This window comes from Liolophura sinensis, chromosome 8 (assembly GCF_032854445.1).
Source record: "Liolophura sinensis isolate JHLJ2023 chromosome 8, CUHK_Ljap_v2, whole genome shotgun sequence".
NCBI classification, from domain to species: domain Eukaryota; kingdom Metazoa; phylum Mollusca; class Polyplacophora; order Chitonida; family Chitonidae; genus Liolophura; species Liolophura sinensis.
In genome coordinates, this window is record NC_088302.1 from 13090684 (window position 1) to 13162772 (window position 72089).

Here is a 72089-nt window from a genome sequence, read left to right on the forward strand (position 1 = left end):
AGAACTACATTCGTATGCCCTAAAGGGGAAATTAATTATTGACTATTCTATTCTCACACAGAACTGCTTGAGCGACTGTTCTCATCATAGCCTAGGAAAATTGTAATAACATAAGGTTTCAAAAACTAGTCTTTGTCCAATCTCAGTTTCTTCACAATGGGTTTACAAACCAAACTGCTTAAGTTTTCCCGGTACAAACACATGCACAATGTTAACAAGTTTTCAGGACTCTCAATCAAACGCCTTCACATCTCTTAAGCTCATTATATTCTACAGTGAGTATAACACTTGCGGACAAATTTTTGTCATAAATATAGCTGTGTGTAACTTGGCAATTGGGGGTGTATTGGCATCCATGTTTATTGCATTAGCTTGATGCTTTTGTGAAGAAAGAGGTTCAGTGGGTGCATCGGTGTGATCTCTCCCGGGGTACTGTCTGGTTTATCACTCAATTACTATATCTATCCGCTTGCATATGTATATCAAGTGCATTTGTGCGTAAGACGTAAAACGTCAATCAAATACGTGAATAGATTTCAAGTACTTATGGGCACATATAGAGTGAAACGTTTGAAATGAAAAATTAAGAAGTGTGCATGCATCTTAGGAGTGTAGCTAAGGTAATCCTTAAACCAAATTAAAATCAGTTCCACTTTTAGTTCGCAGATTACTGTGATTTCTATATCAAATATTGTAACAATGATCCAAAAGAATTTTTAATCAGAATCCTGTTATTGTATATAGGTTGTATGAGGTAAGTTCTGATGACTATAAAGTCCCCGCAGGGTCTGTTTATACGATGTAGTCTTGTGGATGTATATAGCTTCATCTCCAAAGGCAATGCACATTTTTCATCAAGCGCAGTGGCTGATCGTGCATGGAATGGAATACGATGCAACTCTGTACAGTTGTATCGGGGCGGTGGAGTCAGTGGAGTGGGTGGAGTGGGTGAAGGTGGTTGTGTTAATTGATGTGTACGTTAATATACATAGCTATTCGTACGTTGTGCAACTCTGACATAACATCGTGTCACAGAGTTTGTTCACGCCTATTACGAGAGGGTTTGTTTGCTTCCAGACATGAGTAGGGAAATAATAATCTAATGAATGATTGAGGTCACATTCGTGTAATTCGTCCTTGTTATTCACAGTTCTGTTCTCATTTAATACATAGTGATTGCTAATTCGTATCAGGGGCTTAAGACACCATATACATCATGCTTACACCATTACCACAACGTTTATATGAAGTATATCACAGAGCAGAAGAGCCAAACTGATTCACGCTTTTGTCTGTGTTTGGCCCAGAAAATCAGTTCCACGATTTAATCGATACTGATGTTTGATTTACACCGGACAAAAACTCCTTGTTCATCTTTTAACTGGACACTGTCCTACCGAACGCTTCTCTGCGCCAAATAAATAGACATCTAAAGTAGTGATTTAGATACTTCGCTTAGTGTTGTGCCTGTCTGAGATTATTTTCGTTGCATCAAATTTTGTATAACAATTATAGAACAAAAGGTGTTGGCGAAATAGGGAGACAACACGTTGTGGTCTGTCAGATTATACGGTGGATTCCTTGTTCATTAGCTCACGAGTCAGATCCAATATACAGTCACTCCTTACCATTAAGCAGACCAATAGTAGGTCTAAACAATATAACCAGAACAGCGACGACAGCTAGTGTGACAATTGGTTGTCACATACAGCCACAAACAATTCGCTTTTTGTCCCGTCGAGATATTCTTTTGTAAGTTTTGACTACCATTTGTGTATTGAAACAATACCTGCATTAGTGCTATATAAGGTTTAACCTCTCCAATCAAAAATCCGGGTGTCAACGGCCTGGGAACATTTGTTGCTTCAGATCTAGTTAAATACAAATCCATGTTGGGAGTGACAATTCAGAGGCAGCACTGGTGACGTGCCACCATTGCCGTCTATCGACACTTGCTGTCTATGCTGTGTATATTCTTTTATATTCTAGAGCAGCGTTTCAACCATACACCAAAGAGGAAGTCATTAATGGAGGGGCTGGGGAGAATGGGTTTCTTCAGACCTACATGTCAGTATTGCTGCCGATAGATACGCTTAAGTGCGACTGAGTTTGCATTAAAACTTTTATTGTTTCAGGCCTAACTACTTGCATATGATAAACGGCAGCGCAAGGCATAGTTTTATTGAAAACACGCGTTACTATTGAACGGTAGGCCCTTTTCCCTGTAACGATGAGCCAAGAATCCATGTCCAATTTCTAGTCACCCGCTCAGTATCGTTAGCTTTCACTGTGCAGTTCACCAGTAGTACTTTACTACAGTAGTAGGCCTACGTAGCTACACGTGTAAATCCCTGACGGTAACAACAAACAACAACAGAACAAGCATATCTACTTCATAAGTAGCCCTCGCCGCCGCCTCCCCCAACCCCGCCTGTCCTCGATCTATGATAAAGTCAATTTTGGGCAATAATGGTTAATAGGGGTCAGTATTTAGTGGGGTCACTCCATATACCGATCGATGCAGAGTCGATATATTTGTTTTGGATATTATTGCTTGTTGTAAGATTGGAAGTTATAAGAACTTCTACGTTTTCCTTAGAATGGAAATTATAAGACTGGCCTACTGGAAAACTTATACATTTATTACTGTTTGCATATATATATATTTGCCTAAATCTTTTCTTTAGGTACAAAAAATTCACTCTGTTGAATATGATCACCACAACGTTATTAACTATACTTATTGTAGTTAGTTATTAATAATACCGGTTTTCCAGCAGGCCAGTCTTATATTTTTGATTATTTTCAGTTCGAAAGTAATCTTATTTTTGCACGAAATCTTTGTACTTTTAACCTTTGTTTCAAATATGCAAGTAGGAATAAATAGTTTCCTTAAACCAAAAGAAGCTCTTTAACGGAAACCTCGCATCAAAATGCTGGGGAAAAAACCCATGGAAACCAAGACATATTTCGATTTCAATTTCTTTTAAGAGTTTCCCTCACGGTCAATAATGTGAAAGGTGTCTAGATCTTTGGACTGTATCATGAAAGCGAAATCGATCACGAGGTGCATAGTTTGAATTATTGAACAGCCGGGAGATGCTAAACTTGACAAATTCTCGCTTTAACCCTCGTATAAACCAAACGTCCAAACGCCTTCAATTTACTGGATCCATAAAACTGAATCCCTAAAAAGGGCCACATCGCATCTGATCCAGTGAAAGAGGCCATTTAACGATTGCACAGAAAGAAAATAAAGGAAGGTACTCCCCCCCCCCCCCCCAACCTTTATCTCAAGTGTCAGCTGCTTTTTACACGGTAAGACAGGCTCACAGTTTGTGGTCACGTGAAGTCAATTCCAGAAGCAATCTGAAAAGCACAGCTACCGGAAATGACATCATTCACGTTCCTGAGAGACTGTCTCTGCACAGATGTGATCGGAATGAATAATAATATATCCTTGTTATGTTCTCTAAAAGGAATAGTCAGTCGCCCCTGAGGCTGAAAGCGTTATGAAGTTTTGACAGAGCCTCCTGGTTTTGTAAGAGAAAAACAACCTATAAAGTTGTGTAAATAAAGCCCGAAGCTCTCGTAAAACGACAGTCTTAGCGCTAGTCTGGATGTATTTCATTATCTTCCCGTTAACGATCCATTACCCTTTGGGAATTGGCCCAAAACGTGGACTGGTTTAGTAATGACCGATACTCATGCCAGTCCATCCATCAATCTGCCAAAGTCTGTATTAAACGTTCTAATCAAACACTCCAGATTAGGGTGACAGGACAATTATAAGGCCGAAGCTTTCCGGCAAAGTACGAGACCGAGATGTCGGCGAATTTCTGGCCAGTGCACGGGAAAACACCAGCAAGGGCAGTCGTGCTCGTGTCGCTTCAAAGGGAGACTGCAATCAATACAGCGGCTGTTTATCGGCTTGTAGACACAACATATATACACTGCTCAACGAGCCGTTGGGAAAAGTTTCGACCGAGTATTCTTCGCCTGTCTGGACTGATTTCAAAGGAGATTTGGGGAGCGGTGTTATATACGGAGACAAAGACTTGGCACTCGGTGGAAAAAAGCAGCGTGACGGGTCATTAACTATTTATCATCCACAGCGAGAAACTCCGACCAGGCCTGTTCCAATCCTAACGAATGCATCAGCATGACTTTATTTTCACCGAACCAGCCGTTTCGTCTTTCTTCGATACCAAACATCGCAAGACAGGTTTAACCTGAAGGAGGAATTCTGTTTCTCTTAGAGTCCCTGAAGATTAAAGGGATACAGATGGGCCGGCGTGAAGATACATTTATCACTCAAGACAGACCGCAGACTGAATAAAGCATTTATCGCTGTTTACTGTTTTGTTACACGTCTAAGTTAAATTGCTGTTTTATAGCTATGATGAGGATGGCGTCTGTTACTCTGGCGCACGTGTTAAGTGTGATCATTATATTCGGGTCATCGCCAGTGTCTACTGGCCGATCGCGGAATGGCGATGGACACTGTAACTACCGTTTCCAGGTTTGGCAGCCTGGTGCCAATGTGCTGGAAACTTTGAAAGATCTGGAGTTCAAATGCCAAAATTCCAGTGTGCACTCTACCAGTCAGTTACTAGAGGTAAAGTCTCAGCTCTTGTCAACCTTCTCATCACTGCAAAACGAGACCCTCAGAATACAACGGGACCTATCGTCACAGATGTTCAAGGTTGTAGATCTACAACGCAAACAGAACGGTTTCTACAGTAAACTAGAAAACATGCGGAACGCCGTCGACAGCATGGAGAAGAGAGTGACTCACGTTACGCGAGATTTGAAAGGACTGAACTCAAAAGTGTTCACCAACTCCGACAGTCCTTCTCCACCTCTGATACTGGACCATGACATCACGTCCACTACCAACAACAACAACAATGATTTAATGGGTGTGATAAAGACGAACATAGGAGATCTGAGAGCTGAATGGCTGTTGTTGAAGCGTCAGTCACAGGACATGAAATCGGAGACAATGCAGTTGAAATACGGCCAAAACGGCATCAAATCGGACACGTCCAAGCTGAAGGACCTGATAAACCGGGTCCAGTCCGACACGACCAGGATTAAAGTCAATCAAAAGGACATTACTGAAATGAACGGGGAACTTAAAACCATGCTAGAAAACGTGAAGCTGGACTCTATTGAAATCAAGGACGCTCAGAGTGAGGTCCGCCTTGACGTTGTCACCATGAAGGAAGGCTGGCTGAAACTGAAGACAAAGTGGTTCGAACTGGAAGCGGATTTGAATCTGCTCCGAATGGAAAACAGGCATCTGAGGAACGTTCTCATGAAGTTGCTGGAAGATGGAAACTCAACCCAATGGGAGTCTTTACTGATGGTGTTACGAGACAAGATGTTACCTCTTCCTCCGGCGCAACAGCCAGCCAATTCGCCGGAAATCCCCCAAAATAACGTGTTGGAATTAGAGTCCGGCAAGAACCAGACACTTTCGGTCCCAAGAGGTAAGTTCTGTAATCTAATAAGATCTAATTACATTTGACCGGCTGGTTACATCGGGAGTACTACACCCCTTCCAACGGTCAAACTGGGCTTCCGATATTGCCAATTTTTCTACAAAAAATTTCCTTGTTTTGGTAATGCTGAGAATTCATTCATTTATAAATAACACATTTCTATACACTTTTAGCAGGAATTGTTAAAACATGCAAATACATGGACTGGCTCTAGTTATCTTATAGAAAAGTAATAGGCAATAGGAACAATGTGGTATATTTAGAAGCACCGCTATTTGATAAGGTGATCCGTTGTGTCTGATTTCGTACTAACTGTCCAAATCTTTGTGTCATTTCTGTAATTGGCATCTCATTTGCATTAACAAACGCATGTTTGGAATTAATACTTATCTAAGCGTCGAGTCCGATACCCTTTTACTACTTATAGATCATCAATGGGCTTTCCAAGTAAATAATGGCGAGACTCATTTCCAAAACAACCTAAAACATCCGTTCCCCAAGGAACACAGTATGTAAGAAATAAATTCACGATTACTGGCTCAACTTTCCGCAGATGTTCCACGAAGACAGGCGATGTATGGCTTGATGACTAACATCTTTATAATTCTTCGTCTTCATCTATCATGAAAATTGGTCATAGTCCGCAAATTCTTTGGGCTAGTTTATAGCTGACGTAAGTGAGAGTTACATTTAATGCCTTGATTAAGTACAGAACACACGTGGATTGAAGTGGCATTATTCAGGTGTATCATAACATTCTACATGATTCTATAAAACCGAGTCGCGATGGAATTATTATTTATAAGGTAAATTGAAATGAATCTTGAAGTGACTTCAGGTCAATTTTAGATCATGCTTCAGAACGGTGACATTTACCATTGCCTGTGTTATGTCACTTAGCCTCATTTACGGAAATGACATGGCATTACCGTTCGCTTCAACAGCTGTTCTCTGTCTATGGCGGATAACGGTTATAATTTAAGACAGCGTTAAACTCTAAAAAGATGGTTAATGGTAGGAAAACCGCATTTTCGTGGAGAAACGTTTCGTTTGTTACACCGATTCATGTTCTGTAAAAGAAAAATGTTAATCCGAAACATTCTTGCCAGCTGTCGATGAAATAAGCGCACCATCTTAGTTACGTATGGAATCGTCATCACATTCAGCCATTCATCATATTTTGAGTGGGTTAGTGGGTTAGGAAATTTTGACAGACTATATTAACAATGTTTGTTTCTGCTTAAGCCATGGTGCTAGAGGGCGTGTAGATTGCTACTATATATGCATTTACATGAACGTCAGAATAAAACCCTGACTAAGGTAAATTGACAAGAGGCCCTATTTCACCGGTTACGTGTGAACATTTGCCAGCTATCACATTGTCGTCGCTGCTCTGGTTTTACTCTCTCTGCTGTACGTCTTTATTTATATTAACCCGATTTGCCATTTACAAGCTCGTCGGGAGTAATATCTGGCACAGTTACAGGTAACGCACTATACGCGTTTATCGTTATCCCCAAAACAACCACCACAGGTCAGTCACGGCGCATCTGGTGTAACTCTTAAAACAACGTAGGCCTACTACATGTATATGGGACACCGCATTTACCTCGCGTACAAGCTATCTTGGGAAGTCTATATAAGACTTCATGTCCAGGTCGTCGATTTCTGACTTTACAGCACTATCGGAATTTACCTGGAGCCAAACAATGCATCAAGCTGGACGCAAAGTCCAGCTTTATGGCTTTAGTGGAATATATCGAGCTGAGTGCCTTCAATTAAGCAAATGAGTCCCCTTAGTGGACTCGAGACCATCCAACCAAGTTTAAACTGTTAAGGGAGTACAGCCACACGTAAGGCTTACAGATCAGACAACTTCTGGCGAGCTTTCTGACTTAGCCTTAAAGTTTTGTTCAGCTAACCGGGATGATATTTCCGAAGAGGATTAAGTGCCCTTCACACAAAAATGTTATAGGTGGCAGTCTGAAAGCTTACAATGTTTACTCTCAAACAACCAAATTATAGGATGCTGGAAACTTTCGAGCAAGTTTGTCTTTTATCTGTCCGATAAACGGTTATCTGTTATTTTACTCTCAGTGGAACAATGACCTAAAGATCATTACCAAGCATACTCAAGAATTTACATTTATGAAAGGAACGTAACAGTTCTCACATTTTGTAAAGTTTTTAAACTCGCTGCAGAAAATAATGTTTAGATATGCTTTTTCGAGCCGTGTTAAAACCAATTGGGACAATAAAATTTATAGAAATAATGTGGAAATATGCACATTTGGGCAATATTAAAACATGACGAATGTAGCATTGTTGACGGTGTTTAGTCTTGACAGGTCATAAACTATCTGTACAGTTCTCGTACATTTTGTCTTACATGACGTGGACATTTTTCTGGTGTGACTTAGAATGACGTGGATATGACGTCAAGTGAGACAATTTTGTTAGCATGACGTAACAGCAGAGGTCTCTTTAAAAACAAAACAGTTTTGGAAAATGCTTCACTTGTCTGAATCCGTCGTAGTTTCTTACTTTATTTACTTTCTTACCTCTTTGGTGATTATGTTTTTGGTGATTAAGGTGTTTTGGAAATTTGTCTTCCGAACGTTCATGGTGGTAGACATCTTATACACAAATGTCTGTTTCGAGGTCTAATTTTTTTTAATACGCAACTTTACTGTTTCAGATTGTCACTCGTTGTACAAGAGAGGTTACGTGATCAGTGGTGTGTACGCAATCCAGCCGATCGGAGCGCCTCAACTGGACAACGTTTACTGTGAGATGATCAACAACACCGGCTGGACCGTCATTCAGCGACGTGGGGACGGTTTGATCAACTTCAGTCGGCGCTGGCTTGAATACAAGTTCGGCTTTGGAAACTTGTACGGAGAGTTTTGGCTGGGCAACGAAAAGATCCACATGTTGACTCGCCAAGGGGAATATGTTTTGCGGATTGATATGTGGGATTGGGAAGGAAATAGGCTCTTCGCGGAATACTCTTCCTTTTCCATCGATGGCGAGGGCGACAGTTATCGCCTGCACGTGCGGGATTACCATGGTGATGCGGGCGACTCTCTTAGTTACCACAGCAGCATGGCGTTCAGCACTGAAGATATGGACAACGATCTGAACGCCCGCCATTGCGCTGTGGATTACAAGTCCGGATGGTGGTACAACAGTTGTTACTCCAGCAACCTGAACGGAGTGTACCGCATGGGGTGGTACGGACAGGGCAGGTCTGGATTTGCAGACGGAATAGTCTGGTTCACTCTGAAGGAATTTGATTCTTACTCTCTCAAGGGCGTCGAAATGAAAATACGACCGAAGCTGTAAGGTATCAGCTACATGCTTACATTGTGGCTTCCAATAAATGGTATTGATCGGGGATTTTCGGCGATCCTTCGGATTGTCTGTCAATTTTCTCAGCTTCGTAACTTGGTGAAGTGGACATCCGAGCGGCAAAATGTATACGGGAAGTTTCTAAATTAAACTGTTATTTTACGGTCCATTTCAGCTGACAATCTCCATTTCATCGTCAAATTTCCACCGCGGTTGGTTTGATGATAAAACTGAGTAGGTATCCATGTCAGCTGTGATTATCGAATTTTCTCCATGAAAAGAGAGACGGCCTACATTCATTTACTTTTTTCCTCCACCGATGGAAGAGACAGAAGCCAACAGCGCTAATGAAGAGCTGCAATCAGACGCCTACTTGCACAAGCTGTGGTTTCGATCATGCTTTAGAATAACGAGTTTGCAGGTGTCTCATTGCTACCCTTTAAATACCACAAAGACTTCGTTTACTTGTGATTAAGCCTGTTTACGGAATTGGCATGTACTGGGTGTAAATGACCTTTTGAAGCGAGTAAAAGCGCACTCCCATGTATATATCGTGATAAAAAAAACCTTCATACATGCATGAAGTTACTAATACCTTAATTAATTACTTATTATCTCCGCCTCGGTGGAGTATTATGCTCGAATCAAGTAAAAATACAGCATATAAATAGCAATCAAACCAATAAAATTTCATTTTATTTACATATAACAATGGTAAAGTTTGCATGATTCAGCCCTTATGCATCCAAGGAAGAATCTGTATTTATTAGGGTCAAATGGAACATATATTTGCAGCGTAGTGTGTCGATTAAGCCTATATATACATGAGCAATCATTTTGTGATGACCCAGTTTTTGATAAAAAGGCTTTGAAGGATATTTATTTGGGCTATACCATTTCAGGCAGGAACATTTAGGAGGTACTTTACATTGCAGGGGCGCAGTGTTCCACGATTCCATACAGTGAGGATATTAGGTCAGTTTGTCTTCTCAAGACCTATCGTGATCAAACGCATTCGTCGCAGTGACTGTCATGTTCCAATATCCCGGAAGTCGGTTCAAAACCCGTGAGCTGGACAGTGCATGTGATTCGGACCGCTGACTCGATTGACGTGGTTCTTGATGAAATCAGTGGTAATGCTGCATGGTAGCTATTGGAACCATTCGTCAGTCACTTGCACTGATCTGTGGGAATTGAAAAGAAAACCTGTCAGTACCTCTCGACGACATTCGGTAACACCGTCTTCCCTATATATTTCCCTCTAGAGTACATCGACTAAGTTAAAGGCTTTATAGTCCCCAGCTTCGTGGGGCCGGGGGGGGGGGGGGGGGGAGAGGGGAGATGTGTCAGATGGCTGCTTGCATGGTTTCCCTTCCATGACTGTTGATTCATATAATGTTAATTGTTATCCATGGCGTGTAGAAATTGTCGGTGTCATGTCCTCAAATTATAAAATAATAAGATGTACACTTCACCCACTACACCGCTATAAAGAGACACATGTCAAGTCTATAAGCTGCCGGAGGAGGAGAGAAAGGAACTTCTTAACATACCATACAGAACCACCTAACACAATCGTTTCAATATCTTCAATGTTTTGGAAAATCTCAGTATAATATTCTTTAAATTTGGCACGTTATAGAACCGTATAAACTTGTGGTCGTGGGTTCTATTGTGGCAGTCTGTCCGCGTGCAACAATACCCATCTTTGTTCAGCGTCGTGTTCACTCGCTTGTAACCTGAGGGCTTACCCCCTGGAATTAAGATGTAACCGGCTCATCACTTTGTTAATTATACAAAGTTATGTAGTTTCAGAAATATATTGTAATGTAAGGCATGAGCGTGTAACGAGTTGATTATTTACCCGTAATATTTACTTCATTGTTTATTTCTCTATTTATTTGATTAATTTTTAATGACTGGGGACAGTCACATGTAAATTATGTATATTCATAAGTATTTTATATCTCTATCTAATACCATATAGGTATCTTAAGTTCAACATAGACTAAAAATATGAGCATGTATACAGTACTGAAATTATCGAGGCCTATTATAACGGTTGTGACTACATAGACTTGAAGCGTTTTAGATGCGTAGTACATTTGTTATTTGATGTTAGCTTGGTGCATGTTAAGTGAACATGTGTAGAACGTTTGTGTAATGTTTTGTGATAGTCCATAACTCATTCACGACAGTTGTGTAATGTTTTGTGATTGTCCATAACTCACTCACGACATTTGTGTCAATGTTTCCTCTGTAATACAATTTTATCATAAGGTTGTAATCTGACGTTATATCAATAATCAATAAAAATAGTCGAGGCTTAACTATATTACCGCGTTGTGATCTGTAAAGATTCTGGGCGTAAAGAACTTGCTCATTTTTTGTTGTTGTCAAACATATGCCAAGTCTGTATGTTTCTTTTCCATCATCTGATCCAATCCAGTCAATGGCTGGGTCTATCAATCACATTTACCCATTTCGCCAATCACAAATAATACTGAACCAGTCCAAAGTCATTTTTTCAGAAGGCATGCTAAAACATAGGTTATGTGACGGGAACTGGCCAATCCTCTCCAAGCAACGTTTTCAGGAGAAAAGGCGTGGATATTCTTGGGTCTTTATGCCATAATAACTGGCCAATCAAACTCAAAGCAAAGTTTTCACGAGAAAACGCGTGGATATTCTTCAGCAACCCTTTGAATGAGGACCAAAAGTGTATGGTCAAGAGTGTTTGGGGATTAGGTCATGTGGGAATAGTCACTGGCTGGTATTCGCACAAGGAGTGATTCATCGACTGGTCGAATGTTTCAGTGATTGATTGCTCACAGCTTGCGTATAATTGCTTGTTTGTTTGTTGCCTCGAATGATTTATTTGTTGACAGAATGATTGTTCGATTCATCGATGACCAGATGACTTTTTTTATCGAGGATCAAATAGTTCAGCAAGATATGTAGCCTTTGGATCTGAACTCTTCCTTGATGCATTTTATAGTAGCCACAGAGCAGCACCTCATTGTATGCACATCACTCAGAACCATATCTCGGTTTATACGGTATAAACTAAATCTTTGTGAGTTATTCTGGATCATCATCAACAAGTTTTGGATTATAGACCTGTGTCTGGATTTCCTGAATGTCAAGCTAACTATTGTTAATGAGGGAATGGCCTGTTAGAGGCAATATTTGCGAGGCTGTTATTTACAGTGGCTGCTCTCACACGCTCTCCAGCCGACAGCTGTTGGATTTGCCGCGCGCATTACTGCGGGGCATTGCTAATGGGACAGTCGCGTGATCCGACGTTACACGGTATATCTTTAACTCCATGCTCACCGTATAGGTTCCAGGCGAGCTTTGGTTGGAAAATCTCCTTAAATTACCCCACTACCATAGGTCTGCTTCATGATCCAGGGCTTGACTTGTTAAGAGTCTGGACAGAGGAGACGAAAAAATCTCTGTCAGAGCTGTACAAAACATTGTGAAATATGAAGCGGTCTTAATAACACATTCAGTAAACAGGTCTATCATCGATTAAATATACATAAATAATGAACTTGTGGAAGGAAAAGATCACAGTATGGAGACTTTTTAACATCAGGCCCTGCAGATCTAATCAATATTCAAAACTCATAAATAAAATCTTTCTTATTTTTGTTTTCCCTCAGCGATCAGAATTAAGCTAGAATTATATGTTACGTCTGAGAGCTGTGTGCTTTGTGAGTAATCATGTTCACACTTTACTTATGCTGGCTTTTTACAATCAAACAAAGTGTGGTCCACCTTTGAGGTAGCGGTGTTGTGAGAGTAAACCACGTCTTAACGACTAGGCGTCTGTGGCCGAGTAAGATACAGCAGCACCATGACACAGGAGCCTATCATCAATGCAATCGACGTGAGTTCAAGTCAATGCTGGCTTCCTCTCCGGCCTACATGAGAAGGTCTTGCACCAACCGGTCGTGGGCTTTCCCCTCGGGCTCTGCTCGGTTTCCTCTGGCCATAATGTTGGCCACCGTGGTATAAGGGATATATTCTCAAGCACAGCGTAAAACACCAATTTAGTAAATACGAAACTGCTAAAATAAAGGCGACTATATTCTGAACAGAAACTTGAAATGACAATAGTAAAAACCCGTTTGTAACCGGTAAGAATCTATGCGTCGAAACAGACATTCTTATACCAGCCGTCAGTCAGAATGGACGTTCAGGATCAATAATTGAAAGCCAAATATCGGATCGACCTTTAACACAAACCACCAAAGAACTATAAGAAAGTATACTAAATACGAAATTAGGTTGAATCATGTAAAGAGAGAAAGTCAACAGTTTTCAATGATGTAACCGGAAACACGCAAAGAATGTTCTAGGCGACTGAGTGAAATCAGTATTCAAATCGTGTACCATGACAGCACAGAAATTGTCGACAATCAAAATATATGTACCTCTGTTGAGCTTTGATAGCGCAGCTCCTAATGATCCTGGGTCTGGAAGAGAAACGCTTCGTCTTTTCGGGACAATCGCTTGTGTCATGACAGACCCATACATTGATTCTAAAAGTTACTGTTAATTCTTCTCATTTTTGGGGACACCTGGTCTACTCTTTCTAGCCAACATACATGTAAGTGTAGCGGGAATATTTTTTCACGTGGTTATTCCATCTAATATACAACATGTTCATATGCACTTTTCCAAACATGTAAACTAGGAGAGAAATGTAATTCTAGTGCTTTTAGCACTTGTAATGTCTGTTTTCAAAATTAGAAGAATTAAAGTAAGGCCATAACGCTGGAGAAAAAGTTTTCAGTTCTATCCAAAACAGACAAAATTCTGATGTATTTTAACTAGGTGCAAACAGTGCAGAAATTTATAGTGCAGTAACAACCTAAAATTTCAGTATGGCAGTATTACCCAATCAGTGCTCCTTCACTTTTCAGTTCTTATACAGATCTTGGACCCAACTGCCTGAATAGCGCGTGTAGAGATGCTAAAATATGACATATGGCAGCGAATTAATAAAGGAAAGATCATACATGTGTAGTGCATTGAGCATTATTAAAGTATGTCTCGTCTTGAAACAGCAGAAGAACCACAGACTCTAGTAATACAAATAAGATCCATTGTGACGGACAAAAGTTCTTGTTTCGTTTTTCAAATTACGAAAATGGTGCTATAAGTTAGCGCAAATTCATTTTGATTTAAAAGCAGCAACACATTTGCTATTTCTCCAAGGACGTGCTGAAATGAAATGTTAACATTGTCGATACCAAAATGAAAAGAAATACAGATGGGTTTTTGTTTTAAAAATAAAATGTTTCCATGCACTCTATTCCGAATTAAACAAACCAAAATAAAATGCCAAAACAAAATATACAGGATTAAATTTGTCGGTGTGAAACTAATGCAATGGCACCAACGATGTTCACTATGACAAAAGATCACGCGAAGACGGTGAAATCCGGCCTCTTGTCAGAATACCTAAGTTAGGGTTTTATATTGTAGCTCTTCCTGGAAATACTTGAAAAGTAGCAAATTAAACGTTCCTAGCACCATGGCTTAAGTAAAACTAGGTAAACTTTGTTCGGTTTTGATTGTTTATCTGATTGGTGTTTTACGCCGCCCTCAAGAACATTATAGTGGGGGAATCTGCCCGCGAGAAATCTACGACTATCTGCTAGTTGATGGCACACCTTCACACGTGCAACCGGAGCGGAAGTCAGCATGAGTTGCATTTGAACTCACAGCGACCGTATTGGTGAAAGATTTATTCCACCGCTCTGACAAGCTAACCACTCCTTCACGAAGGCCCCACACAATAATCACTTGGAGATGAAAAGGGTATGAAGACATAATACAGAACGTATATAGCAGTAAAATACTATGGGTTTTATAGCATGAACCTGAACGAAGCGGTATTCGACTTCGGCGAGAGTCTCGCGGCAGCCATTGAATTTTGTGAGCCTGGTAACAGGTAGCGGAAACGCCGGTTCCCACACTCTGGAATTCTTGGTTTGACAGTGGTGTTCTCGTCAGTTTTGGACTGCTATAGGAAGATAAACTTTCTATATACGGTATTTGTCTACGAAGTATCAGATGAATTTTTATGTAATAATGTGTTGGTTGATAAGCATCAAAATAAATAATATTCGAAAGGTGCATTCCTTAACAACTTGGACCTGAATACCATGCATATAATGATCTCCTGTAACTTTGTAAGGGTGTTTGTGTCCTTTGTCATCAAAAAGTGACCAAACGATATGAAAAGAGGGGGCACACGAATAAAAAATACAAAAAGAAACGACTTTGCAGGGTGAACCTGAATCCTCATATTAAAAAATGGGTTTTTTCTTGAAATTGTGTGGGAAAGAACTTGGGCCCAGTTGTGTATTAAGACTTAAGCCTGGTGTTAACTTTAGTCCAGACTAAAGTGTCATTTACTTTGTATTAGGTCGAGACTGGTATTAAGATTTAAGCCTGGCTTAACTTTAATACACTTTTGAACAACTGTCCCTTTGTGACTAAAATGGCATGAAAACAAAGTGTATTAGACTAATTGGGAACCACAGATTTTACAGTTTGGATCTGAACTCACACAAGCAACATTGATCTCCTGTGCGGCGTAGCAGCATTTGTGTAGTACGTAATCACAAGCTGACCAACACGACTTGAACGTTAGTATTATACGGGGATAAAACAGGAATTTTCAGAATGAACCTAAAGCTCTCCAGGGCAGATGACTGCAAATATAATGCATGCAACAAAAGCAGATGGATAATAGTTTTCCTCTTCCTGTCCTTCGCCTGTCAGTTGGACCTACTTAAGTAGCTCTTGGTATAATGCATATTCAACAAGCAGAGTAGCTGAATACAGATGTCTGAGCACTCCGACTTCTCTTGACGATCGATTCGGCGATGCTGCCGGTGGGAACTCTGTCATCGTAGGTTATACAGCTGGTGGACGGCAGATAAAACCGTAATGGGGTGGTCAACATAGACCTGTGAACATGTATATTCACACGCTGTAGTAATACATAGAGAAGGCTATATAACGTACAGTATTGTGAAGCTTTAAGACGTTTGTACTAGTTGTACCTCGCGACTGTTTGGTACATGTGAGAATGCTTTGGTGTTTAGTAAGGCACAAGGATCGCCATTCTAGTATGCTATTCTGTTGGAAAGCAGTGATGTGAAGGTAAAAAGAGGCATTTCGGCATCACATTACATCTTTATTTTTATTTATCTGTTGTTTACGGCCATAGACTATTCAAGAATGTTTCTATTACATGACAGCGCCTAGATCTATGATTGGATGAACACATCGATGGGTAGGTAACAAATCTCTTCATAAAAGCTGCAGTCAGACCAGTAAGAGCTGGATTTTAGTCTGCGACCTCATTGGCTCAGAGCTAATCGGGTGGTGATCAGAGCATTGTAGGGCTTCCTTGGCCGAGGGGGTTAGCACCCGGGCACAGCGTAATGACCCATGAGCCTCCCACCAATACGGTAGCTGTGAGTTCAAGTCCAGGTCATGCTGACTTCCCCTAAGGCCGTACGTGGGAAGGTCTTCCAGTATCCTGCGGATGGTCGTGGGTTTCCCTCCGGGCTCTGCCCAGTTTCCTCACACCACAACGCTTGCCGGGGTCGTATAAGTGAAATATTTTTGAGAATGGTGTACAACACGAATCAAATAAATAAATTACAGCATTGCTTAAAGGGATGTAGAATATCGACGCTGATTGGATGAGAGTAGAGATAGAGTTTCTTGCCTTTAGTCTTGCAGCCTTGGTCACGCTTGAATAAATGTACCATAACTGAAAATCAGCTGAGGCTAGGCATAGACTGGCCTATCTCTTAAACCAATCATTCAGAATCGATTCAGTAGCCCTTTAAGATGAATAAATGATTGAATAATGGTTAACGTATGACACCGGCTAGGGGCCGGTTTCATGAAGCGTATTTAGTGTTAGGCAGTGCTTAGCTTAGTGTATTTTATATCTCTACAATATGCATGCACGTTGCCATGGTAGTTAAAGGTTTACTTAACTAAGTGCGCTTCATGAAACCCACCTCATGTTCCAAACATTGTATAATAAAGAATGTTTAACTGACTAATAAACTAACCAACAGAGTGTTATGAACAGTCATAATTGACAACATCTTGCAAACGAAAGTGATCATGATAATGTAGTTAAACTACTCACAATTAAATTTATTTTTCACAATCATAATTAAACACTAAAAAAATTAGTCTGTTAATATTAACAGAAAGTCTGTTGTCTGAGTGATGTTAGAATGTATTCTGTTATTATAACATAATATCCTGAATCGTAATTAGAATCATAATATTGACTTAATAGGATATGAGCGGATGGCATATTTAACAGAATCATTTGTTACAATAACAATACAATCTAGCATCACTCAGACAACAGACTTTTTGTTAAAATTAACAGATTAGTTTTTCGAGTGTGGTAGGTCACCCACCATGTATCTTGTTCTGCTAGTCTAATACCGTCTTTATGATGAATTGATAGAATATGTGCGCTATATTTAACAGAATAACCTGCTGCAATGGCATAATAATCTGTCGGAATAACAATAGATTTTAGCATCACTCTGACCACAGATTTTTTATTGAATTTAAGAAAATAATCTATTAGGTTTAACAGAAATTCAGTTGTCTGAGTGATGCCTCAGTGCATTCTGTTATTTCAACAGATGAGTCTGTAAATATACATTTCACAACGTTCAAAACTTCACACAACAGAAATAACAGTTCATGTTAGACAACTAGTCAATCATAATTTGCATTGGGGCTTCCATCGGCGTTCTCAAAAGTAACAAGGAACATTCACCGTGAACAGTCACTGAAACCTGGCAAGGTGCGTAAATATTCACTGTGAACAGTATAGAAGGGTGGTCTAAAATAAAAAAGATAAATAAAAGTAGAAATGAAAGAGGAACAAAAGGATGATATTATTGTGAACATTTTTAAGTTGAAAGGTGAATTAACGTATGTGGACATTTTCGCCTGCCCACGAGATTCGTTTATTTTCTTCTTGTGTTGTTCAAGTGCATATGTTATGCACAGCTTCGTGATGGCCATTTTCAGCAGTATTAAAAACAAGTGAACGAAATTGAGATTGCAGCTGCTGAAGTGTTTTGTTTGATAAAATTCTTTTTTGAGACGAACTACCCTTTGTCAAAATATTGATTTGCATGTGAACAACTTAGAGACAATGCCACAATAAAGTATGGCCAAGGTTGTGCAGTATCATAACCATTGTGCAGCTGTGATGCGAGCATGCAGTTCTACGTATACATCCTTTTACTTTCTGAAGGAATATTCACTATGCATGCAATGTTCCCAGTATATTATTTCTGTTAACTGTTTTGTTGGAATCATATAGAATTCAAAAGTTGCAGAAGTAGTTACAAATATGTAATAACAGATATGACATATAATAGTATGAAACTTATGTTATCAATATCATAGCAAAATATAACCAGCCCATGACAATGAACTGTTCCGGTTATAATACCACATCTGTCTAGGAACCCCTAATTTTTCACTTTTTTGTGAATAACTATTTCAAAATTGTGAAAGCTTTTCAATCTTCGTTCCCAGTTGTGTCAGAAAGACCTAAATCCGAATGTTAATAAACTAAGTCTGCTCATCACACACAAAAATGAATACATATACTTTAAAGCATGAAATAAAGTATTCACCAATAGATGAAATTCTTTCATTTCATCTTCATTAAAATGTTAATCAGAAATTTGACGATTTTCCACAAGCAAAAGCAGCAGTGTTCACTTAATATAGCATCTGCTTTAAACTGATGTGACAAAATACAAACATTAATAGGTGCAAGTGGTTTCTCTACGTAAAGGTCTAACATTGTAACTGGTCACAGGGTTTTAGAGGGAGGGAATCCATGTTGCAAGCGATGTGCAAAAACACCAGAGTTATCTTCCCTTGATTAATGCCACGCGTTCAGTATACAAGATCTACTAGTTTCGATTTCTCATCTTCAGTATGTTAAAACATAATACAACCAATGACAAGAAAAAAAGGCAAGCTGTCTGTAGAGATTTGTTTGCTTTTTAGTTTTTTCCTTTTGTGTGTACTCTTTTTTTCTGATTTATTTGTCTTTTGGAGGGATGGGGGCAGATTTATTTTATCGTTTCAAACGTATATATTATTTGAATATTCTATAAGGACTTTTTTTCTCTTGAACAGTTTTCCTAGCTTTTCCTTCAATATTTACTTTATGTTTAAATGTGATCGACAACAAATATTATGACATATATAAGGGTTCAGTTTACACATTGGTAAATTAAACTAACAACAACTATAATAACTAATATTTCTGTCATATCGCTATAACAGAACTTCTCCCCTAAAAAAGAATCTTTATACCTAAGGCTACACTAGTTGCAGAGTGGAGTGACTCTCATTTCGAGCAGTGCAATTAAGAAAGTTAGGTAAAATATGTCAGATTTACAGTAAGGAGTGAGTGCTTGGGGTTTAACGTCGTACTCAACAATTTTTCAGTCATATGACGACGAAGGAATCATTAGGGTGCATGTACGTGTAATGTGCCTCCTTGTTGCAGGACGGATTTCCACCGCTCTTTTATTTAGTGCTGCTTCACTGAGACGGCTTACCGAAGGCAAGTAAGCTGCCCCGCCTGAGCCATTATACTGATACTGAATCAGAACTGTTCACAAGCGCATTTAAGCAACCCTAGCATAAACTTATTCTAACATAAAACAACGACAGCTGTAATAGAAACAGCACATATTGCTTTGACAGAAGTATATCCTTAAACTGGTATGAAGAATCCATGTACATCTGGACGCCAATTTTTCTCAAAATATTTGGAAAAAAAGGGGAAATGACTAAATAATAACCCTATCTCGGTTGTCGCATACGTCTATTTTTTCATCAAACTTCAATATATCTGATTTAATGTTGGTTCATTTACCAGTTTTCCGGAAATTCTCAGAAAAAGTCTGGACATCCTCTTCAGCTTAGACCACTACTAACAACTCGCCACACATTTCACCACCCGTGTTCAGCTCCAATGTCAGAGCAATACAGACACATTTTCAGCCTTGTGTTTATTTTGAACGCTAAGACTATACGATGTCAGAAAAAGACGCAAAAATCCATACTCACAGTGCATGCACCAATTTCTACGCCCGCCACCCAATAGCAAATTTTCTACAGAAATTAGGAGACTGAGATCACTGTGATGAGGCAGGAAGTGATGCAAGGAATATCAAAGGCTCTGTCTCACACCTACTTACTATCAATATTTGGCATATACGCATTGATTCTCTGCATCTTAAGTATGCACAAAAGAACATTTTATTACTATTTATTTATTTATTTGATTGGTCTTTTACGCCATACTCAAGACACTTTTATGACGACCAGCATTATGGTAGGAGGGAATCGGGTAGAGGCGGGTGAATACCCACAACCAGACATTTTATCACTGAATGCTGATTAGTTCCGCACGAGGCCCTCAGTGCTGAGCCTACGCTTAAACATGCTTACCTGCCAAACTTGCCTGGTTATGCCAGTGAACCAAGGCAAACTTTCAGAGAGCGAAGCATGCGCTAAAAGCAGTATGGGTAAAAATACGAAAGTCCACTGCATAGTCAACCCTATAACGATGTGTATATTCTAATCGCGAAGACCTCACGCCATTGGCAGCATATTTACTGCATCGCATTATATACAGGCCTGACGTTATAAATAATCACCGTGGCAAGAATTTACACCATGACGTCGCATCACCACTCGGACCTCATTGGCGTCTTCCGGTAACCTGCTTCAGGCCACGGACACTCAGGAGCTGCGTCACTGGCAAAACTAACAAACCTAATAAGCTTAAATGGTTTTATTAATTCGTATTAAAAGAATATTCCCATGAAGCGTACTTGTAGATAAACATAACTTTCGACAGTCAAATAATCATTCCGGATTTTCTTCTTCAGTAGAAAATGTTTAGTACGAAGAACGTCCTTAGGCGTTATCAAGGTGACGTAACAAAGACAGCATTACCGGCGACTGCCGAACCGCTCCCTCATGACGTTACTGCATGAGCTCCATAGATACTGGCCAAAGGACAGCCACCTGAAACGAACCTTCCGAACTTGAAAACACTAATACGAACAAATTCCATCTTTAATGCTGAGTTTAAAAATATTTTCATAATTTCTAATTGCAAATAAATCCTAATTGTAAACCTTAATTTTCTTCTTGTGCAAAAATATTGTGTTTCATAGTCGGACTGTGTTTTTCTCGCGAAATGATACACGACGTCACCTAACGTAAGAGTGACGCAACAAACACAACGTCACTATTTCCATAGAGTATTTTACATGTGAACAAACGTGCCGTACACGTAAAGACGACTAGTCTTGTAACGTCATGGGCTGCGCAACATCCAAAGTATCCACTACTGCTGAGGAAATTGTCATCAAGAGACGACATATTAAGTTTGTCACAACCTGGTGGAAGAAGAAAGTCAAGAAACAATGTCAAACAAATGTCAAGCAAGAAGAGACCACTGATCTATCTACAAGAACCGTGAGTGCCATGAGTAGCGAAGAGTTTCCGTTGTACTATAGGACCGAAGATTCTCTTCTGGAGGTACAAAGCATTTCATCTTCTGAATGCTTATCTAGCGTCCGGTTGGACACGCCATGCCTTCCCGGAGATAGGCCTGGGGCATTGAGCCTCAACCTGAAAAGTCCCAATGAGGACGATACCTCTCCTGATGACGTCGGAGATGATGTGAGTCTAACTGGTTACATGTCCTCGGTCGACACCCCAGTCCCTCCGATCCGAGCCCGCTCAACCTTGCCAGTTAAGAAGGTGGTTCTCCACAATGCCTGGAGTGAGGGATCCGTTTCAACAGGATTTTTAAGGCTAATGCAGAAAGGTCTCAGTGTCTCTGAGGTAAAAACACGTGCCCTAATCCCAGGACATTTAGAGGTACCAGAGAAACGTGATCATCGACAGCGACCAAAGGCAGCCAAGGGTTGCCGCCACGCTCCGGATATCACCGAAGTTTACCAGGCGGAATTGTCCATCCCCGGTACACCCATGGAGGACCCTAAACGTCAGTTGGAGAAACAACGCCTGGATGCCTGGATGAAAAGGCAACTGGGACACAGTGCGAACTAAATCTCAGCACCAAATGACAAGAATTCCGTTAAGGGGAAGAAAGATCGCATTATATGACTGTAAGTCATGCTCCATGATGCAAATTAGTTTTAAAGGATGCATTTTTGGCACTTTAGCAATAATTCTGTACTTCCAAGTAAATTAAAATATTTCTGAAGACAAGGATGATGGGTTATAATGCAGATCTTTCCAGTTGCTTCACCTGTTTCTCTGCAGAAAATAATGGATAGACCATGTAGAAAGCCTTGGGCTCTTCCGGACAGTAGCAGTTATGAGTGAACCGAAAGAGACATTCCTTTTCATGATTATTTTGTATGCCATTGTAATTGGACATTATATTGTATGAAATTAAATATGATGTTTGTTACAATAAAGTGATCCCAAAGTAAACAAAGTTGAAGAATTGTGATAGTTGTAATATTTTTTCCACAGGGGAAGGAGGGGGGATGTACAGCTGTTTGTATTCCTTATGTGTATAGTGTGTGCATGAGGGCTCTTTTATGTAGCTATGGGTGAATCCGACATTACATGGACACAAGTGTGTTGACTGGGTGATTGATTGATTGCTGGTAGTGAGAAGGGATAAGTTGTTTCACTATATCCACTAATCACAAATATACATGGATGACAGATGACACCAATTAAGTCGAATAACCACCGAGATCGACCGAGATGACTACAAGGTGCATGTCATTACTACCTATACCTGCTGCATTGTTGGCTGACACCATACTCAAGAATTTTTTACTTATACGGCGGTCAGTTTTATGGATGGATACCGAAGTGCCCGGCATAAGCCTCTGACCTTTGGCAAGTTACTGACAAACTTTCCCACATGTGACGTAGAGATATGTACGCCATATTGGTGAAAGAAAAATGATCTTCAACAAACATCAGACAGTGCAAATGGCCACAGGGGCGACGTCGACCGCTTTTGTTATCGCCAAGGAAGGACATGCAGCGAAAGTGGGACGCTATTGATTTTCATATACATAAAGAAGCTTTAGTACAGAGTGCGGGGAGAAAGATGTTTACCGGAAATAAATTACTGAAATACGAAGGAAATAGGAAGGCTACGTTCTCAAGTATATATCTCAGTTAAGTAGTCCAGCCTTGCTACCGAGAGTCTACATCAGTATCCAATATACAAAAGTGAATTGTACTATCTCAAAAACAATATTCAACCTCCCAAGTTGTATCATGCATGTTTATCTCGGACTGTGTGTAATTTCGTCTACACTGCAAATCTATTTGTGGTAAACATCTCCATTGTCACATCGTGTTTAATGGAAAATCAGTCCAAAAAGAAAAGGAATCTCCATACCGCACCAATGACCTTAACTGACCAACGTCGCGCTCAGTTCCGTCAAGTAACTCACACCGTTACAAGAGTTATATCGCTTTGAAGTGTTCCACTAATCTCGCACATTGGCCGTCCAGCACGCAGCAACGCCTACCAATAACATATGGCAAGATTGGAATTTACAGAAAAAAAAACAATTCACGCACAAACTTGATTATAAAGGTCAAAATTACATGAGTAGTCATGTTTTTGCGAAGTTATTCACTCAACAAAAACTGTGCATGGGCATGTAGCCTTCAAAATTTAAAATCTGTATGCCACTGTTACGTGGTTCACACCTGCCAGTGTATTCTTAACACACGCTAAAAAAACTGTAATGCTTAAATTTTTGTTAACGTTACAACGCACTAGTGTAGTCAATGCCGTTCGTTCTCAGCATTTTTTTTCTCCAAAGTATACATTAGCTACATTGGCTGGGTAAGCTACATTAGCTATTGTGCTGGGTAAGAGTTAGTACATAAGCGAATTTAAGTTTTTGTTTTAAGGTAAAAAGACTAGACGTTTTACTGATTAAGGTGCCTTCCGGAGCGTGGATGATAAATGATAGTCATCGCGGCCTACTTAATGCTTAATGATTACACAGCCTAATTAAAAACTGACTAGGCAGAACCCTGAACTTATTTAATGTGTTGGTCGTTCATGATTCGCCAAAATTGTACTTATTTTGATTAAAATCCTTTTCGGACACTTTAATTACACGCTCGCCTCATTATTATAATCCACCTCGAACGGCGTATTTCGATAGTATTCCTCAAAACTGTATGTCCTATGTGAAACCCCTTGTAGTTATTTATCCGTATAGTTCTGGATGAGTAAGGACGGTGCACTCTAGACAGACCTCCAGTGTAATCCGTAAGGCCTCTGCCATAATTAACCGATCCGTGTTAAAGGAGAAGAATGCATACTTTTTCTCCTTTAAAAACGGTGAATGGCCTAGGCAGTTATTATAGCCGCTGTCTCATTACACGTCTCAGCAGGTCACTAACAACGTCTTTATAGGGAGACTGGCTCTACTATAAATAAACTACTATTTAAGATGGCGACGCAATTTTTTTTGTTTGTTTTTTGTTGTTGTTGTTGTTTTGTTTTTTTGGATCATGTAATTGTTATTTTCCCAAATCCCGCTGGAACGGTCTATACACACTTTATTGTCCCAGCGCTATATCGTAGGGTTGTATAAGTCGTCTCAACTCGTCGTTGAGAAGATAGACTTCTATAAACATACTTCGGCGAGTGTTTACGTCACGTCAGTTCTTCTTTAATTAATCCACTGGTCGGAAGAGAGCAGATGCTCACGCATCGGTTCCAATGCCAATCTACAGCGCTCATATGCTAGCCCCAGACCCCTTCTCCTTACCCTACACACATAAAACGTTAAAGATGGCCACCGCAACTTTTCGGACTACGTCATTACTTGATTGTTATTATTTTTTATCAAACTATCGCCGGTCGCTCGAGGTGGTCTCTGTTGCTTCTTATATGTACACCATTACCTTTACTCTAAACCTACCCTACCCTTTTCCCCTGTGTTTCTGTATTAATGTTTCTATATTATTTTGAAGTATAGTCCATTGTCATCTGTTCACTCAACCAATCCCCACCCACACCCACAATAAAATCTATGACAAAACAAATAAATCTATGATAAAATTTAGGTCACAAAACAGATAACAGTAGGCTGAATAGTTATACATTTAATAATGCTAATAAAAATGTGTACATTTTCGCACGTTGCATATTCGCCAATAAGGTCGGTGGAATCACCACGGTGAGAATAGTGTGGAAGTGTTTCTGAAAATTGCACTGAGAGTAGCATAGAAGTGTGTCCAGTAATTGTAATTATTGAAACCTTCGATATGTACGCTCGTATGTCGCATATTGCACTGTAAGGTTTTATGGAGTGTGCCTGAACAGACAAAACTAGTCGATACAACTTGGATCGCATATGCGCGTCCACAGCTAGAAAAAAATAACCTATAGTTTAGCCTCATGCCAGACCTGTCCAGTAATCTGATACTTCGACTGTCGCCTATATACAATGTCCCCAGTGCTCCCGTTTAGGGCATAAAAAGCCTCAGAAATCCATTCAACTGTGGGATGGTGCTAGAGGAGAACTACGTCATCGTGGGTACCCTTATTGATATTAATATATACGCTGAATTTCACTGACAAGCATGACCCGCATGGTTAACAGCAATGAGGGCTTGGAGGGGGGGGGGGGGGGGTGTCAAGTGTAGCGTTTGTGGCTACACACATCGGTTTCGATGTCAAAACATGTTCCTCTAAACTGGTCAGTACATGAAACCCTTGCAGTGTATACATTGTACCCATCTCGTATGTTACTATTTAATGTGTCTGGAAAAGGAAGAAAACCAAAGAAAATTTTTATAAAGTGATTGTTGGCAAAGGCGGAAATAGAAATATATTCAGTTTGTGCTGACTACTGTTCAACCAGTGAAAGACCAACTCCTGATAGAGAACGAGAATGTATATAGAGTCGGTATACTGGCCTGTATACCCCAGTGAAAGACCAACTCCTGATTGAGAACGAGAATGTATATAGAGTCGGTATACTGGCCTGTATACCCCAGTGAAAGACCAACTCCTGATAGAGAACGAGAATGTATATAGAGTCGGTATACTGGCCTGTATACCCCAGTGAAAGACCAACACCTGATAGAGAACGAGAATGTATACAGAGTCGGTATACTGGCCTGTATACCCCAGTGAAAGACCAACTCCTGATAGAGAACGAGAATGTATATAAAATCGGTATACTGGCCTGTAGACCCCATACAGAACAGTGATCAAAATCGATAAGACTTAAAGGCTCAAATTATGTCTTTTTTTATTTGTTAGTACAGTTAGCCATCGACTTATATCATGCAACATTCACAGTAACGTACACTCAATCAGTATTGTTAAAAATCAATAAATGAAATTTATTTTTTATATATGTATCATACACACACAAATGTCATAAATGTGGAGATATCAGGTACCACCCCGAGCAAACAGATAACCCTATTTCGCACCTTGAATTTGTCATATTTTTATATTAAATGCTAAAAACTACTTTTCGAAATACTGAATTGAGTATGATAATCTTTAAAAACAACAACGTCATTTTTGGGGTGACTTGCATTTTGATGATCTAAAAAGCGAAGCAGTGTTTGGAAGATTACTAGGCGATGTATTTGGCGTCTTTGACGCATTCCAAAGACACACTCTTGGTGGAGTACAGTAGATTAAAAGTGATACTTTAGACCCCAAAACACAACACTTTAGACCAGTGACAGTTAATACGCCTTGTTTATTCTCTTGGATATTTTCACATACTTCACATGGTATTTATGTGTGTTTCAGTAATACTGTCCCCGAGATGGCAAAGTAAAGAATATAACGTGCTGATTTTGTTGATGAAAGGCAACAGGTGGCAGATATTTTCAGAATGGATGATAGCTCTGGGATTGGTTGGTCATGTTCCCAGGTTACCTTTCACATTAAGCCCTCTGAATCGTTACATTCACCAAACTGGAATCTCGGTCATCTTGTCTGCACTGTCCTGAAAGTTTAGAAAAACTGACCATTCCTTATCTCCTCATTATATGGAATATAAAGAATGTAACCAATATATTCATTCGGACAGCACCAACGAACTTTGCAAACCGCTGTTTTCCAATGACGGACCAGGGTTTAGGGTGGACTCTGGAGCTCTTCCGAAAATTAGGATCATCTTGTTGCAGAATAGTTGCGTATTGTTCCTGATGTTGAACATCAAATAAAAAATTAATGTTACACCCAAACAAGCGGTTAATCGCTTCTTTTAATGGTGTAGCCTGCTTGATTTTGATTCAAATGCTCCACGAGATCTTTTTCTGGACGATGATGCAGCTGTCGATGTGACAGGTACATATGTGTTAATTTGACGTTATGGTCATTATTATTTACGAACAACTAGGTGACATGAAGTAAAAATAACTGAAAGATTACAGCTGGGAATATTATAATGGCCCCATATTACAGGAAACATGTTTTTGTGGCGTACAGCTTTGACATGTCGGGGATAACACATGCGAAAGGCCCGAGTTCCAGGTTAGTAAATGGAAGGGTCCACATCTGCATATCTAAAAGCTAAGCTAAAAAAAAAAAAAACACCCAATCTCAAATACATATATGTAGATCCTGATTGAAAGACAACACGTTGAAATATTCGGCGGAAGCTACTGAGAAGAATCTGTATATAAATATAATTACACAGCTCGATTACACAGCTTAGTTTCGAATTATTTTCGGCGGGAAAGCTTTCACATTGTTACTGCCATGCTGTAATGGTCTAAATAACTCACAGCATCAAGAACAAAAAAGTTACACGATGTATTCTCGTCGACTGTGAATGATGTTGTGACTCAGTCAAACTTTCCCACTTTTGCTTGCACAAATACTTCGGTGTTTGGTTATGGAATGTCTCATGCAGAGCAGATTACATTAAATATACATCGGTTCTTAGAAAAATTATTTGTTATTTAATTATACATATTCCACACTTATACAAATTTGGAACAAACAGGTCAAACACACAATGTCAAGATCTAAAAATAAGGTCATCATGCATTAAACTGTTGATTCCTAGAGTTACACAAGGAGATTTTAGACCACTGGTCACTTTGACAGACATAACAGATTGCACTCCGTAGGATACCAAAGGGTGTTTGACAAACTCGTCAAACCATACACTGTTTAACTATGCTTAGTGCAAGTAGATTATACGATTCACAACCAACCATCTCTTTAATGTAGATACACACAGATTATATTCGGGTGAACATAATGGATATTTACGATACCCTTTGGCTATGACCATGTTTTATCATCTCCAGAGTCCGCTAGTCCAGGTAGGATTGGTAAACTTGCGAACTTTTCTTGCCAATATTTGAACTTCACATGATAAACGGAATATACTAAGAAATGTCATTCTAACATTAAAGCAAACTACGTGCACATTATGAAATCAACAAAAGTAGAAATTATCTAACAAATTTTAGTGGCCGTAAGTGGGGAGGTCTTGCAGCAACCTGCGGATTTTCGTGGGTTTCCTCCGGGCTGTGCCCGGATTCCTCCGACCATAATGCTGGTGGCCGTCGTATAATTGAAATATTCTTGAGTACGGCGTAAAACACCAATCAAATAAATAAATAAATAAACACCTCACAAATTTTAGTAAAAGTCAATATAATTTCTACATCATGTATAACAATTGAACAACGATTAACCTGGCTTGGAACCTTGTCCCACCATTCAGTCAGTTTTCTAACCGACTGCCATATGTCAGGTTTTGGCAGTCCCCTGTCGACGGCAGTCTTGTTGCGGACCGCAGCAAATCCCAATCGCACATCGTTCCATCTGTCCATATTGCTGGAACTACATATATGATCCTTTCTCGGGTGGATCGGTGTGGATGGATGGTCAACTTAACTTTCATTGTCAGATGTGTGACTTAGGAACATTTGGTCAAACATACGAGGAAAGTCGGACTCCTCACATACTGGATAACGTGTGAAATGTAAATAACAGGTCATCGTTTGTTTTAGACCTTTGAGAAATGTAGACATAGAAACTTCAGGCCGACTATATAACATGGATTACAGGCATGAAATTAGTTCCGTGAATGTCCATCAGTCCTCAGCATACTAGTGTATCATTATGCATTCTACCAATGAATAATTTACTTAACTGATTTTTGTTTAACGCCATACTGTTTAAATCGTTTCTATTTTACATATACTATGACGTACAAACATTCATTTACAGCCGGCAATTGCATGCTTACTGAGCTCCGCCCAGCCCCGTGAACTCGGGTCCGTATTTATTAAACGTCTTAATACCTAAGCCAAAAATATCCAATTATTTCATTGTTCTAGGAACTTTAAAATGTGTACAATGAACAATGTACCAACCAGAATTTGAGCCCCTTGCTGTGCTGAACGTGGCTTTTAAGCATCTGTAATTTATGACTGAAATCTGATAAATAATCTTGATAAATACGAGCCCAAATTGTAGTGCGATCCAAAAGACGGAAATTCAAATACAGGCGCCGACAAACTCGATTGTGTTAAATTTCAGGCGGCCTGTCTATGGGTTTTACGTCCATGTACAATTAGAGCTCATTACTTTCCGCTATCTAATAAAGGATGCGACCCACATTGTAATTAATTTTTACAAACAATCTTACTAGTTTATATAACACATCGGACACTGACGTGGTTGGTTTTACTTTGAGGTTACAACTTTTGCGTAAACTGGCGAGAACTTTGACTATCGTTTGCCGATGTTTTGCTTCACACTGTAACCTTTTTAGCATATAACACGATCATTTCAAAAGATCGGTGTCTTCGCGGTCTCATGAAAGAGATTATCAATACGGTACGTTAAAATGAACTATGTCAAGCAACAATCATCTTTGTGGCGTCTTTGATACCCAACAGACCACGACAGAGTATCGTGTTTCATGGCCATTTTATTGGCTTGAAAAAACTTGAGTAAATCGAAATATACTTTCTCGTACGATTGTAATGGTCTTTAGTGCGATATATTTTTATTCCTGCCTTCTTTGCCTTTAACGATATATTGAGACAAAGCTGATCTCATTTAGACACCTCACCATAATGCTTGCCGCCATCGTATAAGTGAAATATTCTTGAATAGGGCGTAAAACACCGATCAAAAAATAAAAAAATCTTTTAGGCAATAATCTGTTAATTTTAACAGAAAGTTTGTTGTACGAGTAATGCTAGAATGTATTCTGTTATCATAACACAATATTCTGTCATATTCAACACAGTAGCCTGGAAGTAAAATAGAATCTTTATGTTGAATGAATAGAATATGTGTTATACTTAACAGCCCAATGCAATAGCAGAATACATTCTAGCGTCACTGGACAATTTTTTGGAGTGTACAGAAATAGATAAAGGTTATAAGTGGTAATCTGCTGAGTGTGTACAATCGTATCTGCCCAATTTGACCCAAATTAACAGACAGCAAAAAAGTTGATTAGGTTGGAGTAGGGCCCGTACAGCTTATTCGGTCATTTACGCGGAGTAGCGCGCGGCCGTGCTCCATCACTCCTTGGCTTAATTGATACGGTTGAGTACCTAAGCATGAGAGTGAGTTTATATATATATATATATATATATATATATATATATATATGTGTATATATATATATATATATATATATATATATATATATATATAATGTGCGGTGTCAGCTGGCGACGCTACGTATTCTAGCATAATTCGGTACCGTGTCAGCCGTGTCATTCTAGCAGAATTCAGTACCGTGCCCTGAGACCGATTCGTGCGTCACACAACGGACATTGTTATTTCAAAAACTGTGTTCATACAAGGGACTTTTGCAGGTTATTGTATTCTTGTTAACTGACGAGCTTCATGTAATGATTATTGGATCAATCAAAGTTCACCTGGAATCAAAATTGGCGCTTTTTCCTTTTACTTTTTTCTGTAAAATGTGTCTGCTTCAAATTTTCTGATTCCTAAAGAATGACCCCTTTATCATTAATAGGAGGCGAGAGAGCACGGTTGACAGGAGCGCGACAGCCAGGTGAAGCAATGTGAATTAGTAGCGAAACGAAGAATCAAAGCGAAATAGTTTTGCAGAGAAGTAGCGAGCTAGCGGGAGATAGCGAGGCAACCATGTCAGGTGAATTTCGTTACCTAGCTCACTGACTCGCTTCCCTGTCTTACTTATTTACAATCTTGAAGTTGTGCCGATTAATTGAGGGCTAATTATATTCCACAAATTACCGCGCCCATGTCATTTTCTCGGTAAGAAAATTAAGCTAATTAATTAAGTAGCTCAAGTGCGCATGGGCTCTACGTACATCTCATGTGGATATAGCGAATAGGAAAGGCTGAAGCGTCGAGGTCAACATGTGTCATCTTCCCTGGAACTTTGCCAGTTTCACAGATGTCAGTCATTACAGACGTGAGCGATAAACCCAAGGGTGTGTATAACGTAATACGGTCCCTCGATCTACTCTGTGCTCCACAACATAGTTCACTGGAGAGCTCTTCCTTTGTTCACTAACTTATATGCTATGTTCAGGATCGAAGTATATATCTCAGGTTTTAATTCAGTTACACTGTATGTGTGTGTTTGCCACTGTCTGTTGAATTCGGGCCATGGGAAAACTGTTGCTTAAATCCATTTTACGTTCCAAGAAGAAAGCTGTGTAAGTATCAAGAAATAAAAGCCAAATGTTTCATGTATCCTTTAATGACTACACGACTGCAACCAGAACAGTCAAGGTGCACTTTGGGAATATGTGCCGTATGGAAAGGAAATGGCTGAGTTATAGACTCACTTAGTCGTCTCAAAGTTATATATCATCCAATGAATTTAATTAATTTGAAAATAAAGAACAAACTGGCTCCAAATTATACTTTTGTAAGAAGTTAAATGGGTCGATAACGAATAGGATTTTGTCCCATCTATCTTGATCTCATGACACTGGGCAAGCGTAAACGATCTGATAGTCTTGTGCATTCATGCAAGCACACTACGGAAATATATAATTATATGCCAAGGATTTACATCAATTATGGTTAAATGTCAACAGTTACCCGCAGAACGAGTATGTCGTGCTCGATGGCTTCCATGTCAGATCACAGACACGCTCCTACGAGGGCTGTCAACCGATTGCAGCTACCAAGGCCCCGAATACCACGTGATCATGGGGCGCTTTGTAACATGGGGAGGTAAAAATTCTCATATCCCCACAGTGAACAGCGTTACTACAGATCTAAAGGCCGATATGTGTCTATACAGGAGGTTTACTAAACGTGACACTGGAATTAAGACATCTGCTTTAGACATTTGTTGTCAACAAGTTGATTACTTGATCAATACACAAAAAGTCCTTGAAATTTACTCTTGTGCGGGTAACCACAGCAAGGGCTCCTGAGTCTGCAAGACTTGATCCCAAGATTCAGGTCGTTTCGTTTTGGGCAACAAAAAATCCAACAAAAAATATGGCATCAAATTTAGAGGTGTAGACCGTAATTAGCTGAATACTCTATCGTGCCTCAGGGGAATTTCGGATATTTACTATATCAGTGAAAAAACATTTTTTTTTTGGACAAAAAAACAACTCATATTTCAGTAATAATGTCAATACATGCTTTACTCATCATGCACAATAAGAAAGTGTTCTGAAACAGTGTAACAAAAAATGATTAGAAACTTTGCCATTTCCTCCACGTACTATAACACAATAACACAGAAATGTTATTTCATGAATTGTCATGAACAACGGTACAAATCAAGACAATTAAAAAAAACAGATCAGAATATAACACTGATCGACAATTAACAGAATCTGTCTGTTATTCACGGTAGTTTAGACAATATTTTGCAAATTCCACTGTGGAAGCACTTATTCTGAAGACCATACCGTCCTTATGTTGCTCGTGATTCTTTCTTGGGCATGGTAAATATATGTTAGTGCGGTTTTGTTCCAAAGACGCTGAAATACACGACTTGAGCATTAATCAACATTAGTTGTTCGATTATTGGTTCTTAATGGAGGTTGTTACTATTACTAAGAAAGTATTCACCTTCTAATACCAACATTGGTACCGTCACATAGACTTTTTGAGGTATTAAGTGAATTCGTGTTAAAAAATCTTTCTGGCAAATGCTTGGTATCACCAACTCATCCATAAGGCTCATAATTACTTCAAGGTTCCCTACATGTAAAAAATTACATACGTTTGATACGTTTGACAAGACATTCCCAGTTCTCATTATTAAAACTTCATTGTCAACAAAGTGCTAACCATTTGTAATCCCGTCCAACAATGTTGTCCCTGCTTACATTTTGTGCACATCAGGAAGACCCTTCACCCTCGCATCAACTCTTTCCATTCCACATCGCCGAATTCGGCGGTAGTTATTTCTAAATCGCCAGTACCTTCGTTGAAAACAAAAGTAGCAAAAGCGGCTTCACCTTCAGCTAACAGTGAATCAATCGATGTATTATCGAGCTGCTTCAGGGCTTCACTAAGTGGAACAGTGCCACTTCCTTCCACAGTCTGCAGACAGTTATCACTGTTGTCAGCCGTATTTTCACTGTTCGCAATTGCACTATCTTGATTAACAGGGGACAAACAACTATTTTGGCAAAACTGAGCTGCCAAGTCTTTCTCCCCAGAGGCAGCGTTTTCTGTACTTGCCTTGGAACTCCTTGTTACCACTTCACCAGATGTGTTATCTGCACTTTCCCCGGAAAATGCTGACATCCTCTGAGAAGAATCTTGTGATACCACCTGACCAGCAGTGTTATCCGCGCATGGCTGGGTATCTGTCGACAACACTTTACCAGAGGTTTTACCAGTGCAAGTTTGGGAACCTGCTGATACTGGCTGGCCACTGGTGTTATCTGTGCAAGCATCGGAACCTGTCTCCGCTTGACGACTAGAGTCATCCTTTCCTGCTTCTGAATTGTCGACTGTTATTGTTCTAGTTCTAGGAAGTGTGGGGTTTTCCTTCACTCCTAGATTTTCTACTGCCCCAACCGGTTCATCGTCATCGCTTTCATCTATGACAATGCACTCAGCTTGGATACGGTGTGGGAGAAGCATTCCGGGCGACAACTCTTTGGGCAAAGGCTCAGAAACCTGTTCTCGTGGAGGAGTTTTGTTTCGATCAGACGGTTTCAACGCAAAGCACGAAAACGTCCCTGATTCATGCAACACTGGCTTCTGGTCACCTATGGTTTCCGGCAGTTTCATTAACGAAGCTGCCTGTTGTCTGAATGCCTTATCCGACGTCTTGCGAAAAGCAGTTCCTACGTTTGCCTGAGAGTACTTTATCTCTTGTTCAGGGTTTATGGCTTCCCCAGAGTGACGCATAGGTTTTGCCGCAGAGGATATACCTTTCTTCGTTGTAACATTAGTAACTGAAGACATCCTTGGAGCTGGCCGAGTGCTTGGTACACTCGGTGCACTACAGTTTAAAGCACACCGAAGACTCGGGAATTGGCTCTGAGGGGACAGAAACCTTTCGGTATTTGGTGCAAAGCTGTCTTGTGGTATAACATTTGAAACTGGTGGCCTCTGTACATGGTTTACAGCTGATCTGATACTCTGCATACAGGGCACTGAGTTCTGCGGTAGGCTCAAATCTGTTGCTGGCGAGTGCTGCAAATGATTCATTGGGGGAATGAATCTTTGGGTATTGGGTACTGAGTTCTGTGGTGGGCTCAAATCTGTTGCTGGAGAGTGCTGCAAATGATTCTTTGGGGGAATGAATCTTTGGGTATTGGGTACTGAGTTCTGTGGTGGGCTCAAATCTGTTGCTGGAGAGTGCTGCAAATGATTCTTTGGGGGAATGAATCTTTGAATACTGGGTACCGAGTTATGTGCTGGGCTCAAATCTGTTGCTGGTGAGTGCTGCAGATGATTCTTTGGGAGAATGAACCTTTGGGTACTGGGTACCGAGTTATGTGGTGGGCTCAAATCTGTTGCTGATGAGTGCTGCAGATGATTCTTTGGGGGAATGAACCTTTGGGTACAGGGTACCGAGTTATGTGGTGGGCTCAAATCTATTGCTGGTGAGGGCTGCAAACGATTCACTGGGGGAATGAATCTTTGGGTACTGGGTACCGAGTTATGTGGTGGGCTCAAATCTATTGCTGGTGAGGGCTGCAAACGATTCACTGGGGGAATGAATCTTTGGGTACTGGGTACTGAGTTCTGAGGTAGGCTCAGGTTTGTTGCTGGTGAGCGCTGAAAATGATTCATAGGGGAAATGAAATTTGGGGTACTGAGTACGGAATTCTGCAGTGGGTTCACACTTGTTACTAGTGAGCTCTGCGAATCATTCACTGGGGGGACGAAACTTTGGGTACCTGCAACAGAGCTCTCAAAGGAGTTAAGATTTGCTATGGGTAAGTTCTGAGAGCACTTCTGTGGATATCCCCATTCAGAATTCTGACTGTCATCCCTGCACGGATCAACGGTGACTTTTTTCGACGAATCAAATGGTTGATCCCTAAATTCTGACTCGGACAGAAAAGTACTGGAGATATCTGGGCTATCTGAATGTCCCCTGTCTTCAGATTTTGCGTAAGCTATGGCATTAGTATCAGCACTCGCTTGGGGAGGTGCAGCATACGTGCTGCACGGCATATTTGGTTTGTAGCCAGTAACATGATCAGGTTTACCAACGGTAGACACAGTGGTTTCTAGAGCTGACAAATGTGACCTACCTGAAGTCACTCGATGGACACTGGGACTTTCTGATGGTACCGGGAACACAGGTTTGGATGACATATTTGTTGGGCTCTCACTCTTGTTACGTATGCGTAGATATTGGTCAGACCTTGTATAACGTTGGCAGATCGGGCAATCTTTCCCACCATTAACAATCCTGCACAATGCCAGTTTGTTTTGGAAATATACCTTTAAGAGTTTAATCTCCTCTACAGGTTTGACTATGGACAACAAATGCTTGATTACAGGTGGAGAAAGGCATACCACATTGTGTTTCAAGCGCAAGTTCCTTATTGCTGGTATTAATTTCGGCAGATACTTCAATGCCAAACTTACTGCCGAGAACACCAATCGGTGATACGTCTTTTCATCACTGCCTTTGGGCCATTCTTGAATGCCAGCTTCTCGCTGAGGACTAAGCAGCACTGGTGTTACAGACATTGCCAGGTGACCTTGGACAAACTGTGGTGGCACGAGCTTGTTCGCAGTATTGTACTTTTGAGCTGACGACAGTTGATTTCTCGCTGACATGTCACACTGGGATTCTGGCGTACTGGTGACAGTCAGGTAACACTGACCCTGTATACGCATACCTTCCTGGATGCCATTCAACTGAACAGAATAAGGCTGACCATTTTTGTCATGGCAGACTTTTTTAGCAGGCGGGATTTCTAGTCCAGGAGTATCCTGGGCAGATCGTTTTGGCATTTGATAGGAGGGTGAACATGTGCCCTTTTGTTGATAAGGATCCCAGCCAGTTACAGGCATGGTACTTGATACTCGTGGCATTTTCATGCAGGAAGGCTTGCTTTGAAAACACTGACTTCCCCTTGAATATGCTGGCACTGAGCATGCTGTGCCAGCAGCACACTGTGCATTGGTGTATGTTAGCCCCTGAGTGTGCTGGCTAGTTAATAAACTCTGAGAACTGACTGGGTACTGGCTGTTGAGTGGGAATGAACTGTTTGGTGGGCACGTGCGGTTCGGTGGACACGGGATATCAAGTTGGCTCATACTGTTGGATGAGTAAGGATACATTGGTGATGCTATATCATGAGAATTTGGGCCCGAAGGCATAACAGCACAGTTTGAAATAGGTGCAGAACAAGGATTCTTCTGTGGTATGTTGCTGGATGGGTACATACTGCATGGGTAGCCGGGTGGGTACGCCTTAGGGTTATAAGCCATCGCAGTGTTTGTACCGATGGTTGGATTGCTGCCAGTAGGTGTCCGTTCATTCAAAGGATTCCAAGGCCTGGTTTGTGGCAAGATAGCCCGGCTTCCCTGGGAGCCCCTCATCTGATGTGGGTACATGGAGCTGACTGGATAATACCTGTCCACTGTCAATGATTCTTAGATGCCCAAGTCTGCAACAAAGAAAAGTCTTATTTGCAACACGACAACAGTAAATGAGGATGGGTGGAGGAATGGGGATATAATTTTTTCTGATAAAGCTGAATGGCAAGCGATAATACAGGGGTACACTATCCAGAGTGTTAACCAATCAGATACTTAGTCTCATTTGCATATGCTTTCCAGGGATTCATACATAACAGATATTCTTACTACTGGTAGTAAAATTGATTGAAAATTGGATATGCACTGAAATACACTCAATATTACATGCCCAAATCTTTGGAGTAAACTAATTTTGTCCTTCAAGTTGCAGATACAATGATATATTCAACTTGCTTTTAGTCATCTATATTATTCCATGTGGAGAATTTTTTTTTTCTTTTTTTTTAATTTAAAAATGCACGTTTGTTGCAGTGCAGTAAGAATAGCCAGTATGATTGTATATCTTCAGACAGTTCCAAACTCTTACCCAAAGAGGAACTTTGAGTAACAGGTACATTCAAACAATGTAACATGGCTCTCTCAAAACTAAGAACTATGCCAGAGTCACTGGTGCATGAAGGTGGACACCTATAGCAGTGATAACACTTACACTGTAAACCTTATGCTCAAATGAAGAGCCAGTGGCCAACAATTAGATTTCAGATGACACTGGGAGTGCTTGATGACATACAATTGTACAAGACAAAATTAGAGTTAAACGTCAGTTATTCTGTCTTTTGTCAAAAACATCCATTTTCTATTCCATGCACTATCACTAATGGTTAGACTGATGAATAGGTATACAATGTACATGATGACAAAGGGGCTCACCAGGAGACCAACTTCTTGGCAACCTGCCAGCTAACACCTAATGGAAAAGAGGATGTTTAGGACTGGTCATACAGGTTTTCCTCTAGTTTTGTCCCATTCAGCAGGGACAGCACCAGCTGTGTCAGATACAGCCCCAGAAGTCCACTGTGGGAAGCCACATTAACCCTGGGATCTCAGTAGTGTAGACCTACATGTACCATCATATAACAAAAGGACTACAGCATAAAGAGTAAAACCAGAGCAATGATGGCAATATCTGATACTGAAATGCACCTACTGTGCAGACAGGAAACTTTGTAACAGCTTTTCCTACAATCCATCTAAATACTTGGCTTTGGGGGTGGGGTGAGGCAAGGGTGGGGTAAATCCAAGGTCAATCTTGGGTTGGGTCACACATAAGATCTTAAAAGAGGAAGTTGTAGCTTCCTCCCTTGGCGTTCAGCACTATGGGGATAGTGCAAGGACTGAGTTGACCCATATCAGAATAATAATTCGGGCAGGGCAGCGTACTTGCACATTACAGGCACTACAATGACTCCGTCCGTCATCATATGACTCAAAAAACTGTTAAGTATGACATTAAACCCCAAGCACACACTCACTTTAACTACTCGAATGTAACAGTGCTAATAATTTAAATAACAATACAAATAATCTGGGATAATCATCGCTTGTATTGTTATTCAAGCTGGTAGACAGAACTACTGATAAACCCCACTGTCTAGATATTTTGCATTTAGTTAAATTTGCATTAAAATGCTGAATTTTCTGGAAAAAGGTCAAAGACAAAAAAAACAATCCACTATAATTCTCCCGATAACTGTGAACAATTGCAACAGCCATGAACTAATTACATTACACCTACATCTACATGCATGCCTCAGGCTAACCACTGAGTTAAGAGGGCACAACAAAAGCATGTTGGTAAAGTCTTCATCACATGAGAAATATGACAGCACAACTAACAGCCTATCTAAGATCAATTACTTCACAGCATTTTCCTATCTCTATGAAACAATATATGTATGAGTTCCCAAAACACTTGACCTAATAGGACTGATCCACAGTGATATCTCTGTCCAGTGCTTATCCCTAAACTGACAGTGGAATGGAAATGTATCTCTTCTTGATTATGTATCGAGTCACAGTAGCATATATGTGTACATGCATATTTACATGTATACTGTAGCAGTGAACTTACGTGCGCCACTTAACCACTGGTGAGTAATAAATCAAGTTTTAGACATTTTATGATTTAAAAAGAAACTTTTAGAATGTTTGAAAAGTACATAACTAAAAGGCATACAATAATTCTTGTAATTTTTCAGACAGATATTAGTAGTGTTGAAAGTAGAATATTACAGCCTTTTAGAAAAGTAAAGATATGAGTATGTTGTTCATTAGATGCTCTAACCATGTGAGAAAAAAGAAACTCAGTATTCCTGCTACTATTACATATATGCTGGCTAAAATGAGCAGACCAGGTGTCCCAAAAATAAGAAGAAATAGGGTATCAGAATTACAGCTTGACAGTTCTTACCAATACAGCTAAGTGGATGACAAAGGCAATCAGAAGCACATCTAACCTTCATACCAGGACTGGTCTTCCAGGAACCCTCATTTCACTCTCGTTGACTATTATGAGGGTTAATGGATGACACTTCATCACATAAAGGCGACCTGATCCATTATTCTACCCTAGAACATGCACATGTGTCTGTCGCATTCAGATCTGTTAAAAACCCCACATGTATCTGCCTTCACAAAATGTTTCATAATGGCTTTCAACCCAATGCCAGCAGCCTACACATCAGACCATCAACCCTCTATGCCTTGGGGTTTCATACCTTGTCTGAGGACAGTAACAAGAGTGATTAGGCCATTACAGACTTGATGACGTTTAATGGATTGTTCTGTATAAGTAGCACTGCTATTACTATCCCAAAGTACAATGCACGCTTGCAGATATTGGGCTGATGAATGCAGCATCAATACAACAGAGGATTCACAGTTATGCAAAATGTCAAAGAGACAGCCTTTGATATGATGCCATCCTCATCAGAACATCATGACATGTTGAGCTTGGAGACACAAAGAGTTCGCCTACTGTGGCTGCCATGCATCTCCCCTTGCATCCTGCCATCAACCATAAACACCACCTTATTAAATGCAATTGTTCAGCATTGAGAAGAATCCATGACTAACATTCCACTCAACGCCAGTTAACTGTTTCCAGCAAAACCTAGTCATCTGGGTAAACAACCTCCACCTCCTATAAAAGACATATGCCATTAAAGACATGTCTTTGTGAGCAATACAACTACATGTACCATGACATTTAAATATTTAAACCTTTTTGAATTTCATCAGGCCTCAGCACTCAGATATTTTTAGAGAACAACCTTCAATTTATTTTCTTATCAAGCGTTAAGCTCAACAAACACATTTTAATGTCAAAGCCATTTTTGAAATTTCTGACTTTCTATCAGTTAAGGTATGTCAGGTACATATGGTGTGTTGTCTTCTTGTGACAAAGTTTATATATGGAAACACTGTGAAGACTAGAATCCATTCCAGGAGTATATCTCAGTTAATTACTGGTAGCTTCCATTCAACATACTAGAACTAATGCCATACACATATTTACACATGACATCATATAGCAAGAGGTATATGTACCGTATATATAGTTTACAGATCTACGACGTCTCCCTCTAAGGACAATTCTCCATTTGCCCCATAGACATTTTCCCCAGGAGATTCCCTCTAAGGGAAATTCCCCCTACGAACATTCTCCTCAAATACATAACCAGATAATAAGACAAATGATAGTGTGTTTGTATGTATGTATATTGTTTGTAAGCAGAATCAGCTGTATCTTCTGTTCACCACATTATTGGTTTTGCCAAATTAATCCATCAACTGTGACTCTGTTAATAATCTTGGGGGCTGCTGATACTTACGCAGCTGAAGTATGTACACTACAGGAAAACTATGACAGAAAGCTTAGATTCCATCAAGTGCAATATTCCACAACAGCTCCACAGATTCAAGATTTACACATTGTTACATACACATATACATTTGTTTTTCCAAACTGTGCAAAAAAACTAATGCATCGTATACAGTGTTAAACTGCAACAAACTTCATCAAACGGGAACAAAAAAATAGCGTTCTTTTATTGTATTGGGTTGAAATATCCGAAGGGTAAAATGTCTGTTGGGGGAAGTACATAATACACAGCTCAATCTCTTAGAACATTCTCCATGTTATTTCCCAAAGTACTGTCTGCACATTCATTCTCTGTATATTTACTCATTTATTTATTTGATTGGTGTTTTACGCCGTACTCAAGAATATTTCAATTATACGATGGCGGCCAGCATTATGTTGGGAGGAAACTAGGCAGAGCCCGGGGAAAATCCACGACCATTCGCAGGTTGCTGTCAGACCTTCCCACTTACAGCCAGAGAGGAAGCCAGCATGAGCTGGGCTTGAGCTCACAACGACCACATTGATGAGAGACTCCAGGGTCATTACGCTGCGCCAGCGCGCTATCCGACTGAGCCACGGAGGCCCCCATATTCTCTGTTTAGGTATATGCCTCTATAAATATATCAAAGTATATTTGCTCAACCCTCAATAAACAAGTATATGTATGTACGTGTCTGTAATTAACATAATTCCATAAAAAAAAAATATGTCAATACAAGGTGCCATAACACTGTTTTTATACTGCCTACAGGTTCTAACAGGTCCAATTCTTATTTAACCATTCATTTGCATCCACTGTCATCCCATGGATGTGTCACTTTGTGGCATACAGCTCCTGGCAGTTATGTTTTGTTTGTGCAGGTATGACAAATTATATACAGGGGTTAGCATACTAGTTATGTAAATTGAGCTGATTAATATGCAAATTACTGAAAACACAGATCCATGACATGGTACTACGTACAGAGTCATAAGGACCATCTCTGCACATCTTCATGAATTGCTCTTTCATTAGTGAGAACACATGGGTGTTTAATACTTACGTAACGTCTTTCACCAAATGAGCTTTAATAGCTTTATGTAATCCTTGCATGCTCTTCTTAATGGAGGATGTAAATCAGTGTTATGCAAAACCCACTTATCCAGAGGCTGTGAACAGCACAGTGAGACTCTTTAACCCACCCCGCCTCACTCTCTCCCCATCCCACATCACTTGCCACACATTTATCCAAACATCCTCTCCCTAGTTTTGACACCAGAAGTCAGCACTTGACCCCTACTGGTTTATCTTTCACCATGAGCCAGCCATAAAAGGGTCATACATTAAATGGGTCAAAGGTCATGGATGTTTGTTCCTAGTCAAGGTCAGCTTATATTACATACACACACCCGTGAGTGGGTGAGTGAGTAACATCGTACTTAACAATTATTCAGTCTTATTCAGTCACCGCAGGCAAGTAAGCCGTCCCGCTCGAACCATTATACTGATACAGATCAACCAGTCATTGCCCTATCCTTACTGCTGAATGCCAAGCGAGAAAGTTACAACTTTTAGGTGTGACCCGACTCACGGACACTACCAACTATGATATCGGACACTCTACTACCTGTGCTACTGGGGCTGGTACACACACACCCACCATCCTCTAGCACTATCCGGTGTGAACACACATCCTATCACCTACATATACGACAGATCCATGTCTTCGACCAGCATTCGGATCCCCGCTACATACACAAGCATGTGTGTGTATCGTAACCCTTAAGTATCAATGTCACAATGTTTGGGGGGACAAATATTTTACCCAATGTCCAATGTTTCATCAGTGTCCATATACATTTCCATACTGAGGTAAAATTTCAATTTAATTCTTTGTATGGTGAGGCAATCAATGTAAAATGTTGACAAAAGATTATACGCATCGCAACTGTCATCGTACTATGACAGCAATCAAGGTGTTGTATAGTCCGTGATTCGATTCTTTTCACCTAAATTACACATCAATCTCGCAAAATCAAATTGTGGACATGATACTGTGAGCAATCTGTGGTTTTTCTGTGGCTCCGTCAGTGACCTTATCTACAAGCAGTTGTGTTTCGCAACTTTATGGTCAGTCTGGTAGAATGGTCAATTTGGAAGCTTCTTTTAGCCATATGTTGACTTATTTACAAGCACAGAGCCTCGTCCACTCAGCACATGTAGTTTGATGACATCACACCCAAGGCCTAACTGCAATATTGTTGCTTCCATGAACTACAAGGTACTATCTCCATTGGTCTACAAGGTACTATCTCCATTGGTCTACAAGGTACTATCTCCATTGGTCTACAAGGTACTATCTCAGTGGGTCAAACAACGGCATTCTCCATTGTGCTCCTCTTAGGTGAGAGCCTCCCACGTGAGAGCCTCCCACATGAGCCCCTTGTTTTGAGAGACAAATGTCCTGTTCAGGTATCCCAAAGTTTTAAAAGGGTATTTGAATACCCTCTGGTGTCATAACTGTACTAGGGAGCATGTCATTGGAAATACATGGGTATACTTTCCCCAGTTATAACTGACATTCACCAAACCCCATAATGTCATGACACCTTTAGTGGATAGAAAAAGTGTTGTTATTCTGGCTTGTGATACAGTGCTGTGAACTGGAAACAAAAGTAGGGATACTTACAAGTATATGTGCAGGGAAGTTCATATGCAGGAACAAACCTGATATGTTTCACCTTATGAACTTCATGCTACAACACATGATCTTACATGTAAATTAGGTCAAAGCTAGTGGTGTGAGCTGTGGCTTACTTGGGTTTACTCATCATAGCCATGCATGTACAATAATATCTGTGTGAAGGATAGCTGGTCAAGTGCTTGTTTTGAGCGGTTGGATTGTCCATCCCCAATTTCTTATGTAATCAAAATATTTGATCGTCTTTATGAAGAAAGAAACATTATAAACACTGCTTAATTAACATTACGAAATTTAGGACACATTTATTAGATCAAAAGTAAGTTAAAGGTGGAAACAGGTATCTCAATACAAACTCTATTTCGCTAAGTTTGAAAACTAGTGATTTGCAAAGAAACTGGAAATGGGATTCCACTTTACTGCTGGTCAAAACTATCTGCTGGACAGGGTTTTTGAAGCAATTTCACATGCTGATCCAGTCTCTCCAGATCTGATATGCTGACACAAACTGTTCTCCTGGCTGTTAATTTTAACAGAAGTATTAAAAAATAAATACATAAATAAATAAATGCACTATGATGAAAATGTTCATTTGTGAGTAAAATGCAGCTCACTGTTTAATAGGTGTGTTTGCACTGACCTACTATGCATTTTTCTCATACATATTGAAAACATGCATACAATGTTATATATGTCTTATGGTAATGATCTAGGAATATTTGAGAATGGCCAAAGATACACGTATTTTGTGTACAGATAATGACTGTGGAAAATATGACCGAACTACCCTAAATGACCAAAACTTTTGTCCATGACCAGCTTGCCCATTTTTCCTGATTATGACAGTTGCATTGACTTTTGGTTTCAGGTTAGTGAATGGAGCAGTACTAGTATTTCTCAAAGCTACTTTGATTCTGTGAAGAATGAAACAGATCCCACTCAACTTTCTGTACTATTGGTATGTAAGCACAAAGGTGAAGTGGAATCTGGGGAGGTAGCTCATTAAACTTGGTCAAAGTCTCAGGCTTGACTGAATCTTCCATCAAAGACACTCCATCATGCAAGGAGAGCTCATTAGCCAGGCCGAGAAAAAAGGAAGTTTTGAAAATTGAAGTTACTGACATATATTAGCAGTAAAATAAAGCTAGACAGTAGATACTTTGCCAATTTTTTTTTTTTTTTTTTACCAGGACACCTGGATGTCATGTTGATTTACATTCACATGTACCCTATGTGCCCTTACCTAAAAGCACTTTATATCTCCGCAACATTGCCGTGTTAGTTAAGGTCTCACTTAACTAAGTGCGCTTCAAGAAACTGCCCCCCTGGAATCCAATTAATGTTTGTGTTCTGGATGAACCTCTGATACTAAGAATTCCACACAGCCAATGTTTATCCAGGAAATACCCATGTACATCTGGGTTTTGATTTATAATTTGAGAAGGTGAGAGATCAGAAGTAGGCGGCTGACTTGAAAGTAATTACGTCACAATTATTATTGACTAAATGGTCAGAGCATACAAAGTAGACAGTTACAGGGACAGCAGTGGAAAGCTGTCTGCAACCTGCTGCTTGCCCTTTTTGAACACCCTGGTACATGTAGGTGTGGTTTATTTTAAATAACCCAAAGCAAACAAACCAAATCATGCATAACTCTGATGCTAGCCTTATCAGGGAACATACATACATGTACATGTCATGTATGTTGAATGACATGTTTATATTCAATGTCTGCATCTGGAAAACCCTAAAGTTATTTTCTCACAACATAACCAGTATTTGCATCCAAACATTTTCCCAAAATGCCAAACAAGAGCATAGATAACACTCTCCATGATGACAGTAGGGCACAGTGGCTATGGCACGCTATTTGTCACATTTCAAAACAGTATATGTGCTACACAATGTCGGATACTGTAATTCAACCTTTTGGCATGTTTGGACAGTGTTTATTCAAACATATTCTGAAGGCATTATTCAAACCAGATTAGTTGTTATGACTGACATAGCACAGTCTACAAGTATACATATATGACCAGATATAAATGACTTGCCAAAGCAGATATGACTCACTGACCTGCCAAACCACATACATGTACAACTGACCTGCCAAACCTGACACAGCAGACTGACCAAACCGGGTAGAACTGACCCACCAAACCAGATAGACTCACTGAAAAAACAGACATAAATGACCTGTCAATCAACATATACTGGTACATCTACATGTAAATGACCTGCCAAACCAGATAACTGATTCACCAAAACAAATATGACTGACCTCCTCAACCAGGTATGACTCACCTGCCAAACCAAATGTGCCTCACCTGCCAAACCAGATGTGCCTCACCTGCCAAACCACTTATGGGCTCCTGCCAAATCAGACTTGACTGATGTCTTAAAAAAGGTAATAGGACTGACTTCCTACAGTAGGTAAGGCAGATTTACCAAAGCAGGCAAGGCAGATTTACCAAACCAGATATGACTCCGCTGCCAAACCACACATGACTCAACTGCCAAACCAGACTTGACACACCTCCTTAATAAGGTACTGTAGTAGGAATGACTTACCAAACCAGGTAAGACAGATTTACCCATCCAGATATGACACACCTGACAAACCAAACATGACTGACCTGGCAAACCAAACCTGACTCACCTGGCAAACCACATAGACTCACTTACAGAACCTGAAATGACTGACCTGTCAAACCAGATAGGGCTGGCTTACCAAACCTGGTAGGACTGATCTATCAAACCAGATATGGCTGACCTGCCAAACCTTTTACAACTGAATTAACAAGAAGACATGGCTGCTCTACCAAACCAGATACAAGTATGACTGACCTGCTAAACCTGGTATGACTTACCTTATAATCCAGATATGACTCACCTGTCAAACCAGATACGGCTCACCTGTCAAACTTACAAAACCTGACATGGCCTGATATGAATCAGATTGTCTTACCTCCCCAGATAGGACTGGCTTACTACACCAGACTGTAGTGGCTTACCCACGTCAGATAGGATTGGCTTACTACACCAGACTGTATTGGCTTACCCACATCAGATAGGATTGGTTTACTACACCAGACTGTATTGGCTTACCCACATCAGATAGGATTGGCTTACTACACCAGACTGTATTGGCTTACCCACATCAGATAGGATTGGCTTACTACACCAGACTGTATTGGCTTACCCACATCAGAAAGGATTGGCTTACTACACCAGACTGTAGTGGCTTACCCACATCAGATAGGATTGGCTTACTACACCAGACTGTAGTGGCTTACCCACATCAGATAGGATTGGCTTACTACACCAGACTGTAGTGGCTTACCCACATCAGATAGGATTGGCTTACTACACCAGACTGTAGTGGCTTACCCACATCAGATAGGATTGGCTTACTACACCAGACTGTAGTGGCTTACTACACCAGACTGTATTGGCTTACCCACATCAGATAGGATTGGCTTACTACACCAGACTGTATTGGCTTACCCACATCAGATAGGATTGGCTTACTACACCAGACTGTAGTGGCTTACCCACATTAGATAGGATTGGCTTACTACACCAGACTGTAGTGGCTTACCCACATCAGATAGGATTGGCTTACTACACCAGACTGTAGTGGCTTACCCACATCAGATAAAATTGGCTTACTACACCAGACTGTAGTGGCTTACTACACCAGACTGTATTGGCTTACCCACATCAGATAGGATTGGCTTACTACACCAGACTGTATTGGCTTACCCACATCAGATAGGATTGGCTTACTACACCAGACTGTAGTGGCTTACCCACATCAGATAGGATTGGCGTACTACACCAGACTGTAGTGGCTTACCCACATCAGATAGGATTGGCTTACTACACCAGACTGTAGTGGCTTACCCACATCAGATAGGATTGGCTTACTACACCAGACTGTAGTGGCTTACCCACATCAGATGGGATTGGCTTACCAAACATCATTTTTGTAAAATGAAACTGAATATGACTGCCCTGCCAACTCAGAAAGGGCTGGCCTACATATACCAAATCGGAAAGAACTGGGTTATTAAACTAGATAGGACTGGCTTGTCAAACCAGATAGGACTGGCCTGCCAAGTCTTATTATGTCATCATTAAAAATATGCTTCTTGGGCATAACCTGATTGATCCTCAGAAAAAGGGCCCTATTTTGCTGAAATTTTAAGAGAAATTCTTATCTTTCTCTTTTCTAGCTCTCTGTTAATTTCTTTAAAACCCCTATCTTTCTCCTCAGCCAGAATTTAACAAGCATTCCATAGCAATTTACTCCATTTTTTCCTTTTTTACTATCAGTTTAAATCCCTCCTACCATAACACCCAGCTTGGGTCATATACAATTTCATTAAAAAAATGCCTCAAACCCTACCTTACCTTTGCTATCAACCGATTCCCTAAAATGCTTGAAATGTAATACGTTAAAGCCAGCATTGGTAAACCATTTTTCAACAGTGCTCTAGCCATTTAAACTTTCCAATCGAAGAATTCAAATCAACGTCTGCCATGTTTGGAATCTTTTTTTTTTCACCTTTGGGCACGGTGATGGGCCACGAAAACTATATCCCCGTAGTAAGGCTGTAGTTAGGATTTGGCTTCCCACCTTTTTGGCAATACTGATGTGTTAGGTTTAAGACTTTGAGGTTTACTTTTAGGTTTAAAAGACTCTGGGGAAGAAATTTATCATTAGACTAGTGATTCATATTAGGTAGGGATATTGCATATGACTGGGTTCGTATTAACTTGTACCTTGTCGTCATGGTTACTAGCTTGCAGGTGGAATGATATTTAGGAAGTTATTGAGGATTTACAGTAAAATTAAATGAGTGAGTGTGGTTTCAAAGCAATTAAATGATGTTTAGTTATAAAAGTAAAGGCAGAAGGTTTTTCAGATTTTGCATACCTCTAGAGTATAAATAGCAGATTAAGTAGCAGTTAAATGTTCTTACATGTACCTTTCAGACTGTCTTTAAATGCAGTGTTTCCAATGTTTTGGCAACACAAATCTCAGTTAAGTCATGTACTGAGTGGACACCCACAGCAGGGTAAGTAACTGCTTTCTCTAAAGTCCTGGCTGGGGCTGTAGAAGTCCAGCCCTAATGTAAAGTGGGCAGTGAGTAGTGAGGAGTCAATCATCACTCTGGACAGTCATCAGCCTGGCTGGTCGCCCAGATGGCAGCAATACACATCACTCACTCTGATTTTGTTTGGGTCAGTTATTTACCTACCAGGTAGCATCCCCTAATGTTAGTGATACTAACCTGTTGCCTCCCCCTGGGCAAGGTTACATTCCACCAAACATTCTGCTTTTACAGGGCATGCAATTCTTAAAGGAGAAGAAAATGTAAATATCAAACAATGCCGTAAAAAAAATCATAACATGTACCTCGAGTTGATAAATTATAAATAAAATCAGTGCTAAAGGCCGTTGTGGGCGAATCCATTTTGCCTAAGAACTAGTCCTGAAGTCTTCTGCATAAGGAGGAGAATTACCATCGGAAACTGCCAAAGTGCAGTTCGTACATTTCCAGTAGAACTCTTTTTCCCAGAAGGTAGTGAACAGTACAGCTCATTTTCCGCTTGACAATCGGGAAACCAGAATGTCGGACGTAGGTTCTGAGTTTACACGAACAAGCTGGCAGTTTTAACGCCGCTCATTGGCTGAGAGGCAACACACCCCCAGCATAAATTACAGGGCGTCAAAGATGAAAGACACGATGGATTCAGCGATTTATGCCAGCTTTGCCGTTTTTAGGTATATGTGTCTGGCGAGGAAAAACTGCAAAATTATGCAGCAGGCACCACCAGATAGAAAAAAATGTGCTCTTGTCAATGTTTCAAGTTTTCTTCTCCTTTAAAAAGAATATTGGGTAGGATAAATTTTTTTATCCTATTTTTAGTTGAAAAAAAAATTCCAAACATGGCAGACGTTGTTTTCAGTTGTCCGATTTGAAAGCTTAAACGGCTGGATTACTGTTGAAAGATGGTTTACCAATGTTGGCTTTGACATATTACATTTGGGTGTTTTAGGGAATCGGTGTATAGCAAAAATAAGGTAGAGTTCAAGCCGTTTATTTTTTTTAGTGAAATTCTCCACGTGGAAGTGTATATGACCGAAGTCAGGGGTCAGGGTAGGAACGTCCAGCTTAGCTTTGGGCTATCCCATGTTTGTACAAGACAGGGTAGGTACTCTTGCCATAGATTTAGCCAGAATTACAAATCAGGCCATCTCACTTCCAATTTTCCTCATCTCTCCCATGTTAATTTTCTCAGCATAAGGCGTTTCAAAGACACCCCTTTGGCTAAACATATGGCTCTTGTAAGCTAACGTTGCCAAACCAAGTGATTTTATGGTATTTGCTAGACTGAATATACATCTTGCACTGTCAACTAAAGGATGCTATTAGCAACTATTGTAAACTCATCTCTTTTGGACATGTTAGTCTGAGAGAGACCCCGCCTTATCTGGGCTAAACGTGTTGACTTGCAGACTTTTTAAATGCCGATTTCGGTTATATGCAACAAATATCAGACAGCTCAGATACAATCAATGTCCCATCTCATATTTTTGTGCTGAGATTCAATACATGTAGCACTGAAGAATTCTAAAAGATGTGATTTTCTGTGGAATTTGGGTAGTCAGATTTGTCTGGCAGGTAAACAATGCCTACTTCAAAGTCCCATCTTTTGGGCACGTCGTTGTCCCACCCTGTCCCACCGAGACCTGCATGAACTTAAAATATTCTTAAAATGCTGATTCAGTTTAAACTGCTTTTGCATGGTGTGATTCGTCGAATTGACACTCCCCATTCAATTATTCAAATGAAAACAGAACAAACTATATCTGAACTTGAACTTCAATGTTGTCCTATCTGAACTGGCCAAGACCATACAAAATGTACCGCGCAATCACAGCCTTTGACAACTGTAAACATACAATATGTCATGGACAACAAAATGTTTTTTAACAAGTGGCTTAATTTATAAATAAAACATGACTTTATAAAATTTATATCAAGCTTACAAGGCCAATGTGCGTAAGCCATGGTAAGTGGTGAAACAACCATGAACTAATGCAGGCTTACAAGTATGCCTACCATTCAGTGCTACATGTGATTATCCTGAAATGGCATCAGTTGCCTAGGCCTATATGTACACTATGTGAAATTCTAAGCCATTTGGTGTCCTGTTCTCACTGATAGAAACATTCGGTGGGGCTAGCATGCAATCAACAGAGGCAGCTCACTTTATGCTAACACATCATGCGTACAGATACTGAGACAGATCAGGCCGTGTCCCGCGCATTCCCACTCGAAACTACCCCATACATTCATAAACACGCCATAGCCTAAACAGGGTCAACGGTCCAGGCCCTCGATCTCATTCGTCCCGACCCGGATCACATTTCACACGCAAAGCCAATCAGTTCAGCAGTATACCTCATCACTTGGACGCTCCAACGATCGTACATCCCTCTGAGCAAGCTTTTTGTAGTTTCTTTGTTGTTTTTCATGAGCTGCACATCACCAATCCTCCTCCCCCGAAAAAAACCTTCACAGACACATCTGATATGGGGGAATTCCAGTTGCAGCGCCACTCGATTGAGCTTAATCAGGGGAGATAACTCTTCCATAACCTAAAGATGCGTGGAGAGGCGCAGCGGATGTTTTTAGTGCTCGCGCTTCAGTGACGTCATGGTGTTCAGCGAGGGGGTGGGGGATGCTGTGGAGAGTTGGCGGGGAGGCACTGTGTGATGTTGCTGTTGTGTTCGTGTTATGTTACCATGTATATATTTCCTGTTTTTGAAATACTGTTTATTTGACTCTGCTTGTTGTGGTAAACTATATAGTGCTTTCACGAAATGGGCGGCGTATAATGTTGTTTGCAGTTTGGAAAGTAGTTGTTGGTGATGACTGACTGATTTACTTTGCTGCACGCTGTTGTTGCACAGTACTTACAGTGTTTCGATCATGACATATTAGCTTTAGTTACATTGTTTATTTTTCAAACCCTTGATTTCCAATTGAGATTAGTAAATATTTATTTATTTATTTATGTGATTGGCGTTTTACGCCGTACTCAAGAAAATTTACTTTTACCACGGCGGCCAGCATTATGGTGGGAGGAAACTGGACATAGCCCTGGGGAAACCCACGGCCATCCGCACGTTGCTGGTAGACCTTCCACGTCCACGAGAGGAAGCCAACTTGAGCTGGAGTTGAACTCAAAGCGACCGATTTGGTGTTGGGTTCCTGGATCAATGCGCCGTAATGGCCTACTAGCCCCCGCGGCCACGGAGACCGCAGGTCAGTGAATAAGCATTCGTATTATAGGTTTGTCTATGATTGACAATGACTACGCCTACATAACATATGCAAAGTGGCGTGGTCGAGATAGTCTACTAGTTAATGCTGTGCGTCCCGAGAGTATACGCACACGTGGTCTGGATTACCGGGTGTAGAGGCGACCATTTTGTGGAACAGTGTTTAGCACATACGGTCTTTTTCAGACAACAAAGTATCAAACTGAAAACCTTGTATTACAGAAAATAGAACTTTCATAGATCATGCATGAGTACTATGGGTCCCAGAGCTACAAAAAAAAAAAAAAAAATTAAAGTAACAGTTGACAAGTTAATTACCTTCGTATCGATTCCGCTCTCTGGTGCGGCGATTTGCCTAAAAAAGAATTGTTACCAGTAACATCTTCTTGTCCTTCAGTTTGATTGTTAATTGTGTCTAACGATATCTCTGTGGATATTGTCCAATAAACATTGTACCAGGTGGGTAATCATTCCGATTGCCCCCTGGAGGTAGTCGGTTGGATTCAGCTTGACGTCGCGGTGGGTTACACATATCGCATGCATGCGTTATACATACTGTATATTACAGCAATCTCTACAGTACCTGTACCTTCATTTGTCACATGGATTAAATAACTTGATAAAAACAATATAGCATGTTTTTTTTTAGATGATGGATTGGTGAAATTGAGAGAAGCAATAATGCCGCACTTGTTATTGCTGTGTTTTTCACAGGGAGGCCTATATCAACAACGTGTATATCAACTTCGTGGAGTGTCAGTCATTAATTGTACATGTGTAACATCAAATCGCTCTCTATCTTGTACGCATACAATCTTTTGTCATCTTTATGGTCTTCTCAAGACGCTATATAATGTGTAACTAACCTGCATGTTTATCTCAATTTATTCTATCTTCTTTCAAAGACAAAACAGGTTATAAATACGTAATTTCTTTTAACGATATGTAGGTCTAGACGCACTACCTAATTACAGGGCAGTGTACGTAGCTAATTTGTCAAGAGCTGTATAGTTTAGTCAGGTAAGTGGATGGTTCAGTCCGCTATTGCACTGACGCTAGAATCGACGCCGATAAAACCGAGGACATACGCAGTGTTTAAAATTCTGCTTAGAACAGCCTTGGCCTAGACTTTCCCACACCAGCCCGACAATCGGGACTGAGCATACGATGTATACATTTTTGTTCAGTTTCGTTTCCGACACTACGGTCATTTGAGTAGCTTATATGTCCGCCTTGACTGATGTCGGAAGTTTCCGTTTTCAGTTATAGGCCTACCCATTTGGTGACTAACCTGGATGTTGTTGTAAGTGTCGGTTTTCTGTTATAGGCCTACCCATTCGGTGACCTTTAACTTTCATGTTGTAAAATCACTCGCCGTGTTTCAGCCGTGTACTTGCAGACATGAATGTGCCTTGTTATAACCTTAAACGAATACAGAATCGACGCTGATTGGCTGACAGTGGAGATACGCTTTCCTGGATTGTACTCTAAAGCTATAGGCCTAGTCACGCTCGAATAAATCTGCCATACCTAAAATTCAGCTTAGGCTAGGACTTGGACTACTCTCACTTCAGCCAGTCTATTTAAAGGGACACAGAGTCTGATCTGATCGATGTGGGGTAGGGGTACTTGCTAATGAGGGATTAGACGAGGTTGTACAAACCGATATCGATCGACGAGGTATATACATACTTCTGCCATCTGTAGGGTATCGGTCACGCTTATAAAGCTGTGCGGTAACTGTTGCGTTGAAAACATTGCTAACCTGCGGACGGTCGTGGGTTTCCCTCCGGCTCTGCCCGGTTTCCTGCCACCACAATGCTTCCCGCCTTCGTATAAGCGAAATATTCCTGAGTACAGCGTAAAAAGACCAATCAAATAAATAAATAAATAAAACATTGCTTTATAACTAATCTATACACTAAAAATACAAAAAAAAGTCGATGAAGTCACATGTGTCGTCACCCAGCGAGCTCCGTTATACACGGCAATTATAAACAGGTATGTGCAACGGAAACCAGGTTCAGTACAGTGCGCATGTGTTACCCACGCAATACTTTCTGTTACGGTATTGAAAACAGCAACAGAAAACAGACTCAGTGACTCAATATTACAATGTAAACAATGCTTTATATATAAAATGAGACGTACAGTTTTACAGACAGTTCAACAACAACATAAAAAACATACACATCAGTATTACCGGTCTTTAAAAGTTTCCAGTTCACCTTTGTATCCCAAGGAACGTATTCCAGGAAATCCAACGTAAAGACCATGGGATAAACACACAATTCACACAAGTCACAAATTGTCCTAGTCAGGTACTTCGCTAGGTTAGCGAACGCAGTACACAGGTTACACAGAACTGGAACATTCAAGCCTTTGAATGACGTCACACCCGCAGAGCACAACACAGGGTAAATACAGGCATGGAGGTATAATCCACTTTAGAACAGTCACAGCTCCCGCAGAAGCTCACAAACGAGCCGTTCAGAGACATAGAGTAATGTCACCTTGTGGCAGAACGAACGTCCTTTGCAAAACTGAAAACTTCAGTTTAGAGTCCTTGACGACCTTGTCGGTCAGGTGAGGTCAGCATGTTAAACAAATTACACAGTCAACACTGTATAATCATAATAAAGATCCGAACACCAATAAACGTGACTTCCGCAGAAATTCACATAAACCAGACATCAGTACAACTGTGGTACACAAACGGTGCCGGCATAAAAATCTGTCCTCCCAAATGAAACTGGCATCACCAGCTCATATAAATATAATGGACTCGATACGAGAGCATCGCACACTCTCCTGGCTCCCAGTGGATGCAGCAAAAATCCCTCCCCTCTGCACAGAAAACACGGCTTATATACGTGCCAGGTGGATTCAACTATTTTTAAACACAGAGTTTAACAGCCAGTTAAATAAACAGAGCATTGAACAAGGTGCTTTCCATCAGGTCCGCGCTGTACATATATAACAGGCCTGTTATGCTTTCACAAAGGTCCGCAGACTAGCAGTACATGAAGACGTTAAATAGTCATACATAACAATACGCATAGCCATACCCCCTAAATTAAATTGCACGCTTTTCGCTGATGATAAATCCATGTGGTTTTGCTCTAGGTCCCTTGCCTCTTGTGTCAAGCATATTCAGCAAGGTCTAGATGATATAATGAAATGGAGCCGGGACTGGGGGTTTAAGTTTTCTTCTGTTAAAACAGAAGCTGTTGTGTTTACACGGCGCCATACTGGTAATGTTTGTCTAACCCTTAATAACTCGACCATCAAAATCTCCTCTTCTTTTAAGTATCTCGGGGTTATATTCGATAATAGGCTGACTTGGGGTAGACATATTGACTATTTGATAGCAAGATGTGATAAAGTTCTAAATTTAATGAGGTGTGTATCGGGCAAATGTTGGGGGGATGAGAAAAAATCATTACTACTGCTATATCGCTCTCTCATCCAGACCAAACTTGATTATTGTTGTGAAGCCTATGATTCTGCTTGCATTACGCTTAAAGAAAAATTAGATTCTGTTCAGTGCGCAGCGCTGCGGATATGTACAGGAGGCATGCGCACCACACCACTTAACGTTCTACAGGTATTCTGTAACGAGTGGCCACTGTCTATCCGTCGGCGCCTGCGCACCCTCAAGTTCTTTTTCAGGCTCAAATGTTCGGTTAATAATGCTTCGTCTCGTTTGCTCGAACCTTCCTTTTATGACAACTTGCACGACTTAAATAGTTATGCTGGGTTACCATTTAGTTTGAGATCAAAGAACATATCTTCGTCTTTAGATTGTGATAATGTTGCTTTGCAGTCATCCCGTGTTCCTGATTTCCCCACATGGAATCTAGAACCTCCCTATATTTCGACTACTCTGAACGATGATAGGAAAAAATCTGATAATCCGAATGTTTCCTTACTATGTGCTACGGAATATATACATACAAGCCTATCCCAGTACTTGCAGGTATACACTGATGCCTCCAAGTGTCCAGACAGCAACAGAGTTGGTGCAGCTTTTTGTGTTCCAGAGTTAAAATATTCCAAATCCTTTAGATTATCCAATTTTGTCTCAGTATTTACAGCAGAACTTACAGCTATCATCTGTGCTCTTCAGTTTCTCCTCGACCTAAAACCTTCCAGGGCTGTTATACTTACCGATTCTTTATCTTCCTTGCAGGCCATGTCAAATTATGTCTGGTATAATTCCTCATCACTTGTATTTGAAATACTACATTCATGCACCACTCTTCGTTACCAGGGCGTCTCTGTGAGTTTTGTCTGGGTACCAGCTCATGTCGGTATTGTGGGGAACGAAATGGCAGACTCCCTGGCGAAGAGAGCTTTATCCTTTTTAGATATATCCATACACGTGCCCTTAAACATTAATGAAATCATGAGTCATGTCGCACCTAAGTTTGTGGATATTTGGCAGCGGCAGTGGGATGAAGCTAATAAGGGGAGGTTTTTTCACGAGTATAATCGTCCTGTCTTGTTAAATTCGCCAATATCATTACGTTCCCGACGAGATGAAACGCTAGTTTTCCGCCTTATTTCTGGACATGTACCTACAAATACCTATTTATTCAGAATGAATCTGCACCCATCTGGGCTATGTGACATATGCCTAGTTAACGATGATATCGCTCATCTCTTATTTACGTGTACCCGGCACTCTAACGCTCGCCGTGTTCTTTACCGGGACTTACGCTCCATTGGCCTTCGGCATTTTACGTTAGCATCTGTTTTAAATCCTAAAGCCAACCGAAATAAGACTTTCCAGGCCCTGGCCAATTTTCTTAGCAGATGTCGTCGTTTTTAATAATCCGTTTTTTTTTTTTTAATGTTAACATGGTTGGATCGGCCTATTTGTTGCCTTTAAAGTGGTTGTTGTCGTTTTTTTTTACCCGAACAGAACTGATATGAGCTGACGCTGTTTTTTTGTCCAGGTATTGTGTATGTATACTGTTCAGCTCTTCCTGTACTATATTCTGTGTTCCATATATGTTATAACATCTTGAGTGTTCTAACGCCCACCTTTCCCAAAATCTCTCTTTAACCCATGTACCTGCCCATCTTGTACTGTAAATATGGATTGTACATTAAGAAACGGTCATCATAGTGAATAATGACCCCTCTTTTTTTTAGTCATGAAGCCCAAAATTCGTCGGCTATAATGCTACAATGTCCATAGCACTAGTATTGAAACTTCTTCTCCTTGTCCTGAATAATATACTCTTCCTTTATATACTATCCAGCTTAAAAGCATTTTCAATGACGCCAAGTTTTGGCGCGCATCGGCCCTTTGGGCCGGAAAAGCGCCAGTGCAAACCAACTCCCCCCCCACCCCCCACACGCATTCCCAATCGGTATAATCTGTATCAAACCTATGTGGTATTACATAGTTTTCGAAACGGGAATTTAAGTGTTGGTTAAAACAATGATTGTGAATACATACTACAACGTTAAAAATACTTTCCTTGAAGGGGTGATAAGTATAATTAGCATGCATGCTTGTAAGCCAGACATTGAGCAGTTGGATGCTGACAAAACCGCCTATGCCCTCAGCGTTTACCTCCTCCCACCATAATGCTGGCCGACATCGTATAAGTGAAAAAATTCTTGAGTACGGCGTAAAACACCAATGAAATAAATGATAATTGGAGGAAACCCACGATCATCAGTCGGTTGCTAGCAGACTTTCCAACGTATGACCGGAGAGGAAGACAGCGTGAGCGGGGCTTGAACTCACAGCGACCGCATTGGTGATTACGCTTGGGCCATTACGCTTCGCTATCGCGCTAACCAGGAGAGCGACGCGCTGGCGTGCTAAACCCGACGGTCACGGAGGCCACTCAACTTGTAATACAACTGGTACAAATATGTTTGTCTTTCCCTATAGGCGTCCAGTACAATATTTTATCATCAGATCACAGAGTCTGTGAAATTATGTACATGGCAGATTGCATATAAACGTAATCATAAGTTGTATGTATAGATATGCCGAGCAAGCTAAGTTTTTTCCTGTTTATCAGAATGATTGCTTACATTGACGTGTATATTTAGTGTCCATTGGCTAAGCTTATTCTGACATCTTCCATCTTTTCTCCGGGAGTGTTGATCGTTATACACACCTGTGTGTGAATTAACTGTGTCCAGTCCTGTTGTTATCTGCCAATATCAGATCCCTGAACACCGCGACTTCATTCATTGGCGACCAACTTCCTGTCGTTATATATTTTCTCCAAGTTCGGAGGCGAACCCGCCACGTTTATTTAAGGACCATCCTGGATCTGCCAAAGTGATCATCCTTGTGTTGCAAGCCCCCGACTAGTCGGGGGTAGAAATTCTTACCCTAAATTAAATCACAAGAAAACATATATAGAGGTATACGTAGCAGGTAATGTGTAGTTTTACTTGTATACCAGAGGTTCCGGAGCACTGTACCGTGCTGGTAATAAAACCAGATGTCCAGCGGGCAGTCTGTGGATCCTCCCGTGATCTCGTCTGACCTTGTGTGCAGTCAGGGCAAGCTTTAGCTGACGCCATCCCTAAGGGATAAGAATATATGTGATGGTCAAGAAAGGGTTATTTTGGAAGACAATTTTAATAATCACTATAAATTCATGTTGGGCTGAAGTTTAGTTCCTGGCTGAATTTCAGTACCATAGTGGGTGTAAAAAAATCGGTTCTGTCCTCTGTGTATATAGAAAGAAAATCAGATTCAGTAGCAATCTGCCTGTATACTGTGTGTTTACCTCTAGTGAAACGGTCAGTGGCTGATTACTGAAGTTGAGTGTCTGAAATATTGTGATGGCTGGAATGGGAAGAAGATCAACAGTTCTGGCCCTCAACATGGACAGCATCTGGTCAGAGCGCAGATATGCTCCTTCTGGGTAAGTGCCGTGTCATGCTGGTTTTGAAATGACACGTTTATGAATTGTATAAATTGCATTTTCATGCACTTGATTAAATGCATAATGTTAGTACCGCGGTATGATTTCTTTAGAAGTTTGTCTCACTGAAACAGTGATCTTCTAAAGATAAGGAAAAACATTTATAGACTTCTGTGTTGATGGTGTTTAGTAGTTAGATGTACCGATTTGGTTATTGTAGTAATCTTTACATGTAAGATATAGTTGTTGTAAACATTTATGGATTCGATCACAACAGGAGCAACACTGATAGTGTACCTGCGTTGATGGTATTTAAGCCAGAGGTGCTGCTTGGTTATTCTAGTAATCTTTCAATTACTATTACTAAAAAGTACATTATTATCTCTTGATGACTGAATCCCCATGGGCACTGATCGCCAGCGCACTGCTCGACTAGATGTATAATTACGCACACCAGGGAACACCCAGGCGTAAAACACCAACCCTGTGGAAACACAGGTGCGGCTTGACCAACACCAGAGGCGAGCTCCCACCCTGCGGAAACGCAAGAATCACTTGATGGTCATTTTTTTTCATCGCTATCTAGCGAGACAACCCCACCCTACGGAACACATAGACGTGGTCTAAGCCATATACTATATTCATTGTACACGTGTTAGAGCTGAGATCCAGTCTTACAAAGAAAGAGGATATAAACTTACTGTTAGCCAGAATATACGCAGCACTTTTAGACCAAGAGTTAAACTGAAAGCTGTGACAGTTGGAGAAACATGAAAGGAAAGGAGGATCACTTACAGTACCATCGTCATGGAAATTGAGCAGTAAATCATTAGTACAATCGTCATGGAAATTGAACAGTAATCGTTCTGGAAATAAAACAGAAAATAATTAGTCATAGGAAACAGCTATGTATTTCAAAGGTCATTTTGTCTGGGCAGGGTGGGTGGGTAAACTAATTTCTCTTCGAACTGAAGGACTTGCTTGAGTTTTAGGAAGAGGCCGTTTGACCTACATTGCATGGCCACGTAATGGTTGTGCAGCTTAAAGAGCGATAACTCTGGTGAGCGTGAGCAAATGAAAACAAACACCCTGCTACCACAGAATGAATTAATCGTGTTTATTCCTTGAGAGATAAGGGATTTCATGCATTATCCCTTGAGAGATAAACACCCTTAATTATATATGCGTATCCCTTAACTAAATAACCATGTTAACAATCAGATGTAATGGAGAGAATAGGCCACGGCGACTTCGTGACTGAAACCCTCTGGGCACTGGCGCATCGACTATTTATATTTATGGACACCAAGGAACTCCCCGGCGTAAAAACACCAACGTCGCTCCCTCGGGAACATCGCAACATATGTCACAACATCGGGACATCTGTGACCCTATGGAACACATAGGCGTTGTCAAACCCCATATATTATATACGTTGTGCACATGTGTTAGAGCTGTATTCAAAGTACGAAACATTGCCCACAGAGATCCAGCCACCAAGCGAGACCTATGTCCGCTTGAAACTGACGAGATATATGAGCTAAAATACCTCTAAGGAAATACATATATATGCCAGAAACGCAACATAAACAACTCCCTGTTGTTATAAAATTTCAATAGCTGTGGCTCGTGCCGGAAAAAATACCTGAGAGCTGCTAGTGTATATAAAAGTTGCTAACCGACCACTCAGGGTGTTCAGAGATATGGACAGACTAGTGGAAGACAGATGGGTGCCATCTGCCTCTGATAACCGGGTGCCTGATCAACCGGCCACCAATATTCCGGATACATGCCACCGCCGCCTTATTTACCCGTCTACAAGATCGATCCACCGCTCGCACATCCCGGGCAATTTAATATGAGTCTGAGTTGCAGTAATATCATGATATAAATCTCAGCACGGTGTAGTTAAATTGTTCGATCTCAAATGGATTACTGGTATGTTCGGTTTGACATCAGTGGATAAGTCCCGCTAGATGCTATCCTGTAAAGACTCCCATCGCATTCCGCGCACCCCATGCCATGTGATGTGACTCTTATGCCTCTCAAGGCCCAAGTGCACTTGTTTCTCTCTCAAGGCCTGTTTATGGGCTCAATGTACGATCGAATCCCCGTAGATGCATATTTCAAGAATCATATTTATATCCACTACGTCATTGGTTACATATACACAAAAATGGAATTGGCGTGTAATAAGGTGAAGAAAGGTTAATCGGGTTGAGTCTGACTTCAGAGTCATTGGTATATATATACACAAAATGGAATTAGCGTGGAATAAGGTGAAGAAAGGTTAATCGGGTTGAGTCTGACTTCAGAGTCATTGGTTACATATACACAAAATGGAATTAGCGTGTAATAAGGTGAAGAAAGGTTAATCGGGTTGAGTCTGACTTCAGAGTCATTGGTTACATATACACAAAATGGAATTAGCGTGTAATAAGGTGAAGAAAGGTTAATCGGGTTGAGTCTGACTTCAGAGTCATTGGTTACATATACACAAAATGGAATTAGCGTGTAATAAGGTGAAGAAAGGTTAATCGGGTTGAGTCTGACTTCAGAGTCACTGGTTACATACACACAAAATGGAATTAGCGTGGAATAAGGTGAAGAAAGGTTAATCGGGTTGAGTCTGACTTCAGAGGCATTGGTTACATATACACAAAATGGAACTAGCGTGTAATAAGGTGAAGAAAGGTTAATCGGGTTGAGTCTGACTTCAGAGGCATTGGTTACATATACACAAAATGGAATTAGCGTGTAATAAAGTGAAGAAAGGTTAATCGGGTTGAGTCTGACTTCAGAGTCATTGGTTACATATACACAAAATGGAATTAGCGTGTAATAAGGTGAAGAAAGGTTAATCGGGTTGAGTCTGACTTCAGAGTCATTGGTTACATATACACAAAATGGAATTAGCGTGTAATAAGGTGAAGAAAGGTTAATCGGGTTGAGTCTGACTTCAGAGTCATTGGTTACATATACACAAAATGGAATTAGCGTGTAATAAGGTGAAGAAAGGTTGATCGGGTTGAATCTGACTTCAGAGTCATTAGTTACATATACACAAAATGGAATTAGCGTGTAATAATGTAAAGAAAGGTTAATCGGGTTGAGTCTGACGTAGCTTTTGCATGCATCAGAAATCCACCTACCCCATGCCTGAACGACATCCCCCATACCCCATTCATACAAGCTGTTGTACACGTCCCGATGGGTAAGAATGGGATTTAAACTGAGTTGACGGAATGGCTAAAAAAAAGAATAGCCTTACCTAATACAACAGAAAATTGGTAGGCTGTGAAAGGAGAACCATTTAAATGAGAGAAAAAGACTCAGCTTCAGAAGGGCGCTGTGTGGAGTAATTCACAACTGATTTCACAGGGCATAAATGTGAGTCTGGTTAAACTTTTAATCTGTAGCACTACTGATCGCCCACACTGGTCAGTTTTAGAAAAACGAATAACGACTTGCAGATAACTGCCTTGTGATCCTTGTAAAACCTGGATGTCTTCCTGTTTTAGTGGGCGGTTTGCATTAGCAGCGGTCGTGTTTTCTAGTTCGCCGACTTAATCCTAAAATCCTAAAAAATGACAAAATGAAGGCTGCCTTAAAAAGCGTGGATTCGTATTCGTAGCACACATGGTCTAAAGCATAGGGGAGTTTACTCAAAATATCCAGTGTTATTGCAGCAGGCGCGTCTTTAGATTGACTACGCTTATGCATGCATTCGAGCATTTCCCGGACAATAAAATTTGTGGGTGTGTCCACCCTGCGCTTTTATGCTGGTAAGACAGAGCTGATAAATAAGTGGAATGAATTAATTTTGATTAGTTACTAGTGTGGTAAATCTTCACGGATTTGATCAAAGAAAAAGCAACACAGATAGTGTATCTTTGTTGATGGTATTAAATGTGTAGTCGGAGGTGCTACTCTTTGTTATTCTAGAAATCTGCAGATGTAAGATAGGATCGGGTTATAGTGGGGTTGCTCCCATGGTTCCTTGCTTTATGGCACAAACTGAACAAGAGATTTATCAGTTTCAAATTCTTCCTCAGGGATGCAGGTCTCCGGGTCCAAGATACCGGTGTTGATGTGTAAATGTCCTTACTGCCTAACGGCTGATCTTAAATAAATTAGACTATCTATTTGTTTATAAGTACCGGGTATATAATCAGTAGTTCACAAAAATCATGCACCTATTAGAGGATTCATGCAAAAAAAGGTTTCGGGTTGAGGTTCATCGACGACTTGTAGGATTTGTAACATTTGAAGATCACGATAATTAGACAACTGAAAGAGAGTTTAGTAGAAGCTGGGTTTTGTGGTGCAAAATTTTCACAGTACAGTTCCTGCATCAGCACATCACTGCATTGAGTCCATTATGTTACAAGGGGACATCCACCTTGTTTATTAAAAGTCACCAAAGTATATAAATGTGGCGAGTCCATTATGTTACAAGGGGACATCCACCTTGTTTACCAAAAGTCACCAAAGTATATAAATGTGGCCACAGAATAAATGTAACGACAGACCGAGGTGAGAGATGAAGTCGTATGTCGTATGGGAATGTTGTGAGAGCTGATAGAAACTTATTGATTACCGATATCTATCTTTTGCAAAAGTTATTGATTACACTTATCAGCCCCCATCATACCCCCCTCCGTCCCACTCTTCCTTTGAATGTACTTACCTAACGCAGTGTAACAACGGGTGTAATTCCCAGTGTTCGCGCTTTTATGCTGGCCCAAGTAGTAGAAAACAACAATAGGTCCACCATTTAACAGACAACAAATCAGATCAAGTACCGGAAAATAAATTTTATTTGCAATACACACGTTCTGCCAGCTCAGCAATACTGTACCAAGGATGTGCCTGAGCTATATGCTATATTACCAGTGACCAAAAGTTACCAGGGTTGTTCTCTCGAGTTCCGAAGTCCGATCCCTTTCGACAACCTGTTTCTTACCCTCGCTCTCCGACTACTGGTCTCGACCCTAAGCTTCATTTCAGGGAGAGTTTATATAGGATATCGTGGTTAACAGATTGACCATTTACTTAGTTTTGGCAAAAGGCTTAACAGTCCGTTAGGCTTGTTCTTGGCTTATCGAAACGAACGAACACATTGGCGTGATGTTCTGTGCCAGAACGGCCAAATATATTCTAGCAGCAGGAGGTCTCACCTATGTCTCTTATGACGCCGAAATGGGACGAAAAGAGTCACAAGGCTGCATATTAGGCAATTTGCCTGTGAATGTAACATTTGGCAAGATCATCCGTGAGAACAATTTGTATGTACATGTAACATTTGGCAAGACCGTCCGTGGGAACAATTTACATGTGGATGTAATATTTGACCAAACCGTCCGTGGGAACAATTTGCATGTGCATGTAACATTTGGCCAAACCGTCCGTGGGAACAATTTGCATGTACATGTAACATTTGGCAAGACCGTCTGTGGGAACAATTTGCATGTGGATATAACATTTAGACAAACTGTCAGTGGGAACAATTTGCATGTGGATGTAACAATTGGCAAGACCGTCAGTGGGAACAATTTGCAAGTGGATATAACATTTAGACAAACTGTCAGTGGGAACAATTTGCATGTGGATGTAACAATTGGCAAGACCGTCAGTGGGAACAATTTGCATGTGGATATAACATTTAGACACACCGCCCGTGGGAACAATTTGCATGTGGATGTAACATTTTGCAAGACCGTCCATGGGAGCAATTTGTATGTAATGTAACATATGGCCGTTAAAATGCGCCTGACTCTAAAAGCCAACTCACTTCCGCAATGTTATATGGGTTCCAGATTGATATTAAGGACACCACGACCATTGGAGGGAATTCTCCACCTGAGGAGTTCGTTAAGGGGTCAAACTGTGTAGCTTCACAAATGTCACCTCGGCAAGGCAATCCTCATTGCAATTTTTGGTCACCACGACCAGATAATGATTCAACAGACGCATTCCCCAAGTTAAGTATTGTTTAAGATTGAAACTGTGAACCCCCGAAAGTTAATGGTGGCTCGGTATATCACAAGCTCTGTGATGCATCTGGCATGAAAGTATGATTCTGAAACAATGTTTGACTGTAGAGAGTCTTGGTGGCGTCTCAATGCGCTTTGCAGTCCTGAAATCGTCTGTCACCGTCTGATGCCACTAGGGAAACTCGAAAAGGACAAAAAGCTGTTGCAGTATTATATGGCCTGGAAAGCTACACTTTGCCTGATAGTTAACAAGGGTCGATGTCAGACCTGCCTTCGAAGTCGGCTACCGCCTATTCAAAAAAAAAACCCGTGGCACTTCTACAAAACAACAAACATACTCGTGTAAGCAGAAGTCATCACCGTCACAAGTATTGCGGACAATCAATGACAGCAACAATGAAAATCGAAATACACCACAACCAGGAGAATGTCATGATTTATGTATGAAGTCTGGTGTTGCAGATGTGGCAAATGGTTGGTTCGCATCCAATGTTCCAAGGGCGTCCCACAGGACAAAGTCACAACTACGGCGTCAAGGTTACATTTCTCAGATCAAAGCCAATTTTGATTCACAGCGAACTGAATGGACATATTTGTATAATTTCTTACATACCTTTGTCTTTGGGAGCTAGTGTTAAGCGTTCTTTTCGAAATGGATCTTGTGATTATGGATTTGGAACGCCTTTTACGGACTACAAATGGTATATGAATGTCGGACTTGACGCTTATATTTCCTCATTCCCAAATCCGATGTTCAACAGATTCAAGGCTTCAATCAGCTCATAGCCACAGTTCAACAACTGACCATAATCAGACTTCTGGGATGCCACAGTGCTGGGTAAATCACAGTTCTAAAAGCATATCACCAGGGACAGGAATCTGGCCAGAGGACGACGAAGGAACGGGACTCTCTCGGATATCTTGGCAAACTTTTCGGCAACGGGCAGCCTCGTTAATGAAGTTAACTAAACGCTTTGCGGGTAAAGAACCCGGGTTAAAAAAGACGCACGATTTAAATTGCTTTTTGTTGAAACCTTCTTCAAAAACAAAGAAAGAAAGTAACTTTTAGAAAGAAAGTAACTGGAATCCTTTTGCCGCATTGGGTGGTCAGTATATGTATTGTTGTGCAGGACGGCGATGTTGAGGAGCCTAGTAATCAAAAGGTAAATAGCAAACATGATCAACAAAAGAGCGAGACAAAAGTGACACCTTTCGACATGTCTCTCGAATCGCTGTTTGCCGAAAGCGGAGCTAAATTTACCACCATTGTTTTCAACGAAGGCTCAGAAGACGTTGAAATCACCACAGCTGAGTTCGGGGAAAAGGAATGGCAACAGTTGATGAGGGGGTCATATATCATTGTGAAACAAGAAGTCACTTGCATATTCGTTTAACGCAAAACTTTTTTATATTCTTGAAAAGTTCACAATAATTTTGGTTAAATAATGCAGAAGCCTCCTCGTAGAGGTGAGTCCCAGCTCTGACATATGGTACACTCCACAGAACCGTGCATGGATATGCCCAAGCTAAATAAGAAATAATGGTTAAGTAACCGTATAGTAGCATAAACTAGAGCTGTACAAAGCGTTTCACTTTCTGTCAATGTTTTGTTTGAGATTTTTAGATCGGCTATTTTATGCAAAATGGACAGCAAAACACAAACATCCTTGGAGAAAATGGCCACACAGAAGGCTATATCAGCAGTATACCAACAATCATTCAATTTGGACATTCAATGCCAATATTCGCAAGGCCGTTTCCCAAAACGACGTTTAACACAAACACAAAGAAAATATATACAATACGAAATTAGTACGGGGATTTTGCAAAGAGAAGCTGTCAACAATTTTTATTCATGTTGGAAGGGAGCAATGTATGTCTAGGCGAATGAGTGAAATCAGTGTTCAAAACGTGTACCATGCTGGTATATAAGTTGTCAATAATAAAATATGCATCAATTGAGTTTTGAAGACATTTATTTATATCTAATTAGATGTCGATCTATTTCAACAGGATGAATACAGAGCCCTAACCTCGGTTTCAGTGGAATTAGACACAATCATAAAGCCGATTGTCAGATATTCTGGAAGATCTGTTCATATTTCCTTATAAGAGAATAATATAGTTATAAAACGTACGAAATTTGGAGTGAAGGCGTTTGATAGAATAATGTTGATACACTTTTTTTGAAGTAATAACATTGATTGAAATCGTCACATAAAACACAGGGTCTAACAAATGCTAAAAGACGAGATGTGGACAAGTCATCCTTCGGTATATTGTTGTCTAATTAAGGATAATGTCAAAATTGAAACTATGCCCTTTTGTAGTCCGCGACAGAGGAATCTATGTGTCGAAAGAGACATTCGTATTCCACAATAACGGCCAGGCCATTTCTCCAAATGACGTTTAACACAAACTGCCAAAGAGCCAAGAAAGTAAGTATATAAAAGACGAAATTAGAACAGATCTATGCGTCAAAACAGACATTCGTATACCAGCATAAAGAAGCAGTTATCAGTTTTCAGTGATGCTGAAAACACGCCAGGTGTGTTCTAGGCCGATGAGTCAAATCAGTATTCAAATCGTATACCACAAACCATTTTGCTCCGATTCAGATCTTGAAAACCTGTGGATTTCTTTAAATTCAACCTTTGGATTAATTAGAGCTAGTATATCAACAATATATCATTTAGTGAAAGAGAAATATCGGACTTGATGGGGATAACTCCCTAATAGTTTCTGCAAATAGTTGCATTGCTTCGAGAACAGATATAACTAAGCCAATAGGGCGGCACAATTTGTACCCTTCAGAATACTTATACACTGTTGATGTATTGTTTCCCCGAATTTCACATAAATGTTAATAAGAAATTCAAGCAACTCGACAAACAACGAAACATGCCTCTTTCGACAAAGTATTTGCTTCTCACGTTTATACATATACCTTTGATGACAAATAGCGCAGCTTCTTATGACCGTTTTGAGATCGAACTCTTTTGTTGCCATAAGTACAGCAAGTCCTACTACGTCACATGACTTGTTAAAAATGTTTGGCCACACGAGTATATACATTGTTCATTTCAACCGCAAATCTGTTTGAATAAGCACCTTGCAGTACACACAGTGTAGAGTCTGTTTGTGTTTGTGTTGTTCGGAAAGTATGTAAAGTGGTGATTAAATTTGTGACAAAAACATGTAATCATTTGTGGATTTCCATGTGACTTGTCTCCCCCACGCCTGTCTCAGTCATGCTGAAGTTCTTTCATGTTGTAGTTCATTACCATTCTGTCCACGGAAACGAGAACGATGCTTCTTGCATCACGTGAGTTTCCACGTGGTGAAAACGAAAACGTTTGAGCACTCTGATAGCACTGCAACCAGCACTTAGGCACAAGGCTTTATGCCAAGATTGTCAGATTTTACAGGTTATGAGCAAAACCTTATTAGTCATTAATTCCGGGTCTGCGTGAATTACGATAGTCTTTGAGTTTCATTATTTATGTGCTTTCATTTATTGATGTGCTCTCTCACGCCTGGGGAAGTGATCCCCAAAACGTGAAAAATTCCGCAAAATTCAACTTGTCCCAATATCCAGGATTACTTATGCTGATGGATTGAGCAGTCCCTTATCCCTTTGAATTGTTTTTATGGGATCTTTCATTAAAGGTAATGACAAAACAGCATATTGAGTAGTTCTAGGCCCATGGCGTTTAATAAAATGCAATAAACATTAAGCCTTTTATACCTAATTCTGATTAGGCTATGTTGCTAGGGGGCGTATAAGTTGTTACAGTTAAAGCATTTACGTGAAAAGTTAGAATATAGCCCGAACTGAGGCAAACTGATTTGCAGGTTACGCGTGACCGTTTACCAATTATTTTCTCTGTTCTACTCCGTGCATTAAACTTTCGCGGTTGTTATTTACCTATAACAATAGTGTGTAATTGTTTTGCTTAGATCCCACGTTGTTATATTTTTTCATAAAGCTTTTGAGAATGTCTTTAGATATGCAACATTTTTCTCATTTTTTCCTAGTCAAGAGCGTAAATAAAGGTAAATCAGTCACACTGGATTTAAATCCACTTCTCTTTCATGGTTAAGGTAAAGAAATAATTGAAGTTCGAAATTAAGCTTTAATATCTTCGGTGACTTGTCAGTTAAGGGGAGTAAACTTCGGATGTCCTAATAAGAAGGCGCAACTGTTCTTATCTCCCCTTTTCTATCCCTGCGTGGTTCGTTAGTTAAGCGAACGCAATTACTCAAGAACAGTTTATTTGTTTTGTTCATTTTTATTAAATCTAGGCCGCTGACCTCTAATAAACTGCAATTAACATCATTGTATGCAGGATTTTACCTAATTCTGCTTAAGCCGTGATAGTGGCTTGTAAGTTACTTATATTTAACAATTTACATAACCACTTGAAATAAAGCCCTTGCTTGAGTGTCATGTCCATAGTGTCTTCGGTATGATGCTTCAGTGGTGGCAGCATTTATGTGGCGTGGACTCGCCGTGCCACTAGTATAAAAGTCTCAGCAACTGTTCTCGGGTTTTTCTTAAGCTTTCACGCATTAATACTCTTACGTCATGAAACGCCATATGGGCATAAAAAGTCTGTGCATTCTGCTGCACATGCATGAGATAAATATCCGATATGAGAATTAAATGTCTTTTACATTTAAAAAATTTAAATTAAAATTACTCTTATTTTTTTATTCCTAAGTATTCTTACCATGAGAAGTACTCGCTTCAATGATAAGACTTCGCTTGAAATTTGTTGATTGATAATGTTTCATGAGGGGCTGCATATTTGGCCGGAATTGTCTTTTTTATCTTCTTCCAGGAAGACAGTTGGGGGAAACTTGTTAGAGTAAAAGCTTATACGGTGCACAGAGAGTAAAACCAGAGCAAACAGCGCATGTGGTAGCTGGTATATATCCACACCCAACTGGTGAAATGCGGCCTCTTGTCAGTTTACTGGTACCTCAGTTAGAGTTCATTTATAACTGTTTGTATACATGCTTTAACAGTAGCAAATTACCCCCCGCCCCCCTCAAACCCCTCCACACCAGAATCTTGGCGTGAGCAGAATTAGGTCAAAAATATGCAATGATGTCATTTGCAAAATAGTACATTTTACTCCAGCCAATGATGTTACTTGCAAAATAGTACACATTACTGCAGCCGATGATGTTACTTGCAAAAATAGTAGACATAACAAGTCTAGAGTTACTCACAAGCAAAAAGTAAATAGACCTTGCTAAGATGAATGGTAAAGTTGTCTACGTTTGAAGCCACACACGAACTAGTGAGACTGGATACGATCATTTGATTGCCTTAACTGGTCGTAATCATAGATTTTATGTACTCGTATGTACATATGTATGTATGTATACTTGAGATTTGACGTCGTACATAACAATTTGTCGGTCATATGACGACGAGGAGACATTAGGTGTGTGTACGTGTAGGCCTACAGTCTTCTTGTGCCAGAAGGAGACGATGTCGTCAGTGTGCTGCCGCAACTGAAGTATCATGCCGAAGACACTAGACATGACACCCCACTCGGTCACATTATACTGACACCCCCACACAGTCACACTATACACCGGACCAACCAGCCGTTTCCTTACTCCAACCTCTCAGTTTTTTTGATCATCAGCAAGTACCATTTTTAAAGTTTTTGGTATAACCCCACCCTGGTTTGATCCCGGGTCTCCCGACTTCGAGATAGACGCTCTGACCATTGGGCCACAGAAGCGGTCCTACACTACAGACGTTATAGTCTTGAACGCAAACAACTAAATGTCAGTTATTAACAAACGCTTTATTGATATGTAATTGACATGTTACAGTTCAGTTAATCAGTATATAATATATTTATACAATCTTAAAGTTAATGAATTTCCAATGTCAGGCAAAGGCAATCAAGTAAAATTTATCCCTGTGCGGGAAGATAAATTATATAGAATCAACAAAACACAATATCAGCACTGAAATACGATAGTATAATAAAGGAAAGTGTCCCATTGTGTGTTTTACAACAAAATAGCATGTGTCCCAACACTAAATAGCACGTATCCCAACAAAAGACAGCGTGTGTTCCCACACAAACAGCAGATGTCAAAGTACAAATTAACACGTGTTCCGACAAAAGCAGCACGTGTCCCATTGCAAAACAGTATGTGTTTTAACACAAAGCATAAGATTTTATACCCTGACGAGGGTCAAAGGAACTCCGTTTGCAATATGTCTGCGTCCTGTCAATACATAATTTTACAATCAACTTTAAGCCATATTTTAAACCATTGACTAGTATTATACATTTAGATCTTTTCCCTTAAACACGACAGTGCTCATGCACGGGACTGAAGAAAACCGATGTCTGGGAAGCCGCCTCACTATGTCGACCACTTCAGAGAGGTTGGCCATTTAAGGCCCATTTTCACTCTTAAAAAAAACGAGTGTAGAATTACCCTCAGCAATTCCAAACGAAGCTATGAAGGTATGATTTTCTATATACAAGCAAGGTAGGTCTGTCAAGTGTTAAACCCAGTCTGTTATATATGTCTTAATCGCATCACCGTCTTAAAAATGTTTAAAAAAAGAAAAACAAGGTACTAATGAACAATAATTCGTACAAAATACTGTATGTATATGACTGACTATCCAAACTCAGCTTGCCTAACCTCTAAAATACTCTTGTTACGTCATGTTACATGTTGTGATTTCTTTTTTATTTTGTTAAATCAGTCACTGTTTTGTTTTTGGTTTGCGACGAATATAGTAATTATTTGTTAATAATTGTAATATTCACATTCCCGGTTGCTTTGCACTAATCGTTGAAAAACCAACCGGATTATCTATTATACAAACTTTATATATACACCACTCGGTTTTTAAACATCATCATTTTTCGTTTATAACAACATATTGTAAGAAAACAACGTTCTATAAGTTTGAATTATGACGCTAATATAAGATACCGGTATACATAACTGTACAATTAAAGTAATGCCGCGATTCTCCTTTAAATTTATACACTGGGGCTGGAGTTGTCTGCCTTTTCTCTTTGACATGAACAGGGGTCGCTGCAGTCGGGCTGTAATCCACAGGATACGTTGTGTAAAGCATCGTGGACTTCTGGGGAGGACAAGAAATATTTATACATTAACATCTTTGTGGCATGAAACTTTGTGGTTTGTGGTTATTTTATGCGGCGATTAAAATCCAATCATGAATGAGCCGAGTCATAC

The 72089-nt window shown here is 40.2% G+C and overlaps 3 protein-coding genes across 6 annotated transcripts in view; 1 reads left to right on the plus strand and 2 right to left on the minus strand.

The window, feature by feature from the left end:
- Positions 1-4408: 4408 nt before the first annotated feature.
- On the plus strand, positions 4409-8992 carry LOC135473206 (fibrinogen C domain-containing protein 1-like). Its single transcript, XM_064753048.1, has 2 exons — positions 4409-5495; positions 8206-8992. The coding sequence occupies exons 1-2, from the start codon at positions 4409-4411 to the stop codon at positions 8850-8852; spliced, it is 1734 nt and encodes a 577-aa protein (XP_064609118.1). The 3' UTR covers positions 8853-8992.
- A 22851-nt stretch (positions 8993-31843) lies between these two features.
- On the minus strand, positions 31844-51164 carry LOC135472400 (uncharacterized). Of its 4 annotated transcripts, none has more exons than XM_064751883.1 (2): positions 51045-51164; positions 31844-37088 (listed from the first exon to the last, which is right to left on the minus strand). In XM_064751883.1, exon 2 carries the CDS (start codon positions 37033-37035, stop codon positions 33349-33351), a length of 3687 nt encoding a protein of 1228 aa, XP_064607953.1. In that variant the 5' UTR covers positions 37036-37088; positions 51045-51164; the 3' UTR covers positions 31844-33348. The 4 variants fall into 4 exon arrangements, with proteins under 4 accessions (XP_064607953.1, XP_064607956.1, XP_064607955.1 ...); XM_064751886.1 differs by lacking the exon at positions 51045-51164 and adding an exon at positions 48867-48909; XM_064751885.1 differs by lacking the exon at positions 51045-51164 and adding an exon at positions 47473-47549.
- A 20705-nt stretch (positions 51165-71869) lies between these two features.
- Positions 71870-72089, minus strand: part of LOC135473207 (SKI family transcriptional corepressor 1 homolog-B-like) — a 7339-nt gene continuing 7119 nt past the window's right edge. Inside the window, exon 7 of the mRNA XM_064753049.1 lies at positions 71870-71976. Coding sequence (XP_064609119.1) covers positions 71870-71976 — 107 coding nt within the window. The remainder of the gene's footprint in view (positions 71977-72089) is intronic.

Coding starts and splice junctions, on each gene's coding strand:
- LOC135473206 (XM_064753048.1), top strand. CDS start 4,409: ATGGCGTCTGTTACTCTGGCGCACGTGTTAAGTGTGATCATTATATTC. Junction 5,496..8,205: donor GACACTTTCGGTCCCAAGAG/GTAAGTTCTGTA, acceptor TTACTGTTTCAG/ATTGTCACTCGTTGTACAAG.
- LOC135472400 (XM_064751883.1), bottom strand. CDS start 37,035: ATGTACCCACATCAGATGAGGGGCTCCCAGGGAAGCCGGGCTATCTTG.